General features: G+C 39.3%; 2 protein-coding genes across 3 annotated transcripts; one reads left to right on the forward strand and one right to left on the reverse strand.

Moving 5' to 3' along the window:
* Positions 1-352: 352 nt before the first annotated feature.
* Positions 353-19,043, forward strand: LOC100697187 (Kv channel-interacting protein 2). 2 transcript variants are annotated; one of them, XM_005458523.4, is made up of 9 exons: positions 357-1,118; positions 10,612-10,710; positions 10,893-11,017; positions 11,184-11,253; positions 13,802-13,872; positions 14,260-14,367; positions 14,461-14,565; positions 16,113-16,175; positions 16,277-19,043. In XM_005458523.4, the coding sequence occupies exons 1-9, from the start codon at positions 1,046-1,048 to the stop codon at positions 16,322-16,324; spliced, it is 762 nt and encodes a 253-aa protein (XP_005458580.1). In that variant the 5' UTR covers positions 357-1,045; the 3' UTR covers positions 16,325-19,043. The 2 variants fall into 2 exon arrangements, with proteins under 2 accessions (XP_019215162.1, XP_005458580.1); XM_019359617.2 differs by lacking the exon at positions 10,612-10,710 and having other exon boundaries at positions 353-1,118; positions 16,277-16,516.
* On the reverse strand, positions 18,408-36,905 carry LOC100707214 (junction plakoglobin). The gene is made up of 16 exons (XM_005458524.4): positions 36,756-36,905; positions 26,923-26,957; positions 26,319-26,486; positions 25,978-26,231; positions 25,168-25,406; positions 24,466-24,667; positions 24,033-24,177; positions 23,752-23,855; positions 23,308-23,646; positions 22,735-22,887; positions 22,515-22,634; positions 22,214-22,364; positions 21,188-21,309; positions 20,914-20,953; positions 20,042-20,179; positions 18,408-19,267 (listed from the first exon to the last, which is right to left on the reverse strand). Exons 2-15 carry the CDS (start codon positions 26,933-26,935, stop codon positions 20,043-20,045), a joined length of 2,187 nt encoding a protein of 728 aa, XP_005458581.1. The 5' UTR covers positions 26,936-26,957; positions 36,756-36,905; the 3' UTR covers positions 18,408-19,267; position 20,042.
* Between the last annotated feature and the right edge of the window lie 15,003 nt (positions 36,906-51,908).

Here is a 51,908-nt window from a genome sequence, read left to right on the forward strand (position 1 = left end):
TAAGAACCTTTTTCGGTGTATTGATGAACATCTTTTTAGGTCTCAGAGATTCTCAAACACAGGAGCTTTCATGTAATATATCTCTAACAGTGCTAAAAGACTAACAGTTTGTAGCTTTGTATCCCAATTCATGCCTGTCCAAAGCAATAACGCACCAGTCACAAGAATGAAGGAGAAACGGATTCTAAAACATACTGAAAGACTTCAATGAGCCCCAGTAGCTCCCTAGACAACCCTTAACCTTGAAGATGTCCCAGACAGGCTCATAACAGTACTTTCTCATGAGAGTACTTTAAAAAGAGGTTCCTGATGGGAAACAAATCTGCTGAAATATTAGAGTTCATCCAGCAAACCCGGGGCGTCCTCCGTCTCCATGTTGCGCATTTATGGAGATAATATTCAAATTTTTTTCCTCTAATCACGACCTTGATGAAATACGAGTGAGTCATCCTTTTACTCTGCTGAGCCAACTCAAGGACGTGAAGCTGACAGGATATTGATCCGCAAGTATTAGGCTGCCGAGCGCCTCAAGTCCAAGGTGAGACCATCCATCAGAGAGCCAGGCATAGATTAGTAGGTACAGGCTCCCACATCCCTCTGCTGTGCCACTCCCTCTTTTGCTTCATCACTCCTCCCAGCTTTGATGGTTTACCTCTCTCTCTCTCTTTCTCTCTGTTCGCGTCTTTGCAAGGACACCTGTACACGCTCCAGCTGGCAGGCGGACTTTGGATGTTTGGCAGAAAATTAAAGTCAGCAGTACATTAGAACCTCAGACCCACCGAAGTCCCTCAAACTCTGCTGCGCTGTTGATAAGCGCGAAGAGGAGAGAGGGTTGTAGTTGGGAGTGCAGGGAGCAGACAGACGAGCTTTGCGCGGACTTTTGCGTCTCCATCGTTCATTTATTTGCAGCCCACACTGACTGATGCTCATAGAAAAGTGACATGCAATCGGGAGTGAATGCGCTGAAGTCGTAGATAAACTGCGGCTCGCACAGATCCTGCAGGTTCAGCTTGGTGATTCGAAAAGAACTGAGAGGGAGGGAAGCATGAAATCCACGAGTCAGGATCAGAGTTTGTCAGACTCCAGAGAGCTGGACAGATCTTACGACCCACTCACAGGTAGGCGTGTCGTCATGTCACTCTTGCTTTTGTTTGTTTTTAATAGTATTCTTTAATGATTTGGCGCTGTTTGCTGGCCTGGCTCAAATCTCCGCTAAGAAGTGCGCCTTCACTGCGGTGACGAAAGTTTTGGTTTGACGGCTCAATGATTCGACTATGGCACTTTTAACAAACCACAATCAAACAATTAGTGCGTGTCTGTGCACGTGAACTCCCTGCTCTACAGCTTCCCCAAACAGCAGCATAATCTGATCAATTATTCAGATCTCACAAGTATTTTCCTTTGAAATGAACTTTACTCCATCGTTTTAATAATAAGAATGTGAACTAATAGATCTAAAAATGTCAGGTCGCCATCATATGTTGAGTATTTTTAAGTTGGAACTATACTACTACCACTACTAATAATAATAGTGGTAAGATAAATAATGCTCCATATGAAGGGCTCAGCAAGAAAAAAAATGTCTTCCAATGTAAGCAATAAATGCAGTTAACGTAAAGAAGTGTTTGATTTACACCTAAATGATTGTATGTGAAATAAAAGATGGGTAAATAATAGCAATAGTGGTATTATTTGAGTCATTAGCTATAAATTTAACTGAAAGCAGTCCCCTCTGTGGCCCTGTGCTACTGATCAATTATTCATTTAACTAACGGACAGAAAATTAATCCGGAATTATTATTAATCACTGTAGAAATTTGGCAACAGCCACACGCCTAGCTTTAGGTTTTCAGCTGTGTTTCTTTTCTTCTTGTTTTCAGTTTTCTAAACAAGCAGTCAGAAGACATCACCATCTTACTGGTCTGCTTTTATCTGGGCCCTTTCCCCACCTCACTATTAAATAATTGACATAATGGTTCAATGACTTTGTTCCTCAAACGTCAGTGCCATTATCTGCTTACAGCATAGCAACATGATTCTTCTCAGATTAGCTGAAGGAGTGAAAAATGAACAAACACATTAATTTGAAAATAAAAAAGTGTTTTTTATATGAACAAAGTAATGGTAATGAGTAGTTAGGATGATAAAATCTCAATGTGGATTTACTGTAGTTTAGATAATCACACTGGTTGTAGGCCTTGAAGGTGAAAAGCAAGAGAACAGAAAAATATTGCCAAACAGGCTCTCATCACCTAAAATTACATCTAGCAGTGTGAGTGTTCGTAGCCTAATTAGATCAGTGAGGCTCTTCTCTCTTTCAGACATTTCACTGGTTTATTTTTCTCACGAGTGCTTGCAAACACAATCCTCTTTAGAGATCACACGCGCAGGTCTCTCTTTGCTTTGGCAGGCTGGTCTGTCATTTTTCTGACAGCTTCCCTAAATAGTCCTTTCCTTTAAAAATAACCACATAAATGTGTAAAAATAACCCCTTTAATATGGCGCACATAGCAGCACCATTTAGTTTTTATATGATGTTTCTAAACTACTATATGAGATAGATGTTAGACAGATGACAGTTTATTTCATAGCTGATAGCTGCTGTCTCAATAGCAGGTGTGATATCCATTCAGCAGCAGGTTAACCAAACAGAGAACAGGTGCATGAGGTTTTAAGAGGTGTTTAGAAGACACAAACAAAGTGTTTTATTAAACAGTGAAGCAGAGCCCGAAGCCTCTACCTTTCATCTCCATGGTTTCTGTCTAACAGCAACATATGCCTATGGAAAATTCTATTAAAGTGTATTTGAAATATTCATCAGATAAAATTCACACTGAACACTAAATGGTCTTTATGTCCAACCGTTCTTCTGTAAAGCTGCTGAAATCCTCATGTTGTCTACTTCTTGGTTCATGCATTATAGATACACATTACTTTGTGCACCACACTTATTACAGTGGTACAGGGTGCCTGCTGCTGTGGGACAGTTAAACCATGATGTCACAGAAAAACACCGTTAAAAAGGCATTGGTTGGTGGTTTGGGAAATCTGCTTAGATTGCATATGAAATTCTTGGAAGCAGCTTGCTATGATGGGCTTGCGACTTGTCCTCTGTGCACCTGATCTCTCATCCAAAGTCAGCTGAGATAGGCTTCAGGGCCCCCATGACCCTGGATTGAATAAGCTGTTAAGAAAATGGATGGATCAGAATTCAGTTCAAAAAGTGGACCCAAATGCAGACCAGGACTCAAAGTAATGAAACAAAAGATGAGTTTTATTCAAAGGCTCAAATACAAACACAGACACCACAAACCTGGAAAAACCACGAGAAGGCAAAAAGGTGGCATGACGCACAATTCAACAAAAGCTAATAGAAAGACTGGGATATTCATACAAACTCATCCCATACAGAAGGAAACCAAAGGTTTAAAATATGACCAAGAATCAGGCTCACTGTGGAATATAAAGAAATCAAGGCAGAAATCAGGCAATACATAAATACCAAACAGTAACTGGAACTCAAATACAAAAGCTAATCCTAAAGATTGTAACAACTATAGAATAGAATGAACTCAAGGAAGTAAACTCACCCCTAGAAAATCACGAAGTAAACAGAAATCAGAGACTTCACTAGATTAGAAACAGATCCAGTGTGTGACTGATGGATGGATGGATGGATGGATGGATGGATGGATGGATGGATGGATGGACTTGATACCTCAGCATAAAAACTGAGAATATTTAGCCCTTTGTCCAAAGTTTAGAAAATCAGTGTTAAAGCTCACTGATGAACACATTATAATGTGCTTGATTAATACATTCAAACCCAAAAGGCCAGGAGCAGGTTTCAAACCTTTCTGCATGTTTATTAATTAAATTGGGAGGTTTGGTAGGCAGAACTCATGTTTCAATCTTAACCTTAGTATTAATATTTTCGTGAGTGTTGTAACTATAGATTGGCTATAAAGATGTACCGAAATATGAAACATTCACAGTATCTCCACCATGACATCTTATCCAGTTTTATAGCCTCAAAGAACTACTTTAAATGAACTCCTCAGCCTACACTATCATGATACAAATATCTGAAATGACAGAAATAATCCTTGGGAAACATTTGTCTGAGCTGCACTTTAATGTTTTAGTTTTACCCACGTCCCATCCACTAACATGGAGCTGATGGGGTTTCTGACCTACACTGTAGTCAGCCACCAGGGAGCGATTGAAAGGTTTATCTTCACTAAAAGATGAAAACATCTTCTTGGTCTGAAAAGTATAGGCATTATAAAAGGGCCCTGAACCTGCATTATTTGGCCAGAAGGGGCTGAGTCCTTTGGTTGAACACTGATGTTTTCTTATATAAAAGTCTATGGGAAAATGACCCTTTAGCTCCCTTATACTATGACCTCAGTGACTGTTTTACTGATGGGTTTATGGATTCAGTCACCAGCTTCAGTCTTATTGAATACAGCATAATATTTATTTTTAAAATTATGATCTTCACTACAAAACACAAAAGAGAAAAAACCTGTTTATGTCTTTTATATACAGCTTATGGTCATGTGACAGAATAATTTCCTCGAGTGAACAAACATGCTTGTGATATGTATGTTTGTGTGTTTGAAGTGGCATCATTTTCAGGCATTTTTTATACAATACTCAATGATCAAAATATCACCTGAAACCATCTATAATATACAACACTTACACATTTCATTTCAAAATAAAAGCCTCTCATGAGCTAAAACTATTGATATGATCACTGCAGAGCTCATGCTGTCAGCTCCGAGTGAGCAAACTTAAGTATGTTTGCGTGTGTCAATGCTTTTTCATGAAATGGACTTCTATAATCTGAACTGCGTCCTTCTGGGGGATTATTGTAAGCATAGGAGCTGTTGCCCCTGGCAACATTAGCTTACAAATGTTCATTTGTCATGGCCTCCGAAAGTCAGCACGAAATGCTTACAGTTAAACAACACACAGTTGTTGGTTTAACTCACCTTTGCCAATTATTATTATTTTTACTTTAGAGATTAATTAAGCTTTTATAATGAACTGTAAAAGATTTTTAAGAATTGGTTAAAGATTAACTCTGGGAAAGAGAAGTTGGTCAGTAGTAATGCTTAGGTCATAGGTTGTGTATTGTCTCTCAGGATTTGTCCTTTTTTTTCCATGAAATAATGATAGAAAATACATTTATTATGAGTAAAATCATCAGAATCTGCTTTTGAAGATTTAAGTCTTTCACTTCATGATTAAATTGAATTCCAAAGTCCATATTTTCAACCACTTCAATGTTTTTTGTCATCTCCCTGATCCAGCTCATCAAAAGCCTAATCGTCAGGCCCATCAAAAGCTTAAAATCTGCTCAAGGTTTCTAAGAAAATTATTGACCCTTTATGAGTAAAACTTGCTGAGAAATATCTTCAGCTTGGCCTTCAGAAACTTTTAATTTCTTTTTCAACGTTCTTTCAGTGAATCTTACTTTCCCCCCCTGTGTGCTTTTTGAAACAGTGGCTGAAAGAGGCTTTAAATAGTAACAATGATGGCTCAAAGAGGCTGTAAATGTAGTTATACCAAAGGGTGAAAGAGGCTGTAATGATAGTTATAACGATGGGAAAGTGAACATTGATCTACCCCAGAGGACTGCACTTATTCAAATTGATTTACGCGATCAAAGTCACCCATGAGGGTCTCTTGAACTGACAAATAGCTGCTGGGTACTGTGAAATGTCAACATCGGCTGAAATAGCTGTTGAGTTTTGTTCATCCATAACTCCAGCTACCCCCTGCAGATATACGGTGCTCATTTGCAACACATATGGGAAAGGTAAACAGTTGCTTAATAATTAATCAGGTATGCTTTGTTGCTTTTGCTCATCTTCCAACTGTGTGAACGATTCAAATCATGACACAATGTCCCGCTAATGTTTATGAACCTGTGAACTCACAAAAGCAGCATAAAGCGTGCTTCAGCTCATTTAGTAGCTGTTTTTTATGCAAGAACAACCTCCAGTATTGTTTGTGTGTAAAACAGTCACATCAAACAGATTCCCTCATATGGGTTTTTAATAACTTAGGAAGTATTTGTGGCCTGGAATGCCCTGAAAACAGGGGCCTTTCTGTTCTTTTTACAGTTTATTTTGTGCTTTTTAAAAAAATCATTTATAATTTTGCCACATTCAATCACAAATCTGAGGTGTTTTTCATGCAGCGCGAGTGTGTGTGTGTGTGCATTTGTGTGAATGGCTGTATAAAGCTTTGTTTGTTTTTCCATGGTCATGCAGCTGCTGTATTTGATAGTTTGATTGATATATCCTCAGCATCCACTGTCACTGATGTTCATGATAAGTGCACTGAAAGGTTACTGCCACCCTGGGAGCTACAGTAATTGCTTAAAGAAGACAAAAGCTTGCTTCTACAGGCAAAAAAGCAAAAGAGTTTCACTGTGCATTTTAATAATTTTAATACTTTAGGTGTATTACTGCAATTTACAACTTGCTTATTTTGCATGTGCAAAGCGTCTTATAGTTCATATTTGCAGCATCCGCTAACAGTGACTGATGTTTGTGGGTTGATAGGTTTCTCTTTACTGTGAATAAAAAGTTTGCAGGTTAAACAGTTTTATTTGTTGTTCCATCATCATCATCATCATCATCATCATTTAAACACCTGATTTGTTAATTTCCTCTGCAGTTTCCAGTGTATGGATTAATAGGACTGTGTGTATGTCTGCAGTTCTTCTTGTGTCTGATCTCAAGCCATTCACTGCTGCTGCTGACTGCACACGTTTGTTCAGCCTTTATCTGACTTGGAGGCCTTTCACAATCTCAAACGCACCACTGCCCTCTGGTGGCAGAAAATATCTTTTTCTCTGGAGTCGTACAGAACTACTTTCATTTTTAGACCTTTAATCATCCCGTTTTTATCATAACTTATAAGAAATCTAAGCGATCCCAAGAAAGTTTTACACATTACTTTAATGTTACATTGAACCAGTAATGTTTTCTTTTTAAATTAAAGTTGAATCTAAATGTCTGTTTTCATGGTACCGCAGCCTTACCACTATGTTAGTAACCTAGTTAACAAGTAGAGGACGCTTTCCTTCATTAGCGTCACTGTCTTCTGCTTCAGTTATTTCTAAGATTGTTTTCTTTCTTTAAGTTTCTGTCTACTTCTTTCTTATTTCGTCGTCTTTGCAGGGTTTCATAGCTTTTTAAAAAATTTTTTTTTTATCATAGTGTATTTGCATATTTTAAATGTATCAATGGTTTTATTTGATTTTGTTTGATTTTGTCTTGATGTTTATAAGTCTGTAAAACTTTACATGTGATATTGTATTACACAAAACGGACTTGGTTTGTCTGAGAAAACAATGAGACAAAAGAAAGTTGTTGCTGGAAAAAAAGAAAAGAGAAGAAAGCAGAAAAAAGCAGCAAGCAGTGCTAAGGAAGTAAATGTCAGAATTGATTTCTCCATCCCCTCCTATCCACTTTCTGCTTGTCCTTGGTTTATTTGGGGTTAATATAATATTCCTGTGTCTGGCTTTGGAAAAGAGAGGCTAAAAAATCTTAACACAACCAAGAGCCTTTAACAATTCAATTCAGTTGTATTTATATAACACCAAATCACAGCATTAGTAATTAACCAATTAACTTTATATTGCAAATTCATATCGCTGCAAGATTATAGAGTTTATAGAAGTTGCTAACAGTGGATTTGTTTAGCAGGAAAATGTCTTCAGCAGATCCGGTCTCTGGGAGGGCGTGTGGTGCAAGAACAGCTAGGGAAGAGGAGCATGGCACAGTGAAAAACAGACATGAAAACAATAAATGCAGGTTCAATAAGAGAGAGAAGGGGCACAGAGAACAACAAATAAACTAGAGTAGAGAGAAGAAACAAAGTTAATGATGTGCAAAAGTGCCATATAAATGCATTAGAAGTAAGAAGAGGGGAACTGAGAGGTTCTCAGTGCATTATGGCCGGTCCCTAAACTGCCTGGGCCTTTAGCAAAATGACTAAGGGATGGTTCAGAGTCAGTTAGTCATACAAGTTTGAATTCTGTCAGATGGTAAATGGTAAATGGCCTGTATTTATATAGCGCCTTACTGGTCCCTAAGGACCCCAAAGCGCTTTACATATCCAGTCATCCACCCATTCACACACACATTCACACACTGGTGATGGTAAGCTACGTTGTAGCCACAGCCACCCTGGGGCGCACTGACAGAGGCGAGGCTGCCGGACACTGGCGCCACCGGGCCCTCTGACCACCACCAGTAGGCAACGGGTGAAGTGTCTTGCCCAAGGACACAACAACCGAGACTGTCCGAGCCGGGGCTCGAACCGGCAACCTTCCGATTACAAGGCGAACGCCCAACTCTTGAGCCATGATGAATAATTGAATGCAAACATGCTACTTAATTAATAATTGAGAAGTCCTGATATGTTTTCTTCTTCTGGCTGCTCCCTTTAGGGGTTGCCACAGCAGATCATCTGCCTCCATCTGACCTTCCCTAGTTTCCTCTTCCATCACTACATCCATGAATCTTCTCTCTAGTCCTCCTCATTTCCTCCGCCCTGGAAGCTTCACCTTCATTGTTCTTTGTCCAGTTTTTCCACTACATCTCTTCTGCACATGTCCAAACCATCTCAGCCTCGTCTCCCTAACTTTGTCTCCATATCGCTCGACCTGATCTTTCCTTCTGATACATTAATTTCTAATCATGTCCATTTCAGTCACACCCAAAGAAAATCTTAACATCTTAAGTTCTGTCAGCTGTGTTATTGTTAGTGTTACTGTCTCCACACATCTTAGCAAGTCTTGTAAAGTTTCTCTTCACTCTTGCTGCTACCGTTCTGTTAAAAATCCCCCCCGAGACCCATCTATACCCACTCCACCCTGCCTACACTCTCTTCTTCACCTCAATTGTGTGCTGTCTGTTGATTTTCAATGGTTTATTTAAGCTCATCCACGTTCCTCTCCTCTCCAGCGCAGAGGAGAGGAACTTCCACATCTCAAGTCTCTTTTCAACCTGCTCTCTACTCACTACATATCCCAATGCCATCTTCGAACAGAGACTCCTGCCTGACCTCATCTGTTTGCCTGTCCATCACCATCACAAACAAGAGGGGGGCTCATAGCTGATCCCTGATATAATCCCACCCCCACTTTGAACCCATCTGTCATTCCTACTGTGACCCCACCACTGTCTCGCTGTGCTCTTACATGGAGTACCTTCCTTGTGCAGTACCACAGTTCCTCTCTTAGCACCCTGTTGTATGGTTTCTGTAGTCCTGATATCTTTGACTGTTTAAAATAAATGGTAATTTAAACTGTAGTCATTCAGTTAGTCATTTAGGTTTTAATGTTTTTGAAAACAAAGCAGATCAGTTGTAAGTACTTTGCAGATAATCCTGAATGTTTTTCTTAAAAAGGTTAAGTGACAAAGTTGTGTTGTTGTGTCATATGATGTCATCTGGCCTTATTATTGCACCAGCTGCAATAATACAGACTTTATGCATGGTCCTTGTCTCCTCTATCGGTTTTACTACATCTTCACCCGGCATTATTTTAGGTCCAGCGGTACAGGAACATCACATATTGGGTAAATGTGTCTAAATTAATGCTACAGCTTTTTAACGAGTTAGTCAAAAATATGGAGGTTTTAAAAGATAATGAAGAAGATAGCTTTATGAAACCATAAAGAATTTGGCTGTTCTCTGAATTTTCACCTAGCAGCACCATCGCACTTTGAATTTGCCCAAGATTTCTATTGGCTATTTTGCTTTAGTAACAATTAACAAAAGTTGGCATTCTAACATGTTAAACTCAAACAGTAAACATGCTAAACATTATGGCAGCATTGCCGTTCAGTTTTTAGGGTTGCGGTGGCTGCGGCTGAGGTGACAGGGCGGGTTTTCTACAGTTTGAAGGCTGGTGGTTTGATCCCCGGTTTCTCCAATCTGTACGCCAAAGTATCCTTGAGCAAGATACTGAACCCTGAGTTGCTCCTGATGCATCCATCAGTGTGTGAACATTAGATAGAAAGCACTTACACAAAGGAAAAAGGTGCTTGTGTGAATGTAATGTTGTATAAAGCATTTTGAGTGCTCAGGTAGAAAAGTGCTATATTATTTAAATGCTTACCACACTGTCAGCAATGCTTGCAGCGCTGTGTTAGTATTACAGACCTACTTTAAACATTTCAAATGATAGATAATTCGTTGTTGTGTTTGCTGACTCCAAAAAGCAGTTAATTTATATTTAAAGAAACCTTATAGTTAAATAAATAATTACACAAACATGGCTTCTTTTCATATCTAAAGAGTAATAAGATTATATAATGTTAAACATTTAGGAATCTCTCAGCTGATTTCTGTATCTTAGAGGAGCTCGGACTTGAGACTTGACTCTGCTGGGTCCTGTCCCAACAGATGTAATGGGTCACACAGATTCAAAGCAAGGTCAGCAAACTTATTTTTATGCAAGACAAGTGATTCCAAGTATTTGAGTCTAGTTTGCCCAGTGTTTTATCCACTTAGCATGGCGCTGACTTTGTGGGCCACTGTGTCTGCCTCTAATCTCTGGTCTGATCTGGTTCTTTCCAGGTAATCCTCCATCCAAACCCAATAAAAAGACCTTAAAGCAGCGCTTCCTCAAACTGCTGCCCTGCTGTCGTTCTGGCTCCAGCTCTTCAGTTAATCAAAGCAAGTGTTAGGACACGCACTTTGTCACACCACATCAATTAAATTAAACACAAACAAAACATAGATTTTTACTCTTTTAGTCTCTTTGCATTTTCCTCCCTTAAGTTTCCATCATTTCAGGGACACTCTGTTGCAGTTCAAAGAGAAACTGTTTCCTTTCTGTCTTCATTCCTCCGATGCAGGGAGCATAGTTGAAGATGGTGAACTATCGACAGTCTGTTACAGACCTGAGGGCCTTGATCGTCTTGTACAGCAGACCAAATTCAGCAAAAAAGAGCTGCAGGTCCTCTACCGGGGATTCAAAAATGTCAGTCAACGTTTCCTGGAAATGATTGATCATTCCTCTTGCAATGAATGCGCAATACTTGAAAACCATCAATTATGATGCGGCTCTACTGTGCTATTTATGTGCATTGGAAAGTATGTGTTAAGGGGTTTTTTTTGTCCACATAATATTTTTATGATTTCCACAGGAGTGTCCGAGTGGTGTGGTGAATGAGGAGACTTTTAAAAGCATCTATTCCCAGTTCTTCCCTCAGGGAGGTCAGTCACACTCACTTCCTTTTACCCCATGTTTTACATTTTATTTATGATTTTTTTCTAAGGAGCTAGGTAGGAGGAAATGTTCGGTCTCATCTATCTTCAATGTGTTCACTGAGGTTTGAACTGGTTAGGTGCGTTCAATTCAAATATGTAGTATTCAAATTATAATACTTTCAGCTTTGCTTTACTATGACAGTGACAAATAACATACACATTTGTGGTTATAAACACTTCTTTCATCTTTAAAAGCAGGGACAAATTATACACAATACCATGCAAAAGTCTTGAACCACCTCTCATATTTTGCTTCCAAGGCACCAGACTATGAATGTTTTTTTGTTTTTTTTAAGTGGTCTTTTGTCACAGTGGGGATTAGCGGAAGGAGGACCCAAATGCAGGACTCTTGTGCGATGAACTCAGTGCGTTTATTTGCAAGGATGTAAATATTACATAATAAATCCCCGTGCCATGTCTTCTTCCCAAAGTCCGTGCTCCATGTTCTCCGCTCCCATGTGTCTGCACAACCCGTGCTCACTGCCCTCTCGTTTTCCACGCTCCTCCTGGGGGAAATAACAGAGGCAGCCGTCAGGACACTTACAGCAAGCATACACGCACTAAACTTGGCTCACTAGGAAAACTGACATGGAGTCTCACGCAACAGAGCGTAATCACACTCTTAAATAGCTCCTCCGACGAGGCTGATCAGCTGCAGGTGCGTGGCATGATCTTCAGGTGCGGCCAGCCACTTGGCAGGGCCACACCCACCAGGCCTGAAGGTGCCTGTCACCCGGCCTATCGGATACAGCCGCACCCACACGCACACACACACACACACACACACACACCTGCCTCTACATACAAGCATGGAAACACAGGAACAGCAGCACAGTGTAGCAAAAACACATAAAATATAATATGAGTCCACACTGCTCATGGACCCTGGGTCCCTGACAGGCTTCAGCAATAGTTCTCCAGGTTTTCTGAAGGTCTTTCAAAGCTTTTCTTTGGACATTAGCTGCTTTTTCATTCATTTTCAGTCCTGAGCATTTACAGAGGAAAGCTGCTTAACATTGACCTATGAACTGTTTAAAAATGAAAGGTATCAAAGTCAATCAATTTTTTTGTTAAAACCATGAAGAATGACAAAGATAACCTAGTCTGACAGGCATCAAATTGCTAAAATAAGGCGATTCCCAAAGAGCTGTTAGCAGGAAACCTGGCTTGTCTCAGCATGTCGTGCAGTGTATCCCCAGAAAATTTGAGGAAACTGGACAAGTGTAGGAGAAACGAAGAAATGGCTGGTTTAAAAAAATCTATAGCACATGAACACTGTCTGAAAATCAAGCAAAGACCTGAAACAGGACCTGAGAGATGCATCTGGCCCTTCTGCTGATCTTTATACTGTTTGAAGCCTCATCAGAAATGGTCTCAGTGGAAGGGTGCCTGTGAAGAAGCCATTCTTGAGGAATTAATACAGGGAAAAAAGGCTGAGGTATGCCAAATTACACAAGAACTGGACTAAAATGTGAAAATTTGGGTTCAGATTGTAGTAAGTATATACAGAAGAGGACAGGAGAGAGGTACAACAGTGATTGTCTATAGACAATCACTGTTGTACCTTATAAAGCTCTCTGTAAAACACTGGAGGCTCTGTCATAGTTTGGGGCTGCATTTCAGTCAGTGTTATTGAGGATCTTGTCAAAATTTCTGGAATTATGAATTATTTTGATCCATCATCTGGAAAGCATCTGCTTGGCAACAGCTTCAATCTTCACAATGACAATGATCCCAAACACACCACCAGTGCTGTGAAAGCTTACCTGAATAGAAAAACAGACAATGGAACACAATCAGTCATTGATTGACCTCCCCAGAGCCCGGACCTCGACATTGCTGAAGCAGTGTGGGATCGTCATGACAGAGAACAGAGCAACATCCACAGAAAAGCTTTGAAAGTCCTTCACGAAGCCTGGGGAACTATTTCTGACGACTACCTAATACAATTAAAGGAAAGCTTGCCTGGGAGAGTTCAGGCTGAGTTGAAAGTCATACCAAATACTGACTTTCCGTTAGAATTGCACAAACTCAGTTCTTGTCTCATACACTGTACTTCCAGGTATGTTTGCACATGTTTTTTAAAAACTTGCTACATCTGTTTCCCATTTTCCTTGCTAAATATATTATAATGAGTGGCCCAAGACTTTTGCACAGTGCTTGTATACTTGTTAATTGTGTTTATCTGGGTTTAACTGAATCTGCAGTCATACCTTAATACATTTAAAATCAGACTTTTTGCGTAAGTGTGCTTGATATAATTTGTGCATAGATAAAATGTGTTTGCATGTTTTTGCATGTTTACAAAATGTGATTTACAACTCACAACTGAGCAGCACCATTTAAAACACTATGCACATTCGATTACCTGTCCACATTTTTAATGTCTCTAATATTTTTCTGTTTCTGTCAGTTTAGGCTGTCATTACAGAAAATCATTGACGTGACTGCTGCACAGTTACAGTAACTTGCTTTCTTGTATTCTCTTATGCAGATTCAAGTATGTATGCACATTTCTTGTTTGAAGCCTTTGACACACAGAACAATGGCTCGGTCAGCTTTGAGGTGAGATACACACCTCAAAGCCTCCTTTCATTCCCTGCAGCTCACACAGATGTTTTCCCTTTTCCTTTTTCATCTTCTTTACTGTCCTTTTCTTTATCTATGCTGTGTAGTTACTTGATTATACTTTTTCTTAGAGTTTGGAAGAAAGCAGCATAAAGCTTTGTTCTTGGTGCACATCTTGTATAAATCTCATTACTTTTTAAAATGATTTCACTCTGTTGGTGAAACTCTGTGGGTGTCAGTAGCACAGGGTTGGAACTGAAAAAACATAAAACATAGTATCAATACAGCAAATACTGCAACGTTTTGTCTGTGCCTTTCCTCTTTATTGTGCTCTTCACTTTTTATTCTCTCTCATTCAGTGCCTGTTTTCTTTCCCTGCTGTAGGACTTTGTTATAAGTCTGTCCATCATCCTGAGAGGCTCCATCACTGATAAACTCAACTGGGCCTTTAATCTGTACGATATCAACAAGGACGGCTGCATCACCAGAGAGGTAAACCAACCAATCGCTGCCTGTTTTTTCTTTTTATTACTTTGGCAGCTCATATCTTTTTCATATTTATTTTCCTTCTGTCTGTTCTTCCAGGAGATGACAGAAATAATGCACTCCATCTATGACATGATGGGGAAGTATACATACCCCCACATGAAAGATAGTGCCCCGAAAGAGCATGTTGACAGCTTCTTTCAGGTAAAACTCACAAATAATCAGATCACACTTCACCACACATCTCCAACACTGAACTCAAAGTGAGTCAGAATGTACTGAAAGTGATGGGTAAAGCATTTACTTTATTTACGGTGTCACTGTTGTGCCCATTAGTGTAAATGTGGAGCTGTGGGTTAAACAGCCAGCTTCGTCAGAGAGTCGATATCTGTGAATTTTAATATTTTGCTTTTGCTCTGCTTCGTACACACAAAAATAACCCAAATTAAAGACATGTTTTATTTCTAAATTGGGCTTTTAAATGAAGAATAATCGTCCAAAAGGCAAAAAATTGAAACTAAACAGTATGGCTCAGAAAACAGATCCCTATGCAACAACATATCTCGAGGCAGCCCTTTCTGGCTCGACACAGATGATAGTAACAGAAAAACTTTTGTCTATGAGGCAGGATTTACCCAGTCTAATGCTGATCCAGGCACACCCACTGCCTAATGAGACTTATTTAATAAGACTGTGTGATCCACATTTTCAAAAGCTTAACTCAGATCTAAATAAAGCACTATTTTCAATAGATTGCTGTATATCTTACCAAGTTACAGCCCACTCTCGATTACTGGGAAGACTATTGCATGGTGTCACCTGCCTGCATGCGAGTGAAGGCAGGTGAAAGCGTATCTTCATGCCTGTGCACAACATAAATAAGCAGGAATCCACCTTTCCAGCAGTTTGGTAGTGGTGATTAAACTAGAACATGTTCCATGGACTTCCAGTGAAAATGGGTGGTTGGCAGTGCCAGAAAGCTGTGAAAAAAACACCCTGACGTCAATGATTATGGGAGGACTGACTGAAAGGAATTCAGTGATGATCCATAGTGGCAGCCCACTGCTAATTTACTTCCCCTGGAAATTTCCCCAGCTTCCATTACTGTTTCTGAGTCCCTTTGAAATGTGGACTTTTTTTTTGAAAGGCAAGGAGATAGCATGGACTTCACACCAACTGAGAAAGCCTGAGCTATGATGTTTGGGCTACTTAATGTACCCACTAGAGTTACTATAGAACATAGTTTTTTTTAGGCCAATCCCTGTTTTTTTGTGTCATCTGGTAAAAGGATTTTTGTCCTGCAAGGTTGGAGCATTTCCAGAAATGTCTAGTTGGCTCACAAACACAAATGTAAACAATGCAGGTTTTAAAAGATTTTGCAAATATGTGAAAGAACTTTTAGCACCTGGTAAAACTAAACTTGGAGAATGGGGTCAATACATTTTAAACTTTCATAGTTAATGTTCCTATTTGTGTTTGCCATATTGCTTTATTTATTGGGTTAAATATAGGGTCATGATCGACCGTAACGGGGTTGGCTGTTATTAATAATGTCACAGAACTTTCCATTATTTTTTTCAGCACAAATGGGTGAGAGCCTGTAAAAACTATGAAAAGTTGTAAGAGAGGTAGATTTTATAATTACAAATGTCACATCTGCACATCCCTTCATTTATGACTGGGGTCATGAATGAACTCATTTAGTTACTTAAAAGTTAAATCATCATTTATAACTTGTTGCATTTTTCCAGAAAATGGACAAGAACAACGATGGAGTGGTCACGATGGATGAGTTCTTGGAGACGTGTCAGAAGGTTAATAATAATATCTGTCTAACTTTAAAACAGCAGTGCAGCTACACATCCACCTCTACAGCTGCTGAAAATACAGAATTCTTCCCTTTTTTCTTTTTCAGGATGAGAACATCATGCAGTCCATGCACATGTTCGATAATGTGATCTAAGGATTGGTGGACATAGACAGAAAACAGATTTCTCACCTGTTTGGAGCGCTCTGCTCAAATGCAGCTCATCGCCAGCGTGGATGAATTTTCTGAGCTTCAACAGCGGTCCAAGGTTCAAGTAGCAGTGACTTAAAGATACCGACCCCAAACACACATTTTCTAAAATACTTTTAATGAATAGACTGAGCAGAATGAGTCAAGTGTTGATGCAAAATTACCTGACTTGTGGGGAATGTGAAATTTTATTTTTTATACTACACATACGAATGAAAGCGTTAAAGGTACACTATGTTGCAGTCTGACGAAAACAAGAATTGCTAATGAACAGTTTCCTCAAGCAGCAGATATGCACAACAAGCAGCTGCGATTTTAAAATTTGATGACGTTCTTTCTAAATTATGACTATTACAATATTTCTCTATTGCATGTGTTCACACACTAAAGTGAGACAGTGGCACCGGATATACAGACGTGGAACAAATGGAATAACTCTTAAATGTTGTAAAGTATCACACACTCTCTCTAATCACTCTTGTCCTATAACAGAGGATAGCTTTAAGTTTGAAATCAAAGCAATAACCTTACATATTATCAGTCCTTATCTGTCCTCTGTGTTCTTATGGAGCTCACCACTCACATTTACTATAATTGTGCATATTGTGTGCATGATGTATCTGTTTTCATTGAATAGTTTAATGAAAGTGTTAATATATTTTCTATATGGGCATAGTAATGATGGTGAGGAGGAAACTAAATAAAATCACACAGTTGCTATGCAAAAGAAAAAATCATTAAATTACTGAAATATGATTGATGGGTTTGGCTCAGGTTACTTGTTTTTTTTTTTTAAAAGTGCTGAAACAGTGCTTAAGAGGGTGTCACCTGTCTAGATTATGATGTGCATTACATTCATGCAACAGAATGTAATGAGAGCCGAGCTTTTAAGAGGTTCCTGGCACAACTTCATCTGCAGCCAAGGTGCATGGAGCAAGTTCAGCAACACTTCATTTATATTTTATTTCTAATGTGTTTCAACTTGTTGATTTTTTTTGGGTCAACATAAAAACATGACAAACAATACGTACGCAGTTCATTGCTCAAATACGGTGTTGTCTGTCGGATGCACCCTTTCTCCAGAAGCAATAATTGGACTAAAACCAAATGATCACATATCCAGCCAATCATAGGAGGTGCCAACACAGTATGTGGCTGTGTTGGTGGCTTTGTAATTTTCTATGCCACACCTATCCTAAAACAGTGCTCTGATGAAGTCTACGAGTTGAATCAGTTGAGCAATAAAGTCTTTCTATAAACTAGGCGTTGCACAAGTTTGCAGTTTTAAAGTCTATCAGCAGAATGTAGTTTTATTTACACACCCCCCCCCCCCAAAAAAATAATCTTGGGCTTATCCAAATCAACGGAAAACCAGTTTTAAATACGTCCACAGTGTCTGTTTTCACATCCTCTCCTCTGATGTTGCAGTCGTCTCTTACTTGAACACCTTCAGCACTAATTTGGCTCCGAGAGGATCTTTAAAACTTTAACAGCAGGAAACGTTGCAGTGTATTCAATTAAACAATATAATTCAATAAAACCATTTTTGCCTTTAAATCAGACGACTAATGACAAGAGTAATAAAGAACTTGCGTAAAAAAACAACAAAAAGAAAACAGCAGGTGATTAATCAGAACTCCAGCTGGGAGGAAGTTGTTCAACTGAGTGTTGCCTAAGCAGACGATATAAACCCAGCAGACAACTATTAGATGTACCTAGCTCGTACTGGGTTGGACCCAAATCTGTCTTTGTGACATGGATTTAACTAATTTCCACATGATAAGCGTAAGAAAATGGATGTACAGAAAACAAGAAAAAGCACATTTCTGATTTATAACTCAATAAACATGAACACAAGAACATTTTGAATATATATCCTTTATTTTTATTAAACAAAATTTAAGTAAAAACTCTTAATAAGTAGAAAGACAAATTTCCCTGTCAGTAGTTTTTTTTTCAACCACAGCTGTATTATCTCATGTGTTTACTACGGAGTTGGACAAATCTGTTGCACAAGTATGTAAATGTGTTTTTTTTTCAGTGACTACATATGATTTCCTCTCTAAACTCATTTTAAAATCAAAGGCATCTCTTTCCTTATTTTCTGGTAATTGTGCATGATGTGAAACTTTCCCAGTAAATAACTTATAAAAGTTGAAGATGACTCTTGAAAACAAACAAACAAATAAAGCAACCGTACTGATCAACTACAGTCCAAATAAAACGCATCAGATGATCACAGAAGAGAAGGGAGCAGCCGTACAGCGTTAGCTCGAGTATCTCCGCTTCTCCCCATTCGCTCACGTCTACTAAATTTTGTGACACGTGAAAGAAGTGTTAACCACATCTTCGCTGACTCTTGGGCCACAGTGTGAGAAAACTGACAGTATATAGAGCCAAAACTACAGCAAAGTCGGAAATGTGTCTTACAAAGGCGTTAAGCGGAGTTGGTGAGTAGGTGCACTGTGCACGCTGAGCCACCTCTGGCAGTGTTTTCAACTATTATTCTCTTTTTCTTTCTTTTTCTTAAAAAAAGAAGAAGCTACGATTATCATCACAAAATAAAATCTCTTTGGCATAGAATACCCACCCAAAAGCGTAAACAAACACGCACACTCATGCACTCACTCTTAGAAGGTTCTTAAAAAAAAAAAAAAAAAAAAAAAACTACAAGCATCAATGTCAAAATTATAATCTGCAAAATTATGCTATAAAACAAAGTTGAGCCCTGTTAAGATTATGAGTCCCATACTCGGCAATAATTGTATATATTACATCAGGTGGAGAGCAGAGGGAAAGACCTTTCGTGATGACCACATTCTACTCTTCTGTGTCCTGTTACATCCTAAATCAGCTCTTGGCTGCCTTCTCCTCGTCTGCTTCTTTCTCCTGAAAGAATAAAATTTAAAAAAAAGGAAAGAGTTATTTCACAAAAACAAAGATGTGTTTTTATCTTTTTTTCTTGCTCTGAAATGAGCAGGACTTTATTTGAAAAAGGGTGATAACATTTTGCTGTTAAAGCATTTCAGAGGTACAGGCTGCAGTGCTTTTAAAGTGCATTAGTACACTACATTAAAACCACTGATAAGTGAAGTTGAAGGCATTGATCATCTGTTTATAATTTAATGTTCTGCTGGGAAACGCTAGGCCACGGTATTAATGTGGATGACACGCCTCGCAACACCTACAGAAATGGCCTAAGATGTTTTCCTGTTCTCCTAACTCCCAAGAATCTAATTTTTACTGATAATTTCAGGCTGCACAGAGAAGCGGCCCCACAATTCCCAACATCCAAATCCTCCGCCGTCAATGACCCACTGTTAGACACTACAGGACACCCCCACAGGATCTTATACAGTGGATATTACATGTGGTTTATATATTGTGGCTGATCACAATATATAACAAGAAAATAACATTTAAAAAAAAAGTACAGAGATAAATTCTACACGCTGTATAAAGCGTTTAAATGTTTCTTCTGTGTTTTTAAGAAACCCCAGAGAAGATAAGAATTTGATTTTTACTTATTCAAGTTCAAGATTATGCTTTTGAAGCTTGGACTTTGTGCACACACACAAATGGCATTATTTCTCACACAGTCCCGATCAGCTGAGTCTAAATAAAGTAAGATGACTGGCTGAAGTAACATTAGCATCTACTGACCTTAATAAGGTTCAGGTGGGTACTGTTGTCTGTCGTAGGGCAAACTGGCTGCGTATTCGTCATGCATCATATTTCCATCCATGCCTTCCAAGGGCATGTCAACTGGATATCCGTATCCTTGGAAACCAGGATCTAGCTCTGCAAAACATAAGATGTGTAATTATTATATTAAGGAACATTTCTGGATTACTGGGATCAAACTGAGGGAGAAAAAAAAAAAAAGGATTTTTTCTTTTTTTTTTTTGTTAAACTTAGTTGGATCAGAGTAAGAAACAAAATACCAAAACCATAAAAGGAAAAAAAGGCAAGTAAAGGAAAGGATAGGACAAAGATGCAAACACAGATAATGAAGAAACACCATGATGTGGGTGAGAGGAAGACCTTAACTTGGTAATAATGAAAAGGAAATGATGTATCAGGAAAACAAACACAGAAACAAACAAACACAAAGTTGTTTTCAATGTATTCATTTTAGATTTTGTTAGATTCTGGTATAATACACCTTGATTGAGGAAAAATTATATAACTAACAAAGCACAGATGGAAAGAATTGATAAAAAAAAAAGAGCAAGTTTAAAATTAATTTAAGATATAACTGACGGTTCATGCGAATCTCAAGACAGTGCTGCTTTCTTTTAAGTTTGAATGAAAATTTTTACTTTACATGAAAAATAAGTAGCCATGTGTTTTTTGTGCTACTGGATAAGCTCATTCTTATAGCTGCCAAATAATGACAGTAGTTTGTAAGCAGCAGCAGGGAGGCAACCTGCTAACAAATTATAGCGCTTTCATGCTGCGGCTGCTCTCCGTGGTGTAGTGACCCACTGCTGAGGAATGTGCTGTATGTGCACATTTCAGCCACAGTTACTCACCATCTGGATATGGTCCCTCCATGGCAGCTGCGTTGTGGGCCTGCAGAGAAGTCACGAGAGGGCAAAGGTCAAATGAAGCCAACACTTTGATGCAGAAAGTTTTTTAATGGCCGTTAAAGTGCTATTAGAAAGTTTCTTCAAATTAAACCATTCCGCAAAAATGCCAAGATGTATTTGACACAGAAACAAGCGACGTGAATAAACAAGTGTACGAGAATCTTCATTAATCTTCAGCTGTCGTGTTCGTGCATCAGAGGGTGCCACACGCACTCACCATCTCCCAGGCAGCGGGATCGTTTTTGAACAGAGAGTGTGTGAGCTCCACAGACACTCGCTTCCTGTAGTCTGAGTTCTTATCCTCGGAGATGCGGAAGAGGACGGCTGCGGCGTAAGTAGCTGGAGGGGAAAGAATAAGAAAACAGTCAGTGGTCAGGGTCAGTGTTAGTTAATAAACTTTGAAAGCTTAATATCTGGAACAGAATGTCCTTTACTTTGAGCTTCAGCACATTGGTGCAAAATAAAATGACCAACAGTGCGATTTACAGTGGTTTTGCACTATTTTAAGGTGATCTATGAGTAAGCGTGGCCTTTTTAAACATCTAGAGCTCAACGTTTTAGAGTTTACAAGTATAACAGAGAGCATATAAGACAAAAAAACGCATTTTATTTTTTTGGAGTGAAATCCTTCCTACCTGAAGTCATTCCTGATAAAGAAATGTGCAGCTACATCCTGTTTGTTTAAGGCTTATTATACTTCATTTGGGCATTTTCCTCCTTAACAATGTAATTATAGTGACAGACTGTTGTATCTACAAGAGCTTCTAAATGTGAAGCTACAGCCAGTTAACCTGCGTCAGCATAAAAATAAAATGGAAACGGGGTTTAAAAAAACAACAACAACAAAACAGAATAAAACAGCCCAAAATATGAGTACCTGCAGTGCTAAAGTGTACATATTAGCATGTTATATCTTCTTGTTTGTTTGTTAAACTGAATTAACCAGGACAACAAGCTGGTGTTTCTGTAGCATCTACTATAAAGACAGAACCTAACAACAAGAAAACAGAATTTCACACAACAATGTTTCCATTATTGTGTATTCTTAAAATGTAGTTTGCAACATTTCATTATGGAATGCATAGAAAAGCATAATGACTCGCAAAATGGACTTGTGCAAGTGCCTGGAAACTGCACTTACAGTAAGCACAGCACTTGAGCAAATCGACTTTGTTATTTTCCATCTATGACTAAATGCTACATTACAGTAAGCTAATTACAGTGCATTATGTGCATGTTTTACCAATGCCCTCGTTGTTGGAGTGCAGCAGCTCCATCAGTGGAGCCGAAGCGCCCTCGGCGTCAATGAGCTCAGCTGATGGTTTGTCCACTGCCAGCTCGCACAGGACGCCTGCTGCCACGCGCTTCACGTTGTCCACTGGAGAGTAGAGTAGCTGTAGAAGACAAGAAAAAAATAAGTTTAAGAAAAACAAACACAAGTGCGAATTGAAAGTAAGTAAGTGAAGTTTATTTATTAAGCGCATTTCATAGACAGGCCGTCACAAAGCGAATTGTAAAAGCTTCGTTTCTGTTTCTTTGTTTACCTGGACAAACAAAGGAATGGTCTGGAGATTGGCGATCTCTGCTCTGTTAACAGGATCTCTGGCTAGTATGTGCAGAGCTCCTGTGCAGCCCTCCACAATCTCCTCCATCCTCACTCCATCCTTAGAACAAAACATGAATAGAAAAAATGTGATTCTACAGAAATGCTACAATGTCGACAGAGGGATCATAAACTTCCTTTGACATGAGCCCATCATGTACCTGGTATGTCTGGTGGTTGGATGAGCCATGTTTCTGGGCATCCTGGTGGGCTTTGAGCAGCAGGTTGATCAGACGGGGGACTGCTCCTGCATCCCTCAGAGGGGCCTGGTTGTCGTCGCACAGGGCCAGGTTACGAATCAGGCCAACCGCAGCCTTCAGGGAAGAAAAAACAAGCAAAGATAGACTGATTATGCAGTTCTGTTATTGGTCAGCAAGTAAAATGACTGGAAATGATCTCAAACTTTTGTTTTCATTAGAATGTGGTGTGCTGTTTTTCCCCTCTAAATCCCAGTCTTGTAAAACATACTGCTCCTGCTGTCATGTGCATTTCATGCTCTTTCAGGATGGCTGAAACTCTGGCTCTCTGCCCTACTTGCTTTGCCCACTTTGGCCATCTGTCCAGCTCCCAGTGTCTACCACTGGACTCTTTAAAGTACTTATTTCACAGTCTTTAATTTTTTCCCCCGCATAAAACCACCTTCTTTCAGTCAGATCCTTTCTTCCATAAATTACCACATTTCTGTTGCGCACATTTTTGCCCCACTTTAGAATACCCTTCCCTCTTTTACCTACCTTGATGACGGGCCAGTGGTAGGGTTGGTTGAGCAGCTTGACGATGGCAGGGATGCCATAATGTTTCCTCACTGCATGCTGTGCCATCTCAGCCTGCTGGTGGCGTGAAGTCAGGTGGCGTAGAGCGCAGACGGCGGGTTCAGTCACATCCTCCTTCTCACCGGCACGCAATATGGCATGGATGAGCGCCTCAACGCCATTGCTCTGAGTGACCAGAGATTTGTTATGGGCATTGTTGCATGTGAGGTTAGACAGGACGCCGGTTGCACAGGTGAGCATATTGATGTCATCTGAACTGAGCAGGGTAACCAGCTGCTGCAGCAGGCTGTCCATACCCTCCTGAAAGAAAGAAAAAAAGACAGATATTCCCCATTAGTTCCTGGTGGGTGGAAATATAGCAAAAAGAACGTGAGAAAAAATAAGTAAGTAAAGCTGGACTCAGACCTGTTTGGTGGCAGCATCAGAGAGGTTCCTGAGAGTCCAAAGGCAGTTTTGCGTCAGACGCTGGCTAGAGCCAGTGATGTGTTTGCCTAGAGCCTGCATGCCACCTGCAGGGAAGAGAGAAGTAAAATTACTCAGCTCTCAACAACATTTAATAAATTATGCTGTCAAGAAACACAGTTACCAAGGAGCCATTGGCCCCTGTTCAGATAACAAAGCTGACACACCTGTATGACTAGCTTGTGCACACAGGTGTTTTAACACAGAAAACCTATATCACATACCAGCATCTACAATGGCGGGTTTGTTGCTGGGGCACACAGAGAGGACTTTGAGCACACGGCTTGTGGTCCACAGCAACTTCTCGTAGTTGTAGTTTCTCATGATATGAACGAGACCTTCGGGGCCCCCGTTGGCAAGGATGATCAGCTGTTAAACAAAGACCTTTATGAAAAAGAATTCTTACATTTTACAATGCACACTTCTAACTAAGCCATGACTTTCCTGGCACATGTCAATCCATTACACTAAGCAAACAAACAACCACACCCAGCCAGCACCTGAACAACTCTGTTCTCATGCCACACCCAAAGCAAAACACATGCACACACACGCACGGCACTGTCGACGGTTTCAGATTGCAGTCTTTGTGTAACGTAAGCACGTGGTAACAAAACATAAAACAAGTCCAAACAAAAATAATACATTCACACACACCTTGCTCTCCTGGTTGCCGTATGACAGCAGCTGCAGACAGTCTGTGGTGATGGCCAGGAACTTGGGGTTACTCTTCTTCAGCAGGGGAACCATTTTCTGCAGTCCATCTGCCAGACGAACGGCCATCTTAGCTCCTTCCTGGTGCAGCAGCAGGTTGTGAAGCGTGGTGATGGCGTAGAAGAGCACAGATTCCACAGGGGAGCTGTGGGAGCAACGAGGAAGAGAAACATGCGTGTTTAGTGTGCGTCACAAAATAATCCTGTCTATTTTTCGTTTGGGCCAATTGTGTTTTTCCTTATTTTCCATCAGATATACCAGTAATCCCTGCGAGTCAAAAGCTCACTTGTTTGTTGGGCTGAAGTTAATCATCTTGTCCCATTTAGATCTTGCTGATGGGAGGAACGATAAAGCTTCCCACCAGGCTTCCAGCATTGGAGGCTAATGCTGGCAGCTTATTCAAATAATATTAAAAACTCACTACAAGCTATTATTTCCTTCTACATATAACTGCACGGTAGCTGCACTGGAAAATACTTCAACACATCGTCACAGAGCGCATCTTAACAAGGACTTAATGCAACTTTGAGTGACTTTTCTAAAACATTTTGAGTTTTTAATGCGAATATATCCTATTAACCATAATAAAAAGTATTTCTAGCAAACCCCAACTGAAAATTTGACCCATTTGTAAACCAGCAGCACCTGAGCATGCGGACTAGAGCAGGGATTCCTCCTGACTTGAAGATAGAGAGCAGGCCCTCTCTCTGGTGGGACAGGTTGTGGAGGATGCTGGCCGTGGCTTTTGCCGTCTCCATGTCGCTTGTGTTCTGCATGGCTCGCACCACGGCCGCCACCATCTGAGGGGACTGCATCAGTGCACGGCGGGATGCCTCCTTGCGTGTAAGCTGGTTCACAATCTGTGCAGCCTTGCTGACTACCACCTTATTAAGGATGGATGGGGAAGGTATGAGTTAATTTGTACAAGGGAAAATTAAACATCGAAGTTTTTAAATCTGACTATTCAGAAGGTAATACAATGTATATGGCCTTTTTTTATGAATTTGATAATCATTTAGAGATCTAGATAAACTTCAATTATTTGACTTATTTGGTCAAAAATAGAAAAATGTGAAGCTATTGCTAAGGGTGGCCGGCCAGGTAGCACACAACCCCCAGGAAAAAGCAAGTTTAAGGCTTCACAGTTTGTTTCCATCAAGGAAATTACACGAGAATGAGTGAACTGAGTTTGGCTGGCATCTTTTGTGATGTTTTGACTGAATCAGATTTATTGTTATCAATCTTCATGCCAGTATAAGCATGAAGACTGTAGCCAGCGCTATATTTAGCACACAGACTTGACCAGAGTATTGATGTCTTATTATTAGCACAATTTTAAACTTATTCATTTGCTAGATCCATTAATCGCTGAGTAATTATTTTAGAAAGTTTAAACAAAATATTTATAGACTGTGTTTCTTTGTATCGATGCGGGCACATCTTCGTTTTCATCACCTGGTCTTCATCGTTGAGCAGTTTGGTGAGCTCTGGCACGGCACGTGTGGCTAGCTCGGCATCGTCCTGGTAGTTGATCAGATGGATGATGGCGGTCTTGAGCATCTGAGAGGGCTCGGCCAGGCGCTGGACGTTAGTCATCTGGGACGGGTCTGTCTGAGTTGACAGAATGGTGGTGCCTCCCTCCAGTGTCTCTGGAAACATTGCAGCTCGCACCCTCTGAGCTCTGGTCATAACGCTTTGGGGATCCATGTCTATTGAGAAGCGAGATGATGAGGTTGACTAAGTAGTTTAGGTGTATTTAAGCCAAAGTTACAACATATTAGCTGGTCTGTCCTTACCAGGCTCCTGCCTTGTCACAGTGCTGGTCATGGTGTACTGCTTAGATATGGTGTACTCGCCGTCATCATCTCTGACTGTGGTGGCTCCAGACTGGATGCCTGAGTCTAGACCATACATCGTCTGTTGCCACTCTGCCACCTTTACTTGGCCACTCTCCATCTCACCCACTGCCAAGGAAGGAGAGAGGAAATCAAAGGTTTTAAAAGTAACTTAAAGTAATTAACAGATTTCATAAAGATTAAGAAACTACTTGTTATTAAAACCTTTATGTAGATCCGTTTTTCCTTTCTCCCAAGATAAACACAGTTGTTTTTGTTTTTTTAACCAAAGTAATAACACTTTTATAGCAGGAACCTTTAGTTCTAATTTATTTAAGGAAGTGATTTCAATGCAAGCACTGAACACAATACTTGGAAGTAGAAAAGGTCAAGCTCAAACTGTTCAGGCCTATTTTGAATGAGGTGATAGAGACTGAGGTGAAATCAAGAAATCACACAAATACAACCAACATTAAGCCGCCGCCTTAATAAAACAGAATTTACAGAAGAGGAAATTAAAATCGGAACATAAGATATGATCATGTAATTGAGCTGGTTTACTTACTCTGCATTGCCATCCTTTCTTTCGATGGAGCAAATCTGAAAACAAACACACAGAGAAATCCGACGTCAGCGTTTCCACCATTTCACCTCATACAAAGGGTAAACACACGCATCACTACACACCCTTTTTCTCACGAATTAGTGAATAAACTGAAATGTCTACTTCTTTACACGAGACACCTTACTGAGTATGGGGGTGCACAAGTTGGACACTTCCCCACTTAGCTGCTCACACTGAAAGCACTGAGCAGAGTGACTTGCAAAGAGGGAAGGGAGGGTGAAGTGAGTAAAGAGACAGCTGTAATGTAAAAATGCTAAGCAGGGTGAGTGACCTTTAACCCCAGGTCTCCACCCATGCAGTCATGGGAGCAGCCCATTGCTGATATGTGGCAATCAGGAACCTGCTCATCAGGTTTCAATTCCACTTTCAAAGTGTTTGTGTATGTAGATAACTCACTGAGCGCACTTGTCAACACACCTCTAAAATAATAAAAAACAACAACAACAACACACACCCTTACCTTCACTTTAATTTTTGTCTTTACATTTACATACCCGCCAAAAGACCTGGATTTTAAAACTACAATCCTTAATCATAGAGGCCAAATAAAACTTCTTAAGTCAGGTAAATACTAACTACTAATCACTTTAACAGTCCCCCAACTTGTGCAACTACCTTCTACCTGTTGGTGCATGTTTGTTCATCATGCTCTTCATGTTCTACCACATCTTGGTTTATCATGCAAATACTTCCTCTCACCCCCGACGGGTTTCTACATGGCTGAACTGCAGTTAAGTTTTTAATGTGCTTCACCATTAAACCCTCTGCAAAAAAAGAGCAAAACTAAATTGTGCAGTACAGAAAAAACGTAAATGTATCCTCTCAGAAAAATTCAGTGTAATAGTGGTGTTTTCGCTCAGTGTGCTTTTGTATACAGGAAGACAGATTATTCTTGGAAGTGGCCTCCCAGATCCAAAATAAACCCCCATGGTTACAACATGCATGGAAGTTTTCTACATAGTTCTGTAGTCTTAATGTCATTCACCCTGAATTTCAGAGAAACCTGCATTCACAATAGCTGCTGGTCACTGGATGTGTCATTCAGTCGATAGTATTGCATTCACTTTGAAAACGCTCATAAGCAGCTTTCAAATGTTAGACTTTTACTGGATTGTTTGCCGAACATATCGCCGAGATGGATTATGTGTGTGATGGTTTTGCTACAGATGTACTTAATATATGAAGGTGTGTGCATTTTCTGAGAGTGCGCTTACAATAGGAAATCTCAGGTTTAATTCAGAGAACTTGTTTCATAATTGGCCATAAATAACAAAAGCTATATCACAAAAACAGAGATGATCCACACACAGTAGAGACAAACAAGCAAGTGGAAAAAAAAGCTTTAATCTTCGAAACCCTTCTGTATGACAGCTGTTTTTAGCTTACTGTGGTTCTGCATATAATAAGCAGCTCTGCATATCTTCCGTCTTGACTATTAATAAAACAAGTTGGGGCTAAAACCCACAATGGCAAGCTTCTGTGCTGGCATATAAACACTTAAATTACCACCTTTACCTATACTTGCCCTCAGTTCCATGGAACAAATGTACTAAACAATGTTAACAAAATGGAAAATACTTGAATTGAAGCTGATCAATGGGCATGCAATTACAACTTGTAAAAACAAGAACAAAGAATGTATTTGAGTCGTAGTCTAGTTTTCTCACGCTGCTTATTTGATCTGATAGGCGTGCATTACTGTTGCTAGCGGCTTTGTTTTTCATTAAAATTGATATGAAGAAGAAATTTTCACCATTTTTCAGTGTCTGTCCTCAGTTTTCTGTCCGTGCCACTTTGTTTAACTAAAAACTCATTTATATGTCGACACATTTACTTTTCAACACAAAGTTATTTACTATACGGTTCATGTGCACTGGCAACATTTTCCTTCATTTCACTTTCAGAGAGCAGCAGCTTTATGAGTTTCCCATGTATTGAGTCTCACTTGAGATCCTGCAGGACCAGGCCACAGAGGGCTGTCTGTGCTTGCAGCTACACGTTACCTCGCAGATAACACAATGACTCATCAGACATGACAACTGTACCAACATTCCCTGTGCATTCTACCTTTCTCAGTAAAGGTGTGGCCACTTTTATAAAAAAAAATTACGAGCACTGGTTAACAGGGCAACGGGAACAACTGGACAAAAAACAAGACCCAGCTTCACTAACTTTTTCAAAGGTTTTAAAACAGATAAAACTATAATGATCCATTTATAACAAACAGTGCACATCTGAGTTTGGTGCAGAATGTGTGTACCTTCCTGTTGTCTGTAAATCAGGGTCAGTGTTTGTGTAGTCTTTGTTTTCCTGGGCGAGGCAGCGGGTTCAGTCAACTGTTGCAATGCAGTGACACGCCCCGCATATTGCCTAGGTAACTGAAAGTCCGCTGAAACGCTGTGCTGTGGGGGTTTTATCTGCTGTCCAATCTAAAGTCTGAAGCTCTGGGCACTTGTTTGTTGATAATTTGTCTTTTCCTCTCGGGCTTTCTTAATCTCTTTTTTCCTCCATTCGAGAAAAAAAAAAATCTATTGGGGAAGGGCAGGCTACAAATTATTTAAAAGAATAAAAGATCAAAGTAAAAAAAAAAAAAAAAAAAACCTGAGTGAACACAGTTTTCTGTGTTATGATGACTATAAAGTCTAACCCAGCCTTCTCCCATTGTTCAGTGCCAACAAAGAGCTGATGGTGTGTGCTGTTGTGACTGAACTTTGTTCTCTTCCAGTTAATCAGTAATATGTCCTTTCACTCTCACTGTGAAGTGCCTTTCTCCTGAATAGTCATTACCACTGCCATTTATACACCCACACAGACACAGTGACATGAAGCCATACTTCAGGAAAACACTTTTCACACACCCGTCACCTCCCACTATCTTGTTAAGCAACAGCCTCTGCGGATGATGATTTAGGAGGGTTAAAAAAAAAAACAAAAAACCCTGCACAGTAAAACCAGGAATGTGTATCAGTAAAAGCTGCCAGTGAGGGAGGAGTGAGTTGCAACAGAAAAGCAAAGCAGAGATTGTTCTTGTTCAGCGCCCAGCGCTCAAACGCTGCTGTGACATTCCACACTAGTGTTGCATATTCAGTCTGTCCTGAGTCGTCAATCTCCTTCTGGGAGGGAAAAATAATAATAAAGAAAAGGGGAGAACGCACCAACCATATCTAAACTTTACTCACCGACTTACTCATAAATGTTAAATTGCTGAAACTAAGAGAAACTGTGGGGACAAGACTACTGTGACAAAGGATGAGTAACTCTAATCTCTGTAATGACAACACATTTACTATCATGCAAACCCCTCAGGCATGTTGGAAAGGGAGTGTCTCTTCAACAGTGACAGGCTCTCAGAAAGGGTGTGGATATATGAGGAAGAATACACCTAATGGCTAGAGGGGATCTTACATTTTATTCCCTTCAGTATCCTCCCAATAATTATAGCTTTTGCAGTTGCAAACTGAGCATAGTAATGAAAAACATTCCAGCAGGCCAGATTTTGACTTTGCTGGTGTAAGCTCTTCTTTGTATCACAGCAGGAATGAATCAGGTCAGGCAAGAGGCCCAGGGGGGCTTCAGATAAACTTTGCTCATATTGCAGTTGTGTTCAAGAGGCTGTTGACATACTTTACAGTATCTGTAGTAAATGTTGCTGAGCCACATGTCGATTTAGCAGGCTGGAGTGTAAATACATTTTTCTGTTGCTTTTTGCTGTTTTACTTTCTATGGATTTTTGTAGAAGAAAAAAAGCATCAAAACGTCTAAATATTAAAATATTTTTAAATATGTGTTTTTATGTTTTTTTAAATATTGTTTTCCTCCTGTGAAACTACAACCTGTTATTTTTATGCCGAGCTAAGCTATGCTAACTGTCCTCAGGCAGCAGCTTCGTATTTAATGTAAAGAGAGGAGAGAAATACCCGCATTTCCATCATGTTTTCTTTCCATTACATAAGGAAGGAAAAACTGTTTATGATAATTAAACATTTCTCACAGTTATGTGAGGACTATGACTGGGGTTTAGAAACATCCTTATCTGGTGGCTGTGTGAACAACCTCGCTAAACTTATTTAAAGTAACAAGCAAATAAAGTTGATTATATTAGTGCACAGCTTCCTGCAGCACTGGAATAGATAAACAATTTGACATACAGGACAGCCTCCCATGCACATGCACACACCCAATCACATTCATGTCCCCAGACATGTAAGCCACACTCTTCTTGCAATAAACCGTTTCCCAGATGACTTTAACACACACCCTGCACTCCCACAGCCCAATCCTCCTGACACAGTAAATGGCCAGTTCAGCCAGCTGAGTCTGCAGTGCAGACTGCCTACAGTTGACATTTTCCTCTCTGCATCCTCTCTCCATAGACCTGGAGTTCAGCTGCCATGACAGGAAACGAGTTAACACATTCACTAACCCTTCTGGTTCCCCCTCATGCCTTACTTGTACAACAATAGATACTATGACACTGTAATGGCAGCAGCTGGGGCTGGATAGCTGTTTGCTATAAATCAATAAGGGAGGATGTGAAGCAGTGCACAGCTAATGGATTTACCATGGTGGGTGACAGGAAGTGGTGGTCAACATTGTCTGACTCACCAACATTTCTGGGCTGTCTGCTCTGAGATGGGAAGTTTATTAGAAGTTGCAAACTGTGATAAGGTACTGGGGAAGAACACCGCTTGAAGCCCAGATTGTGTAAAGCACAAACTCTAAGAGAAAGCATTTGTCAACTGACTGTGACAGGCAGTTGATCAAATCCAGACCAGAGCAACGTCACCATACCAAGTGCCTAGAGAGAAGAGACGGCCAACAACACAAAACTCCTATGCACTTGTGCAACACACTAACTGAATTTGTGTAAATGTGGCAGAGTGCATCTCCTTCTTCCCTGATCTGGAAGCCTTCCCAAAACAACAAGCAGCCTCAGCCAAAGAATTTAAAAAAAAGAAAGAAAAGCAACAGCATATCTAATGGGCCTTGATTTGTCAGTTGATTCACTGCAGCAGCTTTAATAAGCTGATTTAGGCCAGAGGATGCAGTGCGGTGGCTGTAAACTGCTGCGTAGTCGTTTGGTCTCCGTGGGAGCTCTCTGTGAATCAAAGGAAATGTGAGCTGTCTCGGAGGAGGTGCCTGAGTCCAGACCAGAATCAGATTACAAAAAACAGATAAAGGAGGGGGGAGTGAGTAGAAAGGGGTGTAATCTCCGTAGCAATAAACACTCAGTTGCAATGCCCGCATAGAAACAAAGTTCGCAGAAGTTCATGATAAATCAGATACTGTGGGAGGAGCAGAGGTATGTCCAAAGATTATCTTCAAACCAGGAAAAGAGCTCACCATCAAGATGTGGAAATTAAATAGTGGAATATTTGAGCTTTATATGTGGAATTAAAATTTTATGTGAAAAAAAAAAAATTCCTTGAATTATGTTGTTATCAACAAGAAGAAGAATAAACACCCCACCCCTCCGTGTTGTTTGGTTCATGGTAGGAAGGAAGTGGACGAGCTGAGTTTTTGATAGCACAGTGAGCATCTGTGTTACTCTGTTTAGTGTAGAGAGGAAAAGAGTAGCTGCATTGTCCTATTGACTGCTGTTGCTGTGAAAAGGAAACCACTCTCAACTGTCCCCACTGAACGCAACCAAAAAGGCTGAAGCACATCAAGATGGCACTGTGTGTTCACAGGCCAAGTTTGGTAGCCAATGCTGCATCCAAAGCCCCCTTTAAAGGCCTGACAGGGAGTTTTTTCTTGAACTGCTACTGCTACGCACCAGTGTGTGTCTGAGCACTGAGGCGATGTGACAGATGATTAATTTTTCAGGGAGATTAGAGGCACGAGGGAGCGGGAGGGGTGTGCTTGGGAGAGCAGGGCAAAAATCTGAAGGGACCCTAAAGAGTACTGCAAGTTCATCTGACAAGTTTGAATTCACAGTTTGTTCATCTTCCAGCAGACTAAAACCAAAACTAACATTGTTAAAAATTGAGTGACTTATTCCGACAACACGTCATTTGGTTCGTACAGTGTTGTTGTCCGATGAAAACCTGGAAAATGTCAACTTTCAAGGAACAAAAGAGGGAAGAATAATAGTGCCAGTTGTCTCAGACGCCCATGCTTTTTTCAGTTTATGCAGTTTTTTGCAAAAGTGCTCACAGGCGCCAGGGTTGCACAACATTCGCAACCCATGACAGCATGAAATCCTTCAAAAGCAGTAAACAAAGAAAACAACCAGTGACTAAAGCATGGATTTTCAACTCAACATATGCAAAACCACCCTTCTTGAGAGACCTCACGTTGACTAATTAACAGCCGAGCTTCTCCACTGATTTGCTTTCTGTTTCAACCACACCCTTTCTGCCTTTACTTTCTTGAATCTCTCGTAGAAGTGTGATTAAGGGATAGGGAGGAGGCGAAGAAAGAAAAAGACATGACACGACTCAGAGTTGCTATGCTGAGACATACGACTCATCAAAAATCATCCATGTGTGAAAACTTTGTCTTTTGAGTAAGTGCCGAATCCAGTTCACTCCCTCTATGTGTGGACACACAGCAAGTAATGAAAAAATTATCACTGGTAATGTATCCATGATGACAACAGGAGGATTCAACTATTTCTAGAAGGCTGTTAGCGTGATGCATGAGTATTTTGGACAGCTTTGATAAGAGCTGACTTGAAATGACCAATGTGGTAGACTTGCCTATGGTTTTTTTAGAGTGCAAGTGATGAGAAGAAACAGCCATTAGGCCTTTGACATCTTAAGTAACGGGACCATTTCTTGCCCTTGCTTGATCCAACCAAGAGAACTGCTGAAGGTAAATAATTAACTTCAGGGACTGTCATCAGTAGAGTTCAGCTGGGCAATGTCGGCTTGACTTGCTCAGCGTTATTCAACTGCACCCTGCCATACACTCGAGTTTGAGTTTGGTCATGACATAAGGTATCTTTTACAGCACTGGGAATTTCTGGATGATATTTCTAATAACTTAATAACTGCATTCAAGGATAATGTCATGCATTTCAAAATTAATTGGCACTTATTTTGATTTATTGCTGGTTTGAAAAGATTGAAAATATAAAATTAAGCACTTGTTGTTAGAGGACTGCGGGGTTACTTTGAGATAACAAAGTGATAGATGTGTGTATTTTGTCTAATTTGGACTGATATGAAAGAACAGAACATAATGTAGAAACAAAGAATGCTTCAGGTGTTGTAGATGTAGCAGGGTGTAGTGGCTGAGCATGTCGCAGTGCAGGGTAAAACAGTTATTAAGGAATGGCCACATAATTTCTAGTTTGGACCCAGTTTAGAACAGGTGCTGGAATAACCATTTGATTGGATAATGACCAAGAAAATAAGCACCGTTATTCTGATGCATTTCCAGTTCTCACTGTACCTGAATGAATTTTAAATATTTCAGTTTCATAACACAAGCATAACCAGCACGGCACGGAAGACATAACAATGAAACAGGCCACAGAAATTTTATCACAGATTCTGTCACAGTTTAAGAACCCTAGTACCTGTATGACATACTGTATGTTTAGTAGGCCTGCACAATATGTGCAATGTTCATTGCAGCAGTCAAACACTGAAGTGTGCACACTGGCTGCACAGTTGCCACATTTAAACATGCTCATGCAGAGTGCAAATAAAATTACTTTTCTTATTCTTTCACTTCATTCAGTCTTTTGCACATACTTGTATTGTCAAAATGCAGTTTATCTCAGCTGTATTGTATTCTATAAATAATATTAGAAAGAAAAAGCTTCTCTCTATGCAGATTTGGTGTGGTCATGCCACTTCACTTTTATTTCACCCACCAAAAAAAGAAACCCCAAAAGAAACTAAAAACTGTTGTTGTAGCTGACGGGAAACTTTATCTCTGTGCCCTTTTCTCCATGGGAACAGTAAAACACAAAGGCAGAGTGACATACAAACACAGAGGAGGTCGCACAATGTGTGTGCTGAGCACCTGTAACTGGAAAGGACTCAGTCAGGCCTCAATGGACTGAGACAGAAGCAAGACGGGGAATCCACAGAAAAAATTCAACCAAGAGGGCGGGATGTATGCCATACAGTAATCCCCTTTGAAGAGTGTAGACCTATTTTTAAAACCGAAGGATCTCCTGGCCTCTTGTTCTGCTAATGTAGGACAGTATGAGGGAATTAAGCAGGAGGGGGGAGATTATCACCGTGCCACCACAGCTGTAGCTGTGAAATCTACAGTAAGTCACCCCCACTGCTGTCCCACCACCCATCCACTCTTTCCAGACAGGGACAGCTTTCCTACTTGATGACACAGGGCAAGCTCAGCAAGGCCATTCTGGCACAAAGTATTGGCACCCTGTCCCATTAAAGCTGGCACACAGTCAGCAAACTCAACTGGACACATTGGTCTAGAAAGCAGCTGGATACCACAAACCTGTTTGGCACGGTTCTTTCTGTTTTGTGACGCTTGCAGATAATTCAAACAAAAGAACAATGGATAATGTGATTTGGAGTTTGATGGTGTAGTGAGTGGCTCTGTTTACCTTCCAATTCCTAATCCAACTGTGTCAAATTAAGACTTTAAAACTATACTCAAGTTGGCAGCAGAGGACACCGCAGATGACTTAATCGCATAAGAAAAAAAGCCGATAAGATAAAAGTCATTTGAACGGGATGCTGATTTCAGGGGGATTTACTCATGAAATCAAATGAAAGAAATTTGTGCTCCTGTGCTCCCTAAAGCAGGATTAGCTGTCCTGTCAAGTCCTGAGAATCTGCAAAGGTAATGACATCATGGAAGATTTGGCAACACCTGGAGACATCACTGCTGTCTTAAAGCACAGCGTAGGAGTGTGGGGGGCGGGTAAAGAAACATCAGCATGTATCACTGTCATAAGTTACAGATGTGCACCCACGGACAACTTATCCCCTCAGGCACAGTTAGCTAACATTGTTTGTTTACAGACTCAACATCACTGTCATAGTTGGTAAAGCGGAAGATCTGATGTGAAAGTACTTGTTTTTGTCCAACCACATCCAAAGCTTAAAAAAAACCAACCTCTTATAAAAAAATAGACATTCAAGACATTAAAAATATGTCCACAGTGAATAATACCCACCATTACTAGACAATTAAAATACCTACTTACTAATTTTATGTTAATCCATTGATCTTTCGTAAGTTAACTGGGAAAATGTTTTTTTGTTTTTGGGTCTACTTCAGTGTGACTTTTGCCATTTCTATTTCGTCCTTTAACAGAAATGGTGTAAAATCTTTATTTTTTGTCTCTGATTCGCGGAAACACACCAATGCAAGCGCTTGATCTCCAACACCACCAACAACCGACGGGGTCTATTGACAAGTGACGACGTGTAGCTGTATGATCGATACTGGGGCTAAATGTCGTTATCTTTGGGCAGAGAGAGAGTGAGGGAGCTCTTGCACTTTAAAAAGTTAAAAAAAGAAAGAAAAAGAACTGTTCACCACAAGAGAACAAACTTTTGGTGGCTGTAGAGCTGGCGCAGTAGGCTGCTCCCTAACAACAGGCAGTAGTGGTTTGAGGCATGCGGAAATGAATTCCTAATGGAAAGCATCTGAATTTGCATCCAGGTAAGCAACAAAGAGAAACGAAATTACCCCACACAAACGCACAAGATATTTTTTAATAGAATTAACGATAATAACTACACACAAAACAAACCGATAAATACATAAATAAACGTTCACGGACGCTAAGGGCAGTAAAAACTGTCGGAAAAGGTAGATTTACTGAATCTTACCTGTCTGAACACAAGGCTGTATTTTCGATTATTCCGTGTTTGCTTGTTTTAAATGACTCCTTTGGTCAGCGCAGGACTGCTCTATTTCTTTTCTCTTCTCCACACTCTCTGCCTCCCTGCAGCTGGCCACCAGTCCTCTGAACAAAAAAAATGAGTAAAAGGAGCGTTACCTCACCCTGACTCCGCCTCCTCGAAGACTCCACCCATATCGTCCACAAAGAGAGGGAAGGACGTCGCTTTATGGCTAGGCACGACAATAAAATGTGAAGTTGAACAGTTTAGTTCGGTTTAAAGTTTATTTCTGTCTTTATTGTACCATTACTACAGTGTGTGGATTGTCACTGTTTTGCCCTTTGATACAACAGCGAATATTTTAAAGTCGACTTCATTCTTTCATTTGAGAGGACACTGACTGACACCAATTAAAAAATACTTTCGATTTTGTAAAGCACGGTGTACAAAATGTGTACAGCTCCACATATATGTATTGCAGCCTGTTTAAGTGTGTTTTATGTTCTATTTCTTGTACTGACTACAGTGAAGTCGAGCGCTAACAGCCATGTCTTTCACCTGTATGACGATCGACCACACCTTGTGATTACAACACGAAACCAGACCAAAGAATGAGTCACAGCAGTCGGGAAGCGATACTCACTCAGATGACAGAGAAACCGATGATGTTGATTATGTGTGTCCGCGTCATGCGCATTTGACATAGTGGAGTTTTCTTCATTATTTTAAGCTCTATGTGGGAAGTGCCAGAAAGAGAAGAGAGACTACATCTGAATGAATACATGTTCAGTAGAAAGAGGTTTTGAAATCAGAAGCTAAAATTATATTTTGAGTTTTTAAATCCTTAATTTTTTTTAATTACAAATCTCAACAGTAACAAAACTCAGTGAAAATGTACTATACACTAATGTTTTCATATCTACCCATCTTCTCTACCCCCATGAACGTGATAAGGAGAAGTGGAAGGAACCCCCCAAAACCAACTAACCAACAAACCAACATACAAACCAAAAACTAGGTCACATTTAACTCATGGCAATGTTTTTTTTTTAAAGAATCCATCTGTACAAGGTAAATTATAATATCTACAGTACAGATAGTAGGCATTTACGATAAAGATTTGAAGAGGTATATGAAAATAAAACAAAATGGGAAAAAATAATAATGTTCTGAGCTCCATATACTCAAATATTAACAAAAGGAAATAGTGAGTGACATAAATAAAGATATAAGTCATTGGTGTGGAACAGACATAAAAATATTTATTATTTCATGACAAGCGTCCAAACTGTTTTAGCAAAAATTAAGAATTTAAAACACATAATGAATTTAGACATTTAACCTCAAGGAATCACTTCCACTGATAATCAAATACAACTCTACAGGAAAGGGCTGCTACATAACTTTGCACTTTTGCTGTAACAAAACAAATTTCCCACCTGTGGGACTAATAAAGGTCATCTTATCTTATCTTATCTTAACTCTCAAAGCCCGTTTCCCTGTTAACTGTCATACCAATTGTCTAACCGGGCAAAGCTTTCCAGTCCTCTGGGCTACTAAGGTTTAAAGTATTTTCTTTTTTGCCCAGGTTATCTTGAAATCTCTGCCTGACTGTCTGTCTCTGTATTTGTTTGTTGTGCTGTGCATGTCCTCCTACACAATCAGGAACTGAACAGCCAAACTTGACATATCTTAGGTCGTATCTAAGGCTCTTATCTATAAGAGATATTGTGGGGTCATTGTGATGTGTTGCCCAGCAACCACATAGTATTTGGCTAAATGTAACCATTTTTTATTTTTTTTAATATTTATTTATTTTTGCATTTATGTACGTCCGAGCCTAATAGAAGCGCTGTATTGCTTTAATTTCACGGCCAGAAGCGCAAACAAGCCAAACAATACTGTAGGATGATCATGTGCTAGTATATATAAATGTAAATAATGGGAAAATTAGATTTCTGTTGAATACATATGAAAAAGAAAATGCAGCACACTGCCTATGAGCAGACACTTCTCTAACTGTCGATATGAAACACTCAGACTGGATGGACTCATAGAGGTCAGGCTGAGTTCTCAGTCCTGCCTCGGGCTGTATTGTCATGGCTCTCCCTTATGTGACCACAGTGACAGTTATCATCTGTGCCTCCAACAAAGAAAGAGACAGCAGCGGTGGGAGATCAGGCCACTGCTGATTATATAGGCCATTATATTTGTCGGAGTGAATGTGAGGGCTGACAGTCCACTCTTTAAAAATAGCTTCAGGCCCAATTGACACTCTTGGCTTTTCACGAGCTGCTCGGGGGGCTTGATGAGTATGAGATTGCTCAGTGAATGGAACAGTGACTTCAACTTGCTGTCTGATTCTGGATTTTACTGTCACAAGTATGACTTTAACTTTTATTTTGCAAGCCTTTAACTTTGGCTTTCTAAGATATCCCTGGATGGTGGACATGGGGGCTGCAGTGACATGAATGGTGCCTTTGTCTAGAACACAGCAGGCTCTTTATTTTGAAAATTAGCCAGGAATTAAAAGAGTGGGATCCATGTGGGACTGCAGCTCATGCTGTGTCTGTCAAAACACTTTTGTTTTAGCACTGATCCAACTTTCAGCCTTTGATGCCTTTTCTTTTGTAACGCTTTCCTGTAGAAACATTAAAGAGGCTGTGTGGTTACACTCAGTAAGCTCATGTGTCTGCTTCTGTAATGTAACACAGCTGATATAAAATGCCCTACATAATGCCAGACACAGCCCACTAAATATGTTTCCTTTTTTAACATTGCGTACACACAGGTCAAAGAATCGTCTGCAGTTATGTCTGTCGTCTTGGCCCCAGACTTACCCAGTAACCTCCTACCAAACATATCATGAATCAGACTACACAGCCAAGTCTGTCTTTCATTCCAAGGGCAAAACACAGTGATATGATGTCTCTGCTTTACAATACTCGCCTGTTTCACAGCCCACAGGAAATGGACCTATTGTCCTCGGGAGAGGAAGTGGCCTGGCGCAGACCACAAACTGACAGCACTGATGGAGACTGTGGTAAATTATTAATCATCTCTAACAAATGGAAGACGCACACTCGAGTGGTGGCTGTCCACTTAGAAAAGTTAAGGAGCAAAGGCACAGAAGAGTACTGTGAGAGATGTCCCAGTACTTTGAGTATAAAATACAATTTTAGTGTTAGAAAACTGTAAAAGATGGGAAAAACGCTGTTAATTTAACAAATGTAGTCAGAAAAACTTCCTGGGAGGTTGAGTTTTAAAAATATCATTTGACACAATAACTCACACTCAGCGCTGGCTCACGTACTCCCCTTTTATGAAGCCTAATGCTTACTCACTTGTCATGATGGGACTGTGAGTTCTTAGGATCACTTGTCTATGTTGTCTTAAACAAAATAACTCCATTCATAGACTTAGCTGGTATTGCAAATCTGCCAGAATCTTCCAGCTAAATTATAAATCTGTCTAAAATTGGGAGCTGTTTCACCTCAAACAAAAGTTAACTCATAAGTAAGTGAACACTGAATTAAACAGAAAATTTAAATCTGTTGGCAGATTCAGTGTGTCACCACTAGAGGTAGACAGAGACTCAGACAATCGGCATCGGTCATGTGATCACATCCACTCCGTGTTTGCTTTCAGGGTTAAAATAGGTCGGCATTTGCTCACACGTGGGAGTCCTTTATAGCTTGGCAAGACATAGATAAAATAACAGAGGCAGCTTAAAATAACATATAGCTGCTACAGATATCCTTTTCATAACAACCACACGACAGGTATCAGGCAGAGAGAGGTTGCTGTCACTAATAGAGGTGGTTACGCAGGAGACATGCAAATCAAAAAATCTGAAATGTGTTTATTCCAAGTGTCGAATAAATGCTAAAATGTATTTACTTATTAGAAGAGCGTCTCGTTGCATTCACAGCTATTTGTAATCTAATTCAGCAGTGAAAGTTTGTTACCTGTCTGTCACACCCTGTGGAAGCTCAGACAGCGTCAGATAGGATGACTAAAAATATCCACAGGGTGTGATGTGATTTCTCTGGCTTGAAATACTTTGCATGTGACCAGTTGCTACGACAGAATCAATTTGCACATGCTATCCTCTCATTTAAAAGATGCAAAAGATGACAGCAGGGGAAAATTAAAGTGTTTGGATATTTCTCTGGGGGTGAATAGTCAACTAAATACTGTAGCCTTTTATTTTTACTGTAGGATGTGATTGTGTTACTATTATTTCTTGTTTTTTCACACTTCTCCATGGTACTGCTGTGCAAATGTTTATACTGAATTGATACCACGTAAACAGGGCCAATATTGACGAATGTACATACCGATACCTTTAACCGATAAAAGCACCTTAGGCAGAGCAGTGTTTCCTGATTTATGAGATAAATCATCATTAATTTGCAAACTTTGAACACATTTTATTGGCCACTAAATAATTGTGATTTACTGCGATTGTATTTTCTTTCAATAATAATTAGTTAACACAGCAAAACACACCTTTCAGCTTTTCATGTATTCTGAAACTGGTGTTTTTGTGAGATCTGGAATGTAGGCTATACCAGTGTGTACCAGTCTCTAAAGCTTCTGTTATTTAAACGTGCTATAGGCTACAAATAAAATACGCCTCACAGTCAATACAAAAAGGTCCAGATATCTTTCATATTTGAGGTATATATTTTTTACTTTTATATTTTTTTTTTCATTTCCAAAATAAAAGTATTTATTTAACACATTATAAGGAGCTAAATACTGAACTTGGAGGGTGGAAACAAAGTATTGATCCTTTTGTGCTAGTATCGATCCAATACCGATACAAGCGTTAGTATGGGTACTATGATATTTGGATTGATCCGCCCATTTCTACCCCACAGACTGTTTTTGCAATTTCAAGGAAACTGATCTGAGTTCACTCCAAATGTGTTTTTCTTTTGCCGACCTTGCACTTCTCCAAATTTCATGAAATTTAATTTCAATTTCAATTTCAATTTTATTTATATAGCGCCAAATCACAACAAAAGTCGCCTCAAGGCGCTTTATATTGTACAGTAGATAGCACAATAATAAATACAGAGAAAAACCCAACAAAAACCCAATTTAGCCTGGTGTAATTTTGCAGATAATCACCACACAAACGGACAGACATGCAAACAGACAAACAGAACCCACAAACAAATCAATGAATTCATCAACAGCTTGTAAAATTTCTAATTTATTAATTTTTTTTAATTGGGAATATAGCGCGTCATTGGAAAAACTACATGTCCCATGATGCCTCACTCCCAAGCTGACCAAAGGGAACGACCAGCCGTTCTAACAGCTGAGCCTCAAGTTTGCTGAGGGAAACTTCAGCGCCGACCACGACCTTGAACAGATACACATGAAATAAACACGTAAGTTTGACTTATTTCTTTTTCTTTACCATCTCGCTGACATTTCGCACACACTTTTGTCGCTCACATGTCGCCTCGGTGTTTGTTTCTGCACTGTCCAAAGGTGGCGAAAGGATATTTCCGTAACGCTGCGGGAGGGTGGGCGACTCCTCTGTGGGTGGATGTGTTGATGCTGCGGTGTTCATGCTGTCATGTTTTTAATCTTTTAATAATCTGAATAACTTAAAGTATGAGTTTAGTGACACTTTGGTCAAACCTAAATAAAACTGAGAGTAATAAATAAATAAACTACTGACATCCATGACTTTCAGCTTGAGTTCTTTGGGGTTCTGATATTTATGTTATCTGTAATAATGACTATAGGTGACAGGATTACTGGTCAACTGTTAGGCCATTAAGGCATTAGGATAATTAGTAGTTTTCTTACTATATAAAATGTGTTTTTGCTCCTTCCAGTACAATAGGCATTTTTTCCCTTATCACCTCCTGTGGCATAGCACCTGTGGGCTCAGCAGTCCTTCAGTCTCCCCTTCTTGCAGGATGTAGTCTTGAAGTTAACAATGGCTCCTGTAGGCTTGCACATGATAACATTACTACAGAGTCAGGCAGCAGTGACTCACAGAAGGGTGCACCCTGTGTACACACACACAAACCGGTGGGATATGAATGGCACCTTTGTGTACAAAATGCCCTATATTCACTGTGCTGCCCGAGATGTAAAGCAGTGACAACACAAAGGCAGAATAGTAAACACTGCTAAATCAAGTCCAAACAGAATGAAGGCTAAGCCTGTTGTAGCTCAGGAATATGTAACACAACCAAGGAGAAAGAATAATTAACCCGTGTTTCTGTCTCTTAGGGTTCATGCAGCCCTCATATATCTGTTCACCTATTATTGAAAACTTTAACAAAGATATATATTTGAAATGCTAAAATTACTGTTTGGGAGCTATTTCATAGTTTTTTGGTTATTAATTGGAATGAATTGATTACGTTATGCATGTTTACAATGATCAGGCTCATTTTTAAGTTGGTTTTTCTTGTGGTTGTTCAGATAAATTTGACTTGGTTTGTTTGCTTTATGTTAGGGGTTTTATAATAGTCTAGTGGAGCTGTGGACAACTCAGGCTATATAAGTAGTCACGCAAGTGTAGGACAAACACCAGCTTGACCTCCTCAAGGTACAAGGTAATATATTTAGCATTTACCAGAGGCAGTAGGAACAATGATGCTTTGTTCTTTGCTTACTTAAAATAAATAAGCCAGTAAACTTCACAGATTTTGTCTGGTAAGTTGAGTCCTTTTGCCTGTGTGTATTTGATTGAGTTTCGCATTAGGGTGACATTATCAATAATACAGTTTTTAAACTAAGGCTGCTCAAATATGGCAACATTTCTCAAAATTTCGCAGTTATAATTATGTTTTTTTTTAGCATGATAATTCCTTTAGTTAAAAAAACGTAATGGATTTACGGAACTTTTTATTGTAAATTTGGAATATAATTTAATTTATATAAAGGCTTAGAGTAGTTGGAGTTCCTGAACATAAAGATGAGAGACCTTCCAAAAGCTGCAGACAACCACTAACGATCAATCCACAAACCTTTTAGGGTTCCACTGGAGTTTCACAGTGAATCCAAAATAGTTTTATCTTCATTATCCTGTTGTCATAATTGCTAAAATTCAAAGTTGTAACTAAAAAGTTTGTCTGAGGAAGCGTGCAGCATTGTGTTTATAACATTTAAGGACTTTTGTTTCTCTTTATAAAATGAAAACTGATAATACCGATCAATAACTGATCAATAATTAAGTAGTCCATCTCATACTGATATGACAGTAGAAAAACAGCTGTTTTTGGGCCACTCATTTCACTTTTAGTCTCTACTTATAAGTTTGACTTTATTCATGCTTCTATTCCCAAATTTGTGAGACTAGAGTGTTTTTTTTCTTTTATTTCTTTCGAGATTTTTTTTTTCTTAGAAACTTCTACATGGTGTTATATTTCAATTTTTATTATCTTAAATGCTACCTAAAGTTCTCATTTTACAGTGTTTTCTTTCCTTCAGTCAGTAAACAAGAATGTTTAATGTTCCTTTAAAAACGTATTCAGCACAGCTAAGGAATTTCTTCCTCCATGCTTTTTGAAGGACATTTTATGTGATCTCATTGAATATATATCCATTTTCTATGATATCATGACTGTGGCAGTCATGCTGCTATTTTAGACTAAGTGGAGAAAAAAATGACCAAAACCGGTTAGAAGTGTTTTTTGGAGGCATGGACTTTAATAAAAATCATTCTTTTTCTGTGGTTCTGTCTGAACTGGTACACTATGTTTTGTGGAGGCCTGTGTGATCCGGTGAGCTGCACGTTACATTAGTTACGGTACACACACCACTGCTGATGACTTATATGTAAACATTTGCTCTAATTAACCTTTTACAAGTAATTATTTTCAAACTTTAAGATTAAATCTATGTCCATAGATTTTATTATAAGATTGTAAATAATCAATGACCGATCACTAGCTATAAATCTGTTACCTGCACTGTTAGGAAACTTGTCATTGTTTCTCCAGCTATACGATTAAATCTAGTTGGGATAATACAGTTAAGGCTAGAGCCTGGATCCCTGCGGTATTTGAATGATGCAAATCACTATGTACATGAGGAAGAGGGAAGTCCTGTCATGCCTTATCACGATAACCGAAACACGTGGTAACTGACAGACTTGTGTCCTTTCCTTCTTGTAAGTTGCTTTTATCTGCTCTTTGTGGCTCAGGCGCACAGCATGGTAAACCAGCACGCCTTTTGCCTGGACGTCCCTCCTCCTCCTCCTCCCTCTCATTGCCCCTGCAGCCCCACCTCCACCCTGCCTCACTGTTGCTCTCTTTCTTACTGACAGGACAGAAGCCGGCCGGTAAACCAGCAGTAGCATGAGAAAGCAAGTCGTTTGATCAGGAAACAATAAAGGAACCTTTACCCACTGCACACAAAAAATCAAATGCTAAGAAAACTGCTACAGCAGCACCCCGGTGAGTATTTTTCATGGTTTTATATTGAGTACTCATGAGCTTGTCTGCTGTTATTAGCATTCTAGCAAGCTGTCCTGTTGTATTTAGTGGGCTGATTAATGTAAGCAGCAAAGAAATGATCTGTTTATTTTCATCCACTCCTGGTACTTTTCAGCATGATTGAAGTCAATGAAAGGATGTTTTGTTTGTATAATGATGTTGCTTTGTGCTTAAAGCAGGACACGATTAACTGCCACAAGCTATTCAAGTCTGTTGATTATTTTATCTTTGCCAATCAGTCACAGCAGTTCTTAAAACTTTGCTTTAGGCTTGTGTCTTTGTTCTTTTGAAACAGCCCTAAAAATTAGATGTCACACAGTAGTTTCAAGTTCTGTCAGCTGTGATGAATGTAAGTGAGACCTCCATTATTTAAAAAAAAACCCTAAACCCTTTCTAGCCTTGCCTTCAGGCATTTGTGTGACGGGTATTAAGGTGTAACATCCATTCAGTGTTAATGACTGAAAAAGTTGGCCTGTCATTACAAATGATTGGATATTGCAATAGAGTCTCTTGATTGTTTAGATTATCACAGAAGGGATTATAGATTAAGAATAAAACATGCCATCAAACCCACCATATTTATCTGAAAATAAAAGTTGTGCAGAGACCTGTTGGCTGCTTGGTTTGTAATACAATGTTTGCAATGCAGCTCAACAAATGTATCGCACATTGGATTGGTTCTCAGTTACAAAGGTCCTTCTTGAATGTGTGACTAATCAACTTGCATCATGACGTCTTTCAAAAAATTAGGATTGTTGTAATCCTGCTTACTGCCTGACTTAGGACTTTGGATAGTCCTGATGAGACTTTACAGTCTGAATTAATTATTCTGGCCTTGCCTTTTGCTCTTCCAGCAGTGTTTCTGTCTTGAAGGTCTTACCAGTCAGTAACAAAATAATCGCTTACTTTTTTACTTACTTTTTTAATGCAGAATAGTTGTAATTCCTGATCTTAGGTATCGTTGTGGAGACTAACTTGAAGATCAAATCTCCTAACAGCAGATCCTTGTATCTTAGCAGACCACATATTGAGTGAACAGAGCAGATTCCCCTTCAGAGAGTGAATGTTTGGTATTTGGGTTTTTGTGACCACTTTCTTTCACATTGAGTTGCTGTCTAGATATAACTCTCCCAGTTGTCAGGGTGACATTCCTGCTCACAGTAAAATCCGCTGTTGTTTCCTGTGTGCCTCTTCTGATGTGATTTCTATTTCATCTCCATGTTTATTTATAACGACCTGTTTCGCTCGTAGCTGATGTGGACATGCGATCTTAAAACCAACATGATTTTTTTTTTTACATAAAGTTTTCACATGTTCAGTCTTTATTATTTAAAAATATAAGACTTGCCTTCCCTCTTTCCTTCACTTTTTGTCATCAGGACTGCTTCTTGAATTCTGCGATTTTTCAGTCGACAATACAGACCAAGAAACATTTTAGGCCGACGCTGGTATTTTCTATAAAGTCGGTTAATTGTTCAGATTTGTGGAAAAGTACACACGGAATCTTACAAGCACTTTGATCGCAATAAAAAGCAGAAAAGGAAAAGAAAAAGCAGGCCGGAGTCACTGCAATTTTTAGAAGTTTAGGTCAGTTTTAGGTCAGTAAGATCATTTCATCCAATTTGTTACGATTAAGTAATAACCATTAAAAAAAAAAGATCTTGGATTCTTTAGCCGCCCACTTTAAGCATTTCAAGCACTGAAGTGTTCAGACACAGATAAATGCAAACACTGGCACGGGTTAACAAACAAACAAACAATTAAGTCATGACATGCAACATCAAACCAACATACAATCCTGACATACAGTCAATGAAAAAGAGAGAACCTCATAGAGTCCTCTGAAAAACTAAGTACACCCGATGATTCAGTTGCTTGTAGAGCCACCTTTAACAGCAATAACTTGATGAAACAATACATTTTTTCTGTCTCTCACATTGTTGAAGAGGATTTTTGACACACTTTTCTTTACAACATTGATTCGGTTATTTGAGGTTTTTGGGCATTTGTTTATGCGCAGCTCTCTTAAGGAGCCGCCACAGAATTTCAGTTGGGTTGAGGTCGGGACATTTGCAACGCGTTTGATTTCTTTTTTAATCATTTTGTTGTAGAATTGCTGCTAAGTTTGGGCTCAGTTTCCTGTTGCAAGGCCCAGTTTCAGTCAAGCTGGAGGCGTTGGACAAATGGCATCGTATTTGACTCCAGTATACTTTGGTATACAGAGGAGTTCATGTACATGCTTCACAGTTGAGGTGCTTGTGCTAATATGCTGGTTTTTTTCGACAAATGTGCCGCTGTTCATTTTAGCCAAACATTTCCTTTTGTCTCATTGTCCAAAGGACCTTGTTCCAGAACTGTTGTAGTTTGTTCAGATGCAACTTTGCAAACAGTAACTGTTCGCCTATGTTCATTTAAGAGAGAAGAAGCATTCCTCTGGTAATCATTAAGACATACTTGTTGAGTCTTTTTTTAATTGTACTGTCATGAACTTTAACATTTAATAACTGAGTTGTCTAGAATCAGAGATATAGCTATAGATTTTTTTCAATTTCAATTTATCTGAGCATTGTGCAGTCTGACCTTGGAGAGGGTTTGCCGGGACATTCACTCCTTGTGGACGTCTTCCTTATGGAGATGTTAGCAAACACCTGAATAAGTTAGACTGCAAAAACGTCCTTTTTTATAAAGGGGGTCACACTTGCTGATGATCAATTAAAGAAGTGCATCTGATTCATCCTCGCAATTCCTGTAGAAGCCGTGAGGGTGTATAGGTGCAGTTTTTCACATGACTCTGAATAGTGACGTCTCATCCTATATTTCACTTGAACCTGATACTCTGCCTAGCCCTACTTTCAAATCTGGTGCACTTCAACATTTGTTATGTATTTGCATCGCTACCTGTCTTTTGTCATTATGTAGACTTTGTATTTACATTGTGCAGATTTGTGGGATGTAATTGTATATAGATGTGTTATTAATAGTACCATAGATGTAATTTCGCACTGTATTTGTGTTGGTCAAATGATCCGATGACACAAGTCTACCTGACCGTGTTCGTGTGAACTTGAAACTCCCATTTCACGGCATTATCTCCGTCTCCTTTATGACTAATAAACGTCTCCTTTTATGGGAACATGCTAGGTATTGGTTGCTAATGGTTAACCACACAGTTTGCCCTCCTAATTCATTGCTATGGTGAAGCTCGGTGCTTCAAAACAGCTGACATGTCCAGTAATTACTACGATTACGTGATATTTATGGAATTAGTTATCAGACTGACACATTAATTTCATATTAGGTAAAAATAGTTTGTGTGTGATTATGTGAGAAATATTGTTATTGTCATTATTTATTTTCACTGTTAAAATATAAAAATTCTTCATTAACTTTTAAACTTTGCAGCTCAGGCTATAGTAGCTCTGGTGTTTTATTATTAGGGTCTTTTCACTTTTTGTCTTCTGTTTATATGCATTCTTATATTTTTGCCTGCCATGTCACAAGGAAAATATGAAATTAAACCATGACTTTCAGTTTTGGTGAGCATCACAGATACTGTAACCTTAGCAGCAGATTACCGCATATGCTGGTAACACGGATGTGCATGCACTTCTTGTCAAAGAGTATATTGCAGTTGGATTGGACCATAAAAGTCTTGTGATATGTGTGCATGCGTATGTGTGTGTGTGTGACTGAACGGCTTGTAGGTATTGTTTGTTGTCTTAATGGTGCCCTTAGCGCGTGGACTGATGCACGTCCACTTATCTGTGCTGTAGACGAACTGTTAGGTCATCTTATCCTCCCAGCTGATAAAGTTCAAATATTTAATCAAACCTGACGTTTGGATCTTGACTTTTTAACAGATCACTGATGTCAGAATGATTCGTGAAAATCGATGAAGCTTTTAAATAACTTACAACTTAAAAACATTAAAGTTGTGATGGTAGCTTTATAATATCACAAGGTCACAGTATAGGAAGTAAAACATCATAAAACATTTTTTATAATACACTGCCTCTTGACTCATCCTCTTATGACACGCACGTTTTCATTATTTTTATTTAAAGCTTCTAGAATCTCTCAGTTTGTCTTAAATAGCTTTTATTAACTGTGTTGTCCTTGGACCCCAGATTGCCCTGAAAGCTTTGCAAGCAAACAGCTACTTGTGTATCTTGTTTGAGTGATAACACTATGTTTTTGTTTTCCTCCTTTGCTCTTAACCATATTTGTCCCATGTTTATCTGTTCTTACAAAGTGCAGTAAATGGAGAAAACCTGCATCTTTTGCCTTTTAAAACGGCAGCAGTCCTTCGAAAAACATTCAGAAAGTAGGTTATTTGTGTCCTCGTGAGATCCAAAGCTAACTCCATTATGTTACAACCAGTTTTGTCCTTTAATATTTACTTATTAAATTTTGCTTAGTCAGGTTTCTAACTTCTTGAAATGGTACATAAAATAGTACTCACGATAAGAAGCCAAATTTGCCAAATCCAGAGACCTCAAAGTTCACCCAGTGGCAGCTGTTGCTAACCTATTGTATGGCTCTTGAGCTGTAATATAGCAGCATAGATCAAAACAGAAAGAGCATTTCTCTTCAATATGAACATCTGTGTAAGTAATAGGGGGAGACTGCTGGTTAAAACGGCCAAGATTGCTCTGAGCAAACATTTAGAAAACACTAACAAAGTGTTTGGTGTGTGTGTATTTTTTCAGTGTGGCCTCCAATTAAATGCTCACTCCCTAAAGTGCTTTAAGGACATCTGATCTAAATGCTAATGAAAGGTGTTCCAGTGCTTCATTTCATTTCACTGGACCATTCTTTGTGAAAGGAAAGGATGTTTAAGTGCAGTAAGACTGATCCCTGCTGTTGTGTGTCCCTGTATGAACTGTACTTTACATCTTTCCCTGGTCACATGTGAACTTGCCAAAGTATTTGCACACTTCTGTTTGTTTCTTTGGTCAAGATAAAATCCTCTTACAAACAAAGTGGTGTGTAGCTTTATTCCCTAATCAGCTCAAATCTTTGATTACTGAGAAAGCAATTTCCCCACAGAATGCCTCACATTGTTTTATTTACAGAGTTCAGTCAAATTAGAAAGAGTTATTTTATTTGACACAAAACAATACAAATATTAAAATGTACAAAAATGTATACTTATAACTATTTCTCTTAAAATATTATTCCAAACTTAAATATGTGTTGAAGAAGACGAGTTCTCAAGTTACATTTCGTACAGTTTTACTAAAATGTCTTGCTCTGAATTGGTGAGTAAGGTTATTGGATATTAAAGTTATTTATGTATATATATATATATTTACTGTTTTATCAAACATCGTCATGCTCTTTAGGTAATATCCTGGCTTACTGGGATATTTTGCTATTGATTTGTTAAATGCTTGCAAATCCTTTCACTTTGCTTTCACATCCTTCCTGTTTTTCTCTTTACTATATAAAAATAAAAGCTTAGAAAAAACGCTGGCTATCATTAAAACTGCCTGTTTCCTTTGAAACTGGTTGATTAAAGTTTTTTGGGTCAAGGCTATTCACAGTTCCTTTGCTACATAGCTTTTACTTTGAAAGTTTGGAAGAAATGTCAAATGAAATAATACTTTATCTGAAACATTAAAACCAGCAAAAAAAGAAGACTGCTACTTTGGGTTAAATGGTGTAAATAACTTGCACTTTTTAGGCCACTTCTGTTAGGAGCAGTGCAGAAGGGATCAAGAGAAAAGAGGTTTTCAGCTAGTGTGCAGAGTCTACCTTATTAAATCTGCTGGTGAAAGAAAGTGTTGACACTCATTGTCTTTTTTTACCCTTTCTCCTAAGTCCCTCTGTGTCAAATGCACTCTTCCTTGAAAGCCTCGAGTCCAGGCGTCCTCTCTCCCTCCCCCTCCTAGCTCTATCTTTCTCTCTGTGTGCCTCAGCTCACGTACACACCCTCCTGGAAGGGCATTGTTTGCACAGAGCACCAATGTAGAGCTTTTCAAACACCCTTTACCTCTGCTGAGTTCATCTCAGTCTAGGCTCCAAGGTCAAAGGCGGCATTTTCTGCTTGTATCACACCATTTCGATTCAATCCAATAGCACAAAACACCATAATTATCATTGTTTTGTGAGATTAAATTCTTCCCCTATCCCAGTTGTGGGTACATTTTCAAAAATCTCTGATGGCATTTTAAGCCTGTTTTGTGTAAATGCTGGTGCAATAATCTCTGCAGTTTCATTATTTTCTGCTCGAACCGTGTCCTAGCTGATTAATCAGCTGACTGGCATTATGCCTAGCACACTAAAAAGACAGAAATACAAAGGAAAGGGAGATAACTAATAACCGTGGCTCCAGTGTCACCCCTCAGTGTGACAGGGGTTTTGTTTGCCTGCAGGGGTAACTAACCAGTGGTGTAACTGCTAAATTGTAACTGACATTGCATTGGCTGTGACTGTTCTTCTCTTTTAGCTTTTTGTGTATATTGAATAATTTATTTAATTCATACCTATTCTATCCATTTTAGGTCAGTTTTATTTTATTGCTTTAAGAAAAAGTCTTAGTTAGAACCTGTACTTTCTCCTCAAACCTCTCATAGATTTATTGTCAGAAATTGTGGGTCAGGTCAGGTTAGGTCAATATGAAAGCTGAAGTCTGTGACTATAGTGTGAGAGAGGACTGGTG

The sequence above is a fragment of the Oreochromis niloticus genome, linkage group LG6 (assembly GCF_001858045.2).
Source record: "Oreochromis niloticus isolate F11D_XX linkage group LG6, O_niloticus_UMD_NMBU, whole genome shotgun sequence".
NCBI classification, from domain to species: domain Eukaryota; kingdom Metazoa; phylum Chordata; class Actinopteri; order Cichliformes; family Cichlidae; genus Oreochromis; species Oreochromis niloticus.

Coding starts and splice junctions, on each gene's coding strand:
- LOC100707214 (XM_005458524.4), bottom strand. Junction 24,178..24,465: donor ACGGCAACCAGGAGAGCAAG/GTGTGTGTGAAT, acceptor TTTGTTTAACAG/CTGATCATCCTTGCCAACGG. Junction 20,954..21,187: donor ATCCCGCTGCCTGGGAGATG/GTGAGTGCGTGT, acceptor ACTTCTCTGCAG/GCCCACAACGCAGCTGCCAT.
- LOC100697187 (XM_005458523.4), top strand. CDS start 1,046: ATGAAATCCACGAGTCAGGATCAGAGTTTGTCAGACTCCAGAGAGCTG. Junction 11,254..13,801: donor CCAGTTCTTCCCTCAGGGAG/GTCAGTCACACT, acceptor TCTCTTATGCAG/ATTCAAGTATGTATGCACAT. Junction 14,368..14,460: donor ACGGCTGCATCACCAGAGAG/GTAAACCAACCA, acceptor CTGTTCTTCCAG/GAGATGACAGAAATAATGCA.